This window comes from Archocentrus centrarchus, unplaced genomic scaffold (genome assembly GCF_007364275.1).
Source record: "Archocentrus centrarchus isolate MPI-CPG fArcCen1 unplaced genomic scaffold, fArcCen1 scaffold_24_ctg1_1, whole genome shotgun sequence".
Taxonomy (NCBI): domain Eukaryota; kingdom Metazoa; phylum Chordata; class Actinopteri; order Cichliformes; family Cichlidae; genus Archocentrus; species Archocentrus centrarchus.
The window spans coordinates 1613557-1685229 of record NW_022060255.1 but is presented as its reverse complement, the minus strand read 5'-3'; the positions used below and the strand labels follow the sequence as shown (position 1 = coordinate 1685229).

The 71673-nt window shown below is 44.0% G+C and overlaps 3 protein-coding genes and 1 pseudogene across 3 annotated transcripts; 1 reads left to right on the top strand and 3 right to left on the bottom strand.

Moving 5' to 3' along the window:
* Window positions 1–9479: 9479 nt before the first annotated feature.
* Window positions 9480–11162, bottom strand: LOC115775846 (nuclear factor 7, brain-like; annotated as a pseudogene).
* Window positions 11163–19345: 8183 nt separating this feature from the next.
* On the top strand, window positions 19346–27788 carry LOC115775848 (butyrophilin-like protein 2). The gene is made up of 6 exons (XM_030723367.1): window positions 19346–19425; window positions 22072–22415; window positions 22503–22634; window positions 25272–25607; window positions 26904–27230; window positions 27343–27788. Exons 1-6 carry the CDS (start codon window positions 19400–19402, stop codon window positions 27396–27398), a joined length of 1221 nt encoding a protein of 406 aa, XP_030579227.1. The 5' UTR covers window positions 19346–19399; the 3' UTR covers window positions 27399–27788.
* An 11995-nt stretch (window positions 27789–39783) lies between these two features.
* On the bottom strand, window positions 39784–43813 carry LOC115775849 (uncharacterized). The gene is made up of 6 exons (XM_030723368.1): window positions 43720–43813; window positions 42084–42125; window positions 41734–42003; window positions 41392–41631; window positions 40730–40972; window positions 39784–40462 (listed from the first exon to the last, which is right to left on the bottom strand). Exons 1-6 carry the CDS (start codon window positions 43748–43750, stop codon window positions 40356–40358), a joined length of 933 nt encoding a protein of 310 aa, XP_030579228.1. The 5' UTR covers window positions 43751–43813; the 3' UTR covers window positions 39784–40355.
* Window positions 43814–61274: 17461 nt separating this feature from the next.
* LOC115775844 (CD276 antigen-like) lies at window positions 61275–63868 on the bottom strand. Its single transcript, XM_030723365.1, has 5 exons — window positions 63799–63868; window positions 63666–63707; window positions 63327–63569; window positions 62772–63110; window positions 61275–61715 (listed from the first exon to the last, which is right to left on the bottom strand). The coding sequence occupies exons 1-5, from the start codon at window positions 63866–63868 to the stop codon at window positions 61498–61500; spliced, it is 912 nt and encodes a 303-aa protein (XP_030579225.1). The 3' UTR covers window positions 61275–61497.
* Window positions 63869–71673: the final 7805 nt, after the last annotated feature.

Here is a 71673-nt window from a genome sequence, read left to right as displayed (position 1 = left end):
ACCCTCTCCCCCTACCAAAAAAATTGCCTGCCATACTCAACACTTTACCAACAACAGCAAAAAAACAGTCAAAAATAACAAAAAAATAAAGCACATACAACTCAAATACAGGGGAACAAAAGCATCCCCATCAGGTCAACAAAGTAGAACAGGGCAACAGAAATCATCCACAAAATAAATACACTCAAAATAGTTGCGTCTCAAAACGCCCCTCCTTCACTGAGGTAGAGAGAGCAAAAAAAAATTTGCGGTCAATGGCGACAGTGCTGCCACTCATAAAACCACAAACAGCTCCAAACAACGGTACAAAGGGTTAAAAATAGCTTTGCATTTACTAAACAAATTACCGCCACACCGCCAAAGCGGTAAAGAGTCCACACAGCTGTCCCGAATCTGAGGCACTTCCGAAGCGAGCGGCTCCAGGAAGTAGACGCAGCCCCGGTACTCCGATGCGAGCGCGCCGGGAAGTAGACTCAGCCCGCGCCGACGCAGCTGAAGAACGGGTCACGGCACCAGTGTAACCGTGCTGAACTTGGCCGTGTATTAATTCAGCTCGGTCCAAATAATCATAACCCAGTTCTGTGTTTCCATTCGTCGTATAGTTTGTGTCTGCGTTGTGTTCAATGACAATCAGGAGACAGGATGAGATGAATGCTGACTTTATCTGCCTGCATGAAACGGAACATGTACTGGTCAGAATCATGGGCTCATCATCGGGTACAGCACCTCGTGCTCTTCTCCCATACACTGGCAACGAGGTTCCTGTGTCCACTACCCTTATCGCGGCTAACCACCAAGAGCTGGCGCCGTTTCACCCGCTATGCATAAACCCAAAATGAAAAATAATGACAAGTGGAATCCAATACAATATTAACTGTTACACTAGCAGTGGCCACTTCCTTGCTAAACCTGTACTTGGCCTCTTTGTAGCAGTCTTTGTCCCCACTTTTAAAAGCCTCCCTCTTCTCTATCCACAGCTGCTTCAGTTTGGGAGTAAACCAGGGTTTGTCACTGTTATAACACACCCTGGTGCGTGATGGCACAATGCTGTCCTCGCAGAAGTGGATATACGAGGTTACAGTGTCCGTGTAGTCATCCAGACTGTCACAGGCAGCCCTCATTGAGTCCCAGTCTGTAGTTTCGAAGCATGTGCGGAGCTCCTCCACAGCCTCACGGGTCCACTGCTTTGTTGTCCTCACCACAGGTTTTGAGAGCTTTAGCCTCTGTCTGTACGCGGGGATCAGGTGGATCATGTCGTGGTCAGAGAGGCCGAGTGCAGCGCGGGGCACTGCGTGATAAGCCCCGCTTATCGTGCTGTAGCAGTGGTCTAGTGGCTGCACCTCTCTGGTCGGACATGTGATATATATATATATATATATATATATATATATATCACATATATATATGTGATTTATATATTGATTTATATATATATAAATCAATGGAAACACTATAAAGCAGAAGAAAGAGCTTTAAAAATGAACATATAGGGCCAGATTTCCTCAGAGTCTGCAGCAGAGCAAAGCCTTCTTTTAACACCAATAAAGCCACTGGATTGATGAAAGAGGCGAGGTGTCAGCTTTGGGACTGAAAGTTGTGCACAGAGGGATTTTGCAGCTGTCCTTATGGCACATGTGTTTGCAGTAGTTTCCCTTTGAGGAGAATATTTCAGTGAATCACACAAAGGTGATTGATCAAAGTTTGTGGCATGTCATTTACTGCAAATTGCACTAATGCTGAAAAAAGCAGGTCTTCTGCCTGTTGTGGCTGATAGTTGCTTCTAGGAGTGTTGATGTATTTGGACTGAGAGGGAGAGATGAGGTCAGAAGGAATCACTGGCATATTGGGTGGATGGCTCCTAGCTGTGTGTCCTTAAATCCTTCACTCAGTCCTCAGGCTGAGTGCTCAGAGCCCAGCCTGATTTGTGCTCTGCAGTAATTCTGGGATTTTGATGAAGCAGAGCAGAAATGAACTGAGCTGAGCCGTGGTTTTCTCAGCAGTGCGCACACACACACACACACACTTCTCTCTACTGTGTGTGTAACAAACCAAAGTCAAATGTGTGTTCAAATGCAGCTATTAATGGGCCTATGTTAGTGTGTTAGATTAACATGTGAGTCTTACTGTGTGCTGCTGCATACAGACTTCAGATGTATGATGTGGAATAGTTTGTAATAAGCAGCCCTGATCTGGATCAATCCACCTGAGTCTCAGAGCTCAGGACCTCACACAGCTGTTTCTATCAGAAGAGTTCTCCTGAGAGCAGCTGTGGATCTGACAGTGAGCTCTGGGCTCTGGCTCACTTCAGATCCATCTGCTCACATACAAATGATGAGCCAGCATCATCTTAAAGAGCTCGTGATCATTTGCCATCAGAGCTCTTGGCTCTCAGACTGCAGGCTTGTGCTTCCTGGAGTTTCTAGAAGCAGAATGGGAGGCGGAGCCTTCAGCTGCTCCTCTTCTGTGGAATCAGCTCCACCTCAGGAGACAGACACGTCTCTGCTTTAAGATCACACTTCAGACTTTCTTTGTGATGAAGCTCATAGTTGGGGCTTAATCAGCTGACCCTGAAGCCTCCCTCAGTCATGCTGCTATAGGCTCAGGCTGCTGGGGGGGGCTTCCCATGATGAACATGTCTCCTTCTCTGCCCCCCCCCCCCCCCCCCCTTGTGTTTCTGTCACACTGTTTCATGTCATTAACTTGAGCCATTTTCACTGATGTGCTGCAGCTCTGAACTGTGTAGGATGCAGTCATTTGTGAACATTGAGCATCTTTAAGCTCTCAGACTGAAACTAATGCTCTAACTGTCCTCTGAGTTTGCTGCTGCTGAGTGGGCGTCATGCGTCCTTCCTCCTGCCGCTGCATCCTGGCAGCATCTTTGCTCCAACCAGATGGAGTATTTCCAGTACTGCGTCTGAAGCAGAGTATTTGCTGTTTTGTGCTACATGGCAGACAATGTTCTGACCTGATTCTCTCAACTTTGTCTGCACTTCTTTTGTGTGTCTCTCCTGGACTTTGTGTGTTTTTGTCTCATTTGTTCTCTGGCAGGATTTTTGGTCCTAATGTGTAATTGATTTATTTTACACAAGTATTTAAAAAGCTTCTTTAATGAGACTCCAAATCCATGCAGATATCATCATCACACCTGACAAATAAAGAAGCACATTTATGATGTTTTACTGTCTGTTGTGTCTGTTTACTGCTCTGATTTCTATATATTTAATCAGGAGCTTCCATCTGATGTGGCTGAGTTAAACAAAGCAACACTGAGTTGTGTTACTACACTACACACATGCTGCACACTTGTACAGCTGCATTTGTACTTGCAGGTACAGTTTAAAGGAAGTTTTTCATAGAAAGGTTTCATTGTCACACCTGCGCTCACACATTCATCATGCTGCACCACTAAACACCTCCCTGCTTGAACTCATCCACCACCTTGCAGCCTCCATTCCCCGTGCTCACCCACTCCCTGCTGTTTCACCTGCTCAGCCTGCACTCTGCTGCTCCTCAGTCCACCTGCTGCCCCTCATTCACCTCCAGAGATTTACTTTGAAACACAAACTCATTTAAAGCCGTCCCTTTGCTTCATTTGGCTCCACTTGTTGCCCTGATATAACAGCGTATACTGTTTGAGTCATTCACAGAACTTCCTCTCCTTCTTTTTGGACGTCTCAAATTGAACATGTGACAGAGTGAAAAGCACATTTTTACAGTCTAACCAACACAGTTGGTTCAACACTGAGTTTTTCTCCTTCCCTGGAGAGTCCTACCACAGATACTGAGCACAAACATGGGAATGACATGGAAGACGTTCCCTTCTCATAACTTTCCATGTTGTTTATGAATGTAAGTCACTAAAGCTGAGCCACTTTAAATATTTAGATCTGTGTCACAGTTTTCAGAAAGGCCTTAAAGGTGTTACTGAATTCTGTGAACAGCATATTTGAGTCTTGGGGCTCTGAGGACGTCTGAGCTGGACCATCAGGAACTCTGTGCTGGTTTGTGCATTCATGAAGAACTGAGAGGCAGGGAGACACTTTCAGTATGTCAGTAACTGCAACACAATGACTTCAGCCTCGGAGGATAGATACGCACTGAAGAGCACAACTTTGGTCTGCATGAATATAGTTTGTGAGCGGCCTTTGAGCCGGCGACACGTCTTATTTGGAGCTGTTTGAAATGAAAAAAGAAGCATGTTGACCTCTGATGACAAGTTCTCATCTGTAAGTTCTGTTGTTGGTCCTTCACTTGTTGAGTTCAGGGACTTTATGACACCAGTGCTTTATGAATGTTTAACAGTGTAAAGATTTACCTGCAGACTCACCTACATGCTGTGATCCTCCTGCTGAGTGCAGCTGCAGCAGCACCAACTAAATCATCAGCCTCAGGTAACCAAGAACTTTTGGGAATCCTGGAAAAACACGTCGATTCTCAGCAGGTTGTTTTTACATGATGTCACAGGTTGTGTTTTTGGAGCTTTGAGACCACAAAATGATTCCAGTTTGCCGTCTTACAGGATGTCTCATTTCCTAAAATCATGGTGAGGACAGAGGAGGCCTGCTGGAGGAGGTGTGATAGAGGACGCACAGGTGTGTGTTTCTGTGAGTGCTTTTACCTGTGCTGTATAGAAAAGGTGTAACAAAAATCATGAGGACTCTGTGAGCTGTTTGTTTTCATCAGTTTTAGTCATTTAAGATCAGGGGTGTCAAACTCAAATACACAGTGGGCCAACATTGATATTTATTCAGAGAAATCTTCCTGCAGGTATAATAATGAACCTTTTCATATGGACTTTAACTATTTTTGCTTAAAACTTAATATGGAACAAGCAAAGCGTAACACTATATAATATATAACTTAATTTTGCACACATTCAAAATCAAAATTCAAATAGATAAATAAAAATTAAATAAGAATCGTATGCCTCTTTTCATTTGCTGCCTTCTGAATTAAATTTCAACAGTAACCTTTTTCCACATTCTAATAACAAATGTAAAAATAAAATAACAATAATAAAGTAATTAACTAATAATAATATCCTTCAGTGAACGTGAAACCATTCAAGCCCATGTCATGGAGTAGCAAGAAAAGGGCATAAAGAAAATGATTATTATAGCTCAGTTTGCTACACACTGATCTACTCTGATGTGTCCAAGTCAGATACCCGGCATCTCTTCTTGGATGCGAGTTCCTCAATGTCTGGGCTCGGGCTCTGAGCACAGGAAATCCTCAGGACCGAGCAAAGATGTTCATCAGTCAGACGTCTCCTGTGAGATGATTTGGTTCATCAAGGAGAACAGTTGCTCACATAGATAAGTGCTGCCGAACATGGAGAGCATCTGAGCAGTGTGGGTGCGGAGCTGAGGCATTGTGTCAGGGATGAAATGTAGAAACTGTGCAGCACCCACAGTATCATACTTTGACATGAGCATGTCACTACACTGGAGTTCAGTCAGCTCCATTTGGAGGTTAGTTGGGTGCGTTTTTCCACATCAACTGCAAACGGATTACTGAGCAGTTCAAACCGACTTTTCTGCACATCAAAGTCAGCAAATCGCCGGGTAAACTCAGCACTGAGTACACAGAGCTTTTGAGCAAACTGTGCACATGGGAACACAGCAGTAGAGATCTGCCTGTTCATTGTTTGGCAGCAGGGAAAATGGCCCAGGTCTCCTTGTAGCATCTGATTCTTCCACAGGCACAATTTAGTTTTGAAAGCCCTCACTGTAGCGTACATATCTGTGATGATACGCCCCCGTCCCTGAAGCTGCAGGTTCAGCGCATCGAGATGGCTCGTGATGTCACACATAAAGGCCAGTTCACACAGAAACTTTTGGTCCCGGAGCTCAGCTGCATCTTTCCCTTTGCTTTCCAGAAACTGACATATTTCCTCACGTAGCTCGAAACATCTGTTCACTACTTTTCCACAACTTAACCATCTCACCTGTGTGTGATACGGCACGTCTGCGTATTCCGAACCACACTCCTCAAGGAAATATTTGATCTGGTGGTGATTCAAACCTTTGGCTCTTATAAAGTTAATCGCTCGTGTTACTGTGGTCATAACATGTTCCATCTTTGCCACACAGTGATCTTGATGTACGATGCAGTGATAAACAGTAAGCTCACCTGCACAGGTCTCCTCCCACATTTTCTCCCGTACCCTGCCCACCAGTCCACTCTTTTGACCACACATCGCGGGCGCACCATGTGTCGTTAGTCCCACGAGTTTGTTCCATGGCAGCTTCATTTCAGTTACACATTTGGAAACCTCTTCAAAGATTTTGTTCCCTGTGGTTGTGCCATGCATCGATTTTAATCCTAAAAGTTCCTCCGTAACACACAGATGTGAGTCCACTCCACAGATGAAGACTGACAGCTGGGCAGTATCAGTCGCTGCTGTCATCCACAGTGAGGGAGAATGCAACGAAATCTTTTCCCTTCTCCATCACCTGGTCATATAGATTGGTGGCGAGTTCACATGTGCGATCAGCTACTGTGTTTCTGCTCAGGCTCACATTTGAAAATGATTGCTTTTTCTCTGGGCACACAAGGTCACAAATTTTCATCATACACTTTTTCACAAACTCTCCCTCATTGAAGGGCCGGGCTGATTTTGCGATCTCTGCTGCCACAATAAACGAGCCTTTACAGCTGCCTCACTTTGTGATATGGCTTTTTGAACATAGTCTGCTGTGAAACCAAACATCTTTTCATCTCTTCTACTTTCTGGCGCCTTTGAGTCATGTCCATGTCCTTGTGCTTGTCTTGGTGTTTCGTTTCATAGTGTCGTCTAATGTTGTACTCCTTGGTTATAGCCACATTGGCTCCACATACAAGACAAACAGGCCTGTCCTTTACATATGTAAACAGATATTCTGCCTCCCACTTGCCTAGAAAGCTCCTGTTTTCTGCCTTTCTTTTCGCCATTTCTCGGAGGGGAGCACGGTGCCAATATTAGCATGAGGTTGCTATGACTACTGTCAACAGAGGAGAGGGCGTTCATGGGTCCTGTTGTGATTTTTGAGCCAAAACACCAGCAGAGCATTCTGGGATTTGTAGTATTAGCAGTACATGCGCTGTAGGCTATAATACTGACGGGCCAGCTCCAATTGTCATTTGGTATGGCTTCATGGGCCAAATATAATTACACTGCGGGCCAAATTTGGCCCGGGAGCCAGAGTTTGACACCTATGTTTAAGATCATCCACTGTGTGATGAAACTTTGTGCTCTTCAGCCTTTGTGAGTGTGAAAAAACAGGATATCTGTACATCCTTGCTGTCACTTTGTGCCAATTAGTAAGTTTAGTCAGAAGCAAATACACAAGCTGTCACGAGTCCTGCTCATCTGTCAGAGATCAGAACACACAGCAGTGCACTGCAACAACACAACAGACAGATGAGACAGATGTGCCCCTCCTCTTTTAGTCGGCATCCCTTTAAAATGAGGCTCAGAGTAAAGATGTCTCCTCAGCACAGTGATGCTGGCTGGACTCCTCTCTCCTCAGGTCTCTTCCTCCTCTGCTTACAGCAGCTGGAAACAGCTGCTCAGCAACATTAAGTCAGTGAAATAAATGCAAAGTGCTCTGAGATGATTCGTGGGTGTTGATGTCAGATCAGCTACATTAATGTGCTGCAGTTTACTTTTAGCATCATTCTCACAAACGTGTGAGTCAGCATGAAGGTCCTGAGGATGACTCTGGTTATGTGTCAGTTAAAGTGGACAAATATAGTTCAGTTTGTGACTGAATATAGCTGAGCCAGTTAAGTAAGGAAATATCTCTATGTTGGTGTTTAATGAACACAGTTACATAAAGCAGAAGAAACTGTATTTTGTTGACTTTATGTCAGCATGTTTAGTTTGCTGAATGTTGAACTCTTAATTAAATCCAGGTTAACTGGATATAGTTGGAATTACTGAGAATATTCAAGTTGATTACACACATGTTATTTTAAGTCAGTTACATATAACATAAACTGAGGTTTGTGGAAATTGTTGAGGTCAAATTATTAAGTGAATCAAAAGAATGATTTCTTTGAGTGAGGGGACGACGCCCACTGGGGTTTAAATACCCGGGTCTCTCCACCTTTTGTCTGAGAACTGAAGAAGTGTTTCAGATGAGACGTGAAACGTCTTCAAGAAACTAAAAGAAGTCCAGCTGCCTTTTTTCAACCTCCAGAGAATCTATGACCTGGATGAACCTACACAGACCTGTGGCTCTGCCACTGATTTGCACTGAAGAATGAACCCTACACCCCCTCCCACAACACACCCTGTCTGGGTGTATATATATAATAGATATTTAGTGTATATATTTTGGTACATTTTTATATTATATTTGAAGTATTTTATTTTCATTTGATCTTAGTGTATAATCTGAGCATATCTTTCATCGTGCTGGTGTGTAAGGGCAGTCATTAAAACATTTCACTGCTAGTTGAACCTTATATGATCATGAATGAGACAGATACAATTTGATTGGATTGGAAGGATTTTAATGGAGCCAACTTACAGGTGCATTACTGCCACCTACTGGACTGGAGTGTGGATGGAGATTAGCAGGGAAGAAAAAAGTTTATCATCTGTTGTAAACATTTAAAAGGCAAAAACAAACAAAGCAAAACCTTCCTTAAGAAAACTAATAACCTCAGTGGCTCAAATATTGTGATATGGAAACAGGTCCTTTGGTTTTTGTGTAACTGCTGTGAGTTTCCATGAACGCAACACAACAAAATCAAAGGCCAGATTGAATTCAGACAGTTGGATCAATAATTTCTATGAGCCTTTACAACAAAGCAGCTCTGCTGCTGCTGTGGAGCAAATAATAATCAATGACAGAGCAAATGTTTGCTGTAACCCCGGATAAGAACAGGAAAAGAAAGCATGAACAAAACGTCTGATAGAGACAATAAATCTTTGTGAGCTGAAGCTGACATAAACACACTGGAACAACAGCAACTTTAACAGCATCAATGTTCAAGAAGGATCAAATCAGTGTTTGTGTTCATAGACATACAGAACATGGACTCATATGTGAGCCTTTGGTGTCTTTATCACTCATTTTCTGCTGTTTCATTGACTAAAACATCAACAGATGATTTTGTTAAATAGTCTTTAGTTGCAGCTGGAATCAAGAATCTGCAGTTTTCTCTCTAGTTTTAGTCACTGTGATTTAGACTCAACATTCAGGACAAAGATCAATTTGGAACAATGACAAACACAATTGAAGACATTTCCTGAATATCACTGAATAAATGTAATTCTGTGTCAGACAGTGAACAGTAATCTGTACTGACACACATGGGACACAAACAGCAGCTCAATGATTATATCAGCATCAATAATCTGCTTCAAAAAGATCAATAAAAATGACTTCAATGCTTTCAAGTGAAAACATCAGAAGTAACAAATGAAAACAGTTTTGTTTGGCAGCTGAAAAATAAAGAAAATCTACATGTGATCCAAAAAGTCTCATTGTGTGCTTTGGGAATATCCTGAACATTATATAAAACAGAAAGATGTGTCCCATCATGTCATTGGTGCTAAAATCTGATTCTTTAAGCCTAAAGAAAAAAACAACACACATAAAAAAATCACCACACAGACGTTAAAAAAGAATCACTTTACTGTGAAATCTGACACATTTTGATATCACAGGTTTTGGCGTCTCCTGATTTTCCAACACTGAAATATGGGAAGAGTTTCTCAGTGAAAGTGTGTCTGTGAGTGTAGATGTGAGTCATGTCTTCAGGGTTGTAGAAGGACACCTCCCCCCTGTCATAGTCCAGCTGGACTCTGATCCTCTGGAGACTCTTCTTCACTGTCACAGTCTGACCATCACAATTAGTGTATTTTCCACTGCGATGCCATAAACACCAGATTCCATATTTTGGTGTTATATAACGCTCTCCCTTCCTGTCGACTGACTCTTTAACTAAACCCACATTCCAGACAGGATGGTCTCCCACCTCCACCTCCCAGCTGTGTTTCCCTGAGCTGAAGCCCTCAGAGCCAAAAACATTGGCATAATTAGTGTTTCTCTCTGGATTGTCAGGAAGCTGCTGCTTTGTGTCTCCATGTCTCACACTGGTCAGATCATCAGACAGACAGAGACAGCGGTTTGCAGTGTTTGGGTCCAGAATGACAGGACTGAAGTGGAGCTTCTCCTTGATCTTCTCCCACACTCTGAAGGACAGGTTTCCCAGGTGTTTGGCCACATCTATCAGTGCTCCTGAGAGCAGCTGTGGATCTGACAGTGAGCTCTGGGCTCTGGCTCTGCTCTGAGTGGCTTTATAACTGCTGAGGAATGGCACGCTGTGTTTCTGCAGCTCTTCTTCAACAGCAGAGATGCTGTCTGACAGAGAGGAGATCTGCTCCTCAATCATCTTCATCTCTCTGCTCATAGTCCTCCCCTTCTGCTCCTCTTCCTCCCTCAGAGCTGCCAGTCTGGACTCCTCTTCCTCTCTCAGGAACTGGTGGAGCTTGTTGAACTCTGCTCTGATCTGCCTCTCTGTGGACAACAGCTGCTTCTTGGAGTGTTGAATCACTTCATTGTAGGTTTCCTCCACTTGTTTGTATTTGTTCCTCTTGTCCTGCAGAGACTTTAAGGCAGATTTCAGCTGCTCCTTCAGGTCACTGACTGCTTCTTCTACAGGAACCACTTTGTGACCATGTTGGTGAGGAAATCACAGACGGTGCACACAGCTCTATCTTCATCCACACAGAACAGTTTAGGCTCTTCTTGGTGTTTACTGCACACTGACATTAATGTCTTCTCTCCCTTTTCTGTCTCAGATGATCCAGCTTTCTGTCTGCCAGCAAATGAATCAGCAAGTTCTTTCAGACCAAAGTTCACATCTGGATCATCTTTAGAGGATCTTCTTTTACAAATGGGACAGTTTTTGTTTTTAGCTTGTTCCCAGAATTTCTGCAGGCAGCTTGAACAGAAGCTGTGGCTGCAGCTCAGAGACACAGGATCTCTGAAAGTCTCTGAGCACACGTGGCAGCTCAGGTAACTTTCAAGAAGTTTCTCAGCCATTTGATCTTTGAGTATCTGTAACTCACCAAACTGCTGTTTGTTGAACCGTCTGATTAAAATCCTCCAAATGTGTGTTTTTCAGCAGAGATCTGACGCCCTGTGATGGCGTCTCAGCTCAGTTTAAAGTGTCGAAATTTAGTTTCACTTTCGTGGATCACAGTCACGTGATCAACTGTTACCTGCAGGGAATGCTCTCATAATATCAGCCTCCACCAGAGGGCGCTGTCAGGGTGTCATTCATATAGATTTCCAGTTAACAATGTACCAAATGTTGAGGTCTCGTGTTTTGTTGAAGCAAATCAAATGTAAAAATGGCACAGAGAAGGTGAGGCTGTGGTGTTTCAGTGTGCTGAGCAGCATTTCATCAGGCTGAATAACACTAAACAGTTTCACAGGTTTGGTTTCTCAGCTGCTGTCAGAGGAAACATTTTCTGCCAGCATGTGAGTCTGTTTTTTTCATCCAGCTGGACTAAAGAAGATGATACAGGGAATATGAATGCACAGAAAAGCTTGGATCAGGCGTTAATGTGTCACTCATTAAATCATTAGTAAATCATGTTTTTCAGGATGGTGATAAAATCAGAAACACGATTTATAAGCATTTCTTGTTTCTGTATATGAACTGTTTCATTTTTATTGGAGCCTACTTGTCATGAACTTGTCAGAAACTCACAGAAATATGCAGACCACACACAGCAGAGGCTGTTTCAGGGCTTTGATTGAAAAAGAGAAAAGAAATAGAAATAATGGAGAATGTGGCACCAATTCTATGTCCAAACATCTAAAAGGATTTCCAGATGTCATAACATCAGCTGGTCTCAGCTTTTTGAATCAGATCCCAGAAAGGTCCCAAAACTGTCCAATGAAGCAGCTCCTGTGTTCACTTCCATCTCTCAGGCAGCAGAGTTGTGGCGTTTTCTCTTGCAGTGAGCTGATAGTGACACAAAGTCATTAATGTAACGCAGTCAGAAAAAGTCGGCTTTCTTTGATGTATTTGAAATGTATTTAGATAATGAGATCAAGTTTAATGTTTCTGCAGCTTCTGTGAACTCAAAGCTTTGGAACAAAATATTCATTCACGCCTTTCTGTGTGAACTTGGACATTTAGCTTGTTCCCAGAATGTTTGGAGGAACTTGAACAGAAGTTTGTCAGCCATGTTTTCAAAACTGTCTTTAGCCTAATTAGCGAGCTCACTGATGGTGCTTTTAAACTACCCCCCCCCCCCCCCCAACTTCAGACTGATCAAGGCTCTAACTTCACATCTACATTGTTCACACAGGTCCTCCAACAACTTCATGTTAACACAACAAGTTACCACACTTCGGTGCATTGGAACGCTTCCATCAGCATTTAAAATATTGATCCACGTTTATTTATTGCATTGAGCTTCGGGCTGATTGGGAGGAAGGGATGCCATGGCTGTTGTTGGCAGGTTGTGCAGGAGAGCGCAGGATTGAGTCCTAATGACCTTGCATTTGCACACACTGTCAATGTCAATTTATTTCTAGAGCACATTTAAAACAACATTGTTGACCAAAGTGCTTTACAAGATCAACTACATAAGTAAGCAAGATAATTCCATAGGTGAATAAAATAGAATAAAACATAAAAACACAGAAACACAATTAATATGATGCAATAAAACAAACTAAAACTAACACACTAAAACAAAAGACAATAAATATGTCTTTTCAATATAAAACCTGATCGGACTCAAACTGAATTAAGAGCCAAGGTAAAAAGGTGAGTTTTTAGAGAGGATTTAAATGGCTGTATGGACTCAGCAGTACGAATATAAAGTGGAAAATTATTCCACAGTCTAGTGGCTGCGACTGCAATAAGCTCGATCCCCTCTATGTTTAAAACCAGACCTCGGCTGCACTAAGAGCATCTGGCTACATGAGCTCAGTGCTCTCTTGGGGTTATATAGTTTGAGCAGCTTAGTCAAATATCTGAGTGCCATTCCATTTAAGACTTTAAAAGTAAGTAAATGAATCTTAAAATCAATACGAGACTGGACAGGGAGCCAGTGTGAACCTGCTAAAACTGGAGTGATGTGTTCATGCTTTCTAGTACCTGTTAAAAGACATGCAGCAGCATTTTGGACCACCTGCAAACGATGGAGAGATGAAAGTTCAAGAGCCAAATACAGAGAATTACAGTAGTCCAATCTAGAGGTGATGAAAGCATGAATAAGTTTTATAAGGTCCTTTGGAGGATGATGGGATCTAGCTTTGGCAATTAGCCGTAACTGATAAAAACCAGTCTTTACAACTGTGTTCACTTGCTTCTCAAATTTAAATGAACTGTCAAGAAGACTCCAAGTTTTCTGACAGTCAAGGAGCCGTAAGAAGCAATAGGGCCAAGGATATCAGTCAGCTTATCCACAGGGATACGACTTCCAAACACAACAGTTTCTGTCCTGTTCTCATTTAAAGTAAGAAAGTTCTGTGTTAACTTTGACATCATGAAGACACTTAAACACTTTCTCACCCTGCTGTGTGGATCACTGACACTGTCAGAGGGAGACACACAGCTGCCTCTGTAACCGCGCCTCATAGAAACTGGTTACGTGCACAAATGAGCCGATGCATGGAGACAATAGATGTTGGGATTGGCCGTGACAGGAGGGCAGCACAGTGGTTAGCAATGCTGGCTCGGGGCAGTCTGTGTGGAATTTGCTTGGTCTTCCTGTATCTCATGAGTTCTCTCCAGTTTCCTCCCACAGTTCAAAGACATGCAGTTAGTGGGGTTAGGTTCATTGCTGAATTTAAATTGTCCACAGGTGTGAATAGTTGTCTGTCTCTCTGTTAACTTGACTGATATCGCCCCCTTCTGGCTAAAGTAGCCAAAAACAAATACAGTAAAATTGCCCAAGTTGGATTCAAATGGCCCACTGAATTTAACTGACTTGTAAAAAAATCTGTTTTATGTGTAAGCTGGATAATATCCTTCAAAATATCAGACAGGTTGGGGTCTAATATCGAATTTTGGCTTCTGCTTCATCCCTGAATTTGCTTCCACAAATTTTATAATCTCATATTTTGCTCGTAAGTGCGAGTTTGTAGCTTATACTGACCTCCTGCACTTGCCAAGATTGAAAACCAAACCTTGTTTTTAACAGTCAGCAGTTACTTTCCACAGTAAAAGTCACCTAATGGGCTCAGTAATCCTGATCGAGACATTCAAAACAAGGAAGCATTTTTATCTAGTCAACAAGTTGCTGTTGTCTTGATAACTGTTGGATTATTTCACAGATAGAGGTCAGAGGTCATCTGTGGTATAATAAACTGGATAATAATCTGTGGTGGTAATAAACATAAGACTTAAAAAATAATCTGACAAATATGTAATACGCCACTTATATCAGGAAAATCTCCTAAACAAATGAAAACAGCCAACTTTGTATGAATCTGATGATGAAAGTAATTTCAAATGATTTCACTGCTGCCTCAATGTTCAAAATACTTGCTATTAGTCCAAATTATTTAATTGATAAATATGTTACACTTGGGTAGCACTTTCTGTTACAGCTCAGTAATAATGTGTTAATAATGGGGTAACAAGCTGGAAACAAAGGTAACAATGTGGATTGTTTTTCTGTGGGGAATGACATCATCAGCTGTATCTTTGAGGACAACAGCAACAGATCAGGTCTCACTGTGCAGCACTTTACATTTCTCAGAAACTAAAAGCAAACGATGTTTAACATTGCACTGAGCACTAACACGGAGGTAAGCTCTGTATGACATGATACTAACGACCATAATTACAGTGTGAGCAGCTGTAAACCTGCAGCCAGAGTAACAAGAAAAACAAGCAAACGCTGAACGAGCTGATGCAGAGCTGCTCTGTGCTCCACCTCACAGGAACAGCAGGAAGAATGAGCAACGACTGAAAGACAAATGCTTTCATAGTTAGTCAGAACTGCCACTGCAAAATACTGAGAAACATGCAGGCAGCAGGAAAGGCAGTAATGAGCAGCAGAATAATATCTTAAAATAAAGAAAAAGCACTTGTGTTAGAATTAGAACAGAAGATTAAATCTTTAGAAACTGCCTCTGCTGCCTCACCACAGGAACATATAATTAACAACCTGAGGAAACTGAAACTGGAGTTAAATCAAATAATTGATAAGAGGACACCATTTCTGTTGCAGAGGCTGCGTTTGGAAAACTTTGAACATGGAAATCAATCTGGAAAATTCCTGGCCAACCAGTTCAAATTAAACAAAGAAAAAACAGCTATTTATTCTATTAAAGACTCGACTGGTAACATTACTCATGACCCACAACAAATAAATAACTCTTTTAAATGCTTTTATGAAGCCTTATACTCATCACAGATTAATCCATCTGATGCTGCAATAGAAGAATTTCTTAACAGTAAAATCTACCAAAACTAAATGTCTGAATTTTATGAAGCAATACAGCATCTCCCAAATAATAAAGCCCCAGGCCCAGATGGTTATATAAGAATGGTGACTCAGATTCAGAATGATCAAACTCTATCTCCAAATGTAAACTCTTATTATAGAACCTTAAAATAATTTGCAAAGTCCTTGCCAGAAGATTATAAATTATTACTCCATTCATAATACATCCTGATCAACAGGTTTTATTTCCAATAGATTACTGTTCCATTTACAAATTAGAAACCACAGTTGTCTCTGTAAGTGCAGAAAAAGCATTCGACCGGATAAATTGGAAATTTCTGTTAGCAGTTCTACACAAATTTGGATTTGATTCATCGTTCATAAACTGGATCAGAACATTATACAGCTGCACGTGTTAGAGAGGGGCACCAGGCAGGGCTGCCCACTCTCTCCCTCACTTTCTGTCATCTTCATTGAGCCACTGGCAGCAGCAATTAGACAAAATGTAGATATTAAAGGAATTCAAACAGAAAATATGGATCATGAGATAAGTCTTTATGCTGATGATGTATTACTTTGGTTACATCATTATACAAAACAAAATGTGGAAAACAGAGAATTTCAACAGCTGCTTCCTCAGATGACCTCGAAGTCTCCATTTCTATCACTGTGTAGTCTCCATCAATGGCTGGCAGACAGAGTACATGCGTCTGTTATGGATAATCTTTTAGTTAGAGACATACCCTGAATGAACTGTTCTTGGCTAAAACCAAACATTATGTACTTGTGTATTTTAATCAGTTATGTTTATCTTCAGTATAAGACAAATTTCTCAGGCAAGTAAATGTACATAAGGTAAAGGGACACATATACCATGAGTGTATTTGAAACTTCATAAAAACTCATTTCCTTCAAGCACCCTGTTTCCAACTCAGGCCAGTTTGTCTTGTCTCCTGTTTGTGTCTGTTGTTGAGTGAACAGGTGGTGTTGGGCAGGCTGCCCTCTGCAGTGGCACCGGTCTCAGGTGCTGCAGTGCTCCATGGTGTTGCTCCTTTTCTTCCTGGCCATATGAGAACCCCCCTCCCCCACATACACACTGACTACACATCACTCACAAATGTAGGGTTTTCGAGCAGCCACGTGTGGAGCTGCGTGAGCACTCGCCTCTCCTTTTTAATTTCATTATAGTCGTCATAATTCACAACACATCCTGATGCACACAGGACCTTTGGGGCAGGCATGTTACCCAGAGACTGATGAGATGGGGCTGCTGAGGTGATCCCACTCAGATCCTTACTGCTATTCAGATCATAATGTTGCTTGCAAAACCTGCCAGACAAGACAACCCCCCCCCACCCCCCCCCACCCCCCCCCTCCCAGGCAGTTCCTTTAGAGGTGTGTTTCTGTTCATATTAATCAGTGATGGCAGCCTCATTCTCTCACATATCCATATTTGCTGTTACATTACATGTAAAGCTTTGTGTATTTTTGTCACCAGTGTTTCCAGTGTTCTCACAACACAAAGGAAATGATCAGTTCAAGGCGCTGCTTACTTACAGGCTTTAATAAGGACTCAGTCAAAACCTGAATCCAGACTGACTGTTTGCTTCATCGTGATCACAGCTCATTCCCACCATCAGGACTTCCTGTGCACTCACAGAGGTGTGGGCAGATGGTGAACCTGAAACTAGCACAGAGTTACAACATGTAACCTGATACATGTTGTAACTCTGTGCTAGTTTCAATGACTAATGAACAAGTATGAAATTCTCCTTTCACCTTCATTTTTCACTTTCAGTTCAAACAGGATGAAGTCACTCAGACTCCTGAAGACCAGCTGAGGTTCCTGCAAACAGCTCAATAAAATCTGCACACATTATAATAATAATCTTGTCACATAAATATAACATCTAGTATATCAGCCACTCAAAAGGCCCTTTATTTTGTCATACTTGTATTGTCGTACCAGCAGTGTTTGCTGTGTTTACATGATTGACTCCCTGTTAAAATCCTTCTCCTCACATACAAGGTCTTGAATAATCAGGCACCATCTTATCTCAAAGACCTCATAGTACCATATCACCCCAACAGAGCACTTCTCTTCTGTGGAACCAGCTTCCAGCTTGGATTCAGGAGACAGACACCCTCTCTATTTTAAGATTAGGCTTAAAACTTTCCTTTATGATCAAGCTTATAGTTAGGGCTGGATCAGGTGACCCTGAACCCTCCCTTAGTTATGCTGCTATAGGCCTAGGCTGCTGGGGGGTTCCCATGATGCACTGTTTCTTTTCATTCACCTCTTTTCATTCTGTTTATACTCCACTCTGCATTTAATCATTAGTTATTATTAATCTCTGTCTCTCTTCCACAGTGTGTCTTTTGTCCTGTCTCTCTCCCCTCAGCCCCAACCGGTCACAGCAGACCACTGCAGGATGGATGGATGGTCCTGATGTGCACAGGTGAGTGATGGTGGGAGCAGGTGTGTCAGGTACAGTTTTGTATCCAGCAGGAAGTGATGGGAGGCCACGCCTCCAGTATGACCCCACAGCATCTAACATCACCTTAGGTTTATGTGCCCCTTCCCTTCAGCAGCTCTGTAACCCTCTGAATCATCCATCCATCCATCCATCCATCCATCCATCCATCCATCCATCCATCTCCACTTATCATGTTTAGGGATGCGAGGGGGCTGGAGCCTATCCCAGCTGACACAGGGCAAGAGGCAGGGTACACCCTGTACAGGTTTCCAGCCTGTCGCAGGAGACAGACAACATCCACACTCACATTCATGCTCTCATTCACACCTATGGGCAATTTAGAGTAGCCAATAAACCTAACCCCAGTAACTGCATGTCTTTGGACTGTGGGAGGAAACCCACGCAGACACGGGGAGAACATGCCACGTCCACACAGAGAGAGGGAGAGGCCTGGGCCAAGATAGAATTGAACCCAGGCCTTCCAGAATGTATCCTATTCTGCAGTGGCTCCGTGTCCCACCTGTGGGGTCACGCCCCAGAGTTTGAGAAGCCAAACAGATGGAAGGAGAAACCCTCTGCAGAAACCCAGGTTGCTGACAGAAAGGATGGGGCTGCTTTGGAGCAGTTTAATGAGGTTATCTGAAACATGATACAGCTGCTGTGTGTGTGTGTGTGTGTGTGTGTGTGTGTGTGTGTGAGTGAAGCTTCTTCATGCTTTCATGCTGGAATACAAAGATATGATGGCTGTTTGTGAAGGTGCTTCTCTGCATGTGTGGCACTCTTCTGGGTACTTTGGAGCATTACTGAGTGTTGACGTTCCTGCCTCAGACTCACAGAGGACAGAGCTCAGCTAGAGTGGAGAGCACCCCCCCCCCCCCCCCCCCCCCCCCCCCACACACACACACACACACACACACACACACACCAGCTGGTCTACACCCAGTGCTATTTGTGTGTACGGTAATTCCCTGGGCACTCCCCTTCTCCCCAATTTCACGAAAGTGAAATTGGTGCATCTTAAAGCTGCTGCGCCTGTATGTTTAGTGTGTCTTTAAAGCGAATGATGTGCTTTATCATCAAAGGTTTGTCTGCAGCTTATAGCACAGCCACGAGTGACTGCAGACAGCACAATGTACTGAAGTCTGTTCTCAGAAACAAGGACTGTGTGTTTGAACTGAGCTAAACAAAGACAGCACATATTAAACCTGCAGACAGCATAAATGACATTGTTTAATCTGTGACTGCGCTATAAACTGCAAACTAACTTCTGATGATGTGTCATCATTCGGTTTTAAGACGTACTTAAGTTCCATACATACACACATATCAGTTTAATCCCGGAATGAGCAGATGGTTAACTATGTACGGTATGCGGTTTAAACTCGGCGCTGCAGCTTTAAGGAGCTGCGCGCTCTCGCGATCCGGAATCTATTGGCGCAACAGCGGGAAGCACTGATCTGAGATCTGAGAGTCTGACTAAGCATCCGCTCTATCCTGGGTCTCCATGGAGGGTAAAGATGACGCCGGCCGGTAAGACAGCCGCTTCTATTCCCTCTGAGCGCTCTCACACTCGGTCTCTCTCTCTCTCACACACACTCACAGAGTTTACCGGAAACGGGAGAACCGCGAGAAAAGAAAGAAAACCCGGTCACAGCGCGCAGGCTGCGGCTGCGCTGGTTGAACTTTTTCTGACACTTTTAATCAGTTTTCAGCTCCTCTTCAGCTCTTTCTGCGGTCTAACTCTTCCTCCCCCCGGCTCACGGACCCACAGCAGCACAAACAGCAGCCCACAGACGGTCTACACACCGGTCGGACCGCATTCTTTGTATAGTGCTGCGGCTGACCGTGACTCCCGGAGCGCGCAGCTGGATGTGAGTTTCAGTGTACCCACTGAGCTCCGTGGCCTCCGTGCAGGGCGGGTCCCCTCACAGCTCGACCTCCGTCAGCTCCTCCACATTAGAGTCACAGCAAAAACAGCTGAGAGCCCACCTCAACCGACCACTAACTAACTACTGTTAGTACTACTACCGACCACTAACTACTGCTGGTACTACTACCGACCACCGTGAGGCGGCTGCTGTGATGAATAACTGAAGTATCGTAATGATGCGTTAGTAACAATCCAGAGAAGAGACCCGAGTCAGAGGCGCTGAGCTGCCCGCTCCGGCTCTCTTCTTGATGGAGCATCACTGATGTATTATTCATAGATGTATTATTCATAAATGAGTCCCACATTGATACTGACTCAGGTGTAAATACATTCCTGATTAAAAGCTCTGCAGCAGGACTTTCTCTGAGATCTTCTGTGTTTTTATGAATGAGCATTCAGGCTCAAACACACAGAGCTTTGATTTTCATGCTACTGCAGTCTAAAGCCTGCAGAGGCTTTTAGGAAGTCCAGTGGAGCTGCTGGACAGCATGTTTATCTGCAGAGAGTCTGTGTCAGAGTGTGTGAAACAGTACATGAGTCTGTAGCTCTGTCTTCATGGATATTATAGTTTATCTAGAACTTCATTCAATATTTATTTTAAATGGTATAAAAACAGTTCAGGTTGTTCCCTCTTGACACCGAGCTCAGATATTATCCCTGCTGGAGCCACTCCTCCATTCTGGGAATATCAGCCCTTTGGATTTCCACATCTGCTGCAGCTGTTCCTTCAGCCTCTGGTACTTCTCACTTTTCTTGAGCTCCTTGTTTCTGATGTTCCTTCAGCTGGGATCACTCCATCCTGCAGTTAGACAGCAGGAGCTTCCAGCTCCGTGTGGTTTTAGCTCTGTTGTTCTCAGCCTTCATGTTGCACAGCTGAGTGCTCTTCCTCGTGTTTTTGTGGATGCTCCTTGTTTCATCCAGGATTGAGGCTCTAAGCTGTCTCAGAGTGCATTCCTGGAGTTAAGGCTTCTTTCCCTCTCTTGTGGTTTTAAGGACCTAGAGACCTGCTGGAAGCAGCTGCATGTAGACTCGGCTTAAGTGAGTTTCTGGGGGCAGTAACTGAAAATTTTCTCATTTAGGATCTGCTCTTTTTATGATATGTCTATATTTGCTAGCTCTGTCCAGCCTGTCAGAGGAACCTTTGAATAGTTGTACAAACGAACGACCTTTGACACTTGTTGAGCATTGAGTCATTAATATTGGAGGTAAACAGCTAAAAGAGGAGAATAAGCTGAAAAAACAACTCTGAATTTCAAGAAAATAACCCAAAATGTGGACGTAGCTCTGCCAATCAGGAAGCTCTGCGATCCGTACATCATTTCCTTGTTAATCAGAAACAGGAAGCTGAAAGTATCAGCTGTCCAGCAGATCGACATGAACACATGGATTCCTTACCTTTTATGCAGCTGTTTTTTGCTAGAAGACATTTTGACCATTGATGGTCAAAAAGATGCAGATAAATTTTGAGTTAATAACTCGAAATTTACAGGACCAAGGTAGCCCCTTAACTGGCAAGGGCCCGGTGACGGGCCGTTTGTAGTCCCTTTTATATGGCAGGCTAGACCCTCCCATTTTTATTGACACGTCATTCGGCCAATCATGTAACTGGCTGCACCAAATCACCTGACAAAGCTACGTGACGCCCTCTGAGTATTATTGGCTCTGGGAAACCCATTTCTTAACATGATTGGCCGAATGAGGTGTCAGTCAAAATGGGCGGGTCTAGCCTGCCATATAAATGCACTTCATTCGGCCGGCGGACCAGACGCAGCCAGTTAATAGGCTATGAAATGGGTTGTTCAGAGCCAATAATAACCAGAGGGTGTTATGTAGTTTTTGTCAGGTGATTTTTTTGCTGCCAGTTAAGGGGTTAATTGGACCAAGTAAATTTGCTCCTATTTTAGTGCCATAACATCCTGATAGATCCTGTATATATATTCAAAGGTTTAGCATTATATTGGTAGGAACGTGAGTCCAGTCAGGTTTCCGGGGGGCGGGGCGATCAGGGTCCAGTGTGGTGCTAATTAAACCCATGGAGTGAATATTGGTAGGACATCTCTGTGCTAATCGCGCCCTGTGATTGGTCGGGACATAACGGATGTTATGTGATATTTCTCGGGAGGTGCCTCATTAGTTGGATTGATCACGTGTACTGGGCTCTTCCTTTCATCAGTGCTGAATTCATTCAGTATCATTAACCCTTAAAACTGTCACAGCACTTTTCTGTTTCATGTTTATCTCCTCAGTAATGTCGCATGCCTCAAGTCGGAGGTGTATGAGGGGGTGGAGTCTGTCCTGTTGCCCTGTACTGTACCGCAGGATGTTTCCAGGGACTCCACAGCAGCAGTGTGGGACCGCAAGGACCTCCAAAACCCAACAGTCCATCTGCGTCTGCAGAGCGGCGATGAGCTTACGAAGCAAAACCATCTTTATCTCAACCGAACATCAATGAGAGCTGACGCGCTGCAGAGTGGAGACCTCAGCCTGACTCTGAGGAAGCCCACAGTCAATGACAGTGGAACCTACACCTGCACCACCCGCAAGTTTGGACAAGATCTGAGCAAGACCCATTTGGAACTGAACGTGGCAGGTCAGTGCTGCAGATCCAGGTCAGAGGTCAGATCAGAGTAAGCTGGTAAAATCTGTTGGATGATGTTTGTGTTTGTGTTGATTACAGAGCGCCCTCCTCCTACATCCCCTCCAGTCTGGCCCAAAGTTCTCTCTGGTGTCCTGGTTCCTGTGGTTCTCCTGGCTGTTGGCTTTGGTGTCTTCATGTACTTTAGATATAAAAAGCTGAAGAGCAAAGAAGGTATGTGTGTGCTGTGAATCATTCATGAAAAATCAAAATGAGCTGATTCTTTTTGTACAATAATGTGCATATTTTTAATGAAGACACTCATAGTTTGCATTTTTAAAAATTTGTATTATTTATCCAGCATTTTTGAGCCCTCATAATAACACAAACTCCAGGAGATATTCACATTAGATTTTCTAGAAAATATTTAAGGTCTGTTGAAAATACATCCATCGATTTTCTTCCACTTAACTGTGGCCAGAATGAGGACAGCAGCCTAAACACAGAACCCAGACCTCTGTCTCACCAGCCACCTGCTCCAGCTCATCCTGGGGGACACCGAGGCGTTCCCAGGACTGCTGGTATAATCTGATTGGTGTGTCCCAGGTCTGCCCAGGGCCTCTCACATCAGCACATGCCCGGAACACCTCACCAAGAGGTGCTCAGGAGGAATCCTGGTCAGATGCCTGAACCACAGTGGCCTCCTTCCACTGTGGAGGAGCAGCAGCTGCACTCTTCACCCTATCTCTAAGGGAGGGGATAGCCACCATTTGGCGAAAACTCATTTCCTCCAGTTGTATCCTCAATCTCATTCGTTTGGTCAAACCCCAAAGCTCGTGACCATAGCTGAGGGTAGGGATGTAGATCGACTGATACATCGACAGTCTTCCTTCTATTCCCAGCTCTGTGGTCACCATGATGGACCAGTGCATCCTCCCCATCACAGCAAACACAGCCCCAGTCTGTCTGTCAGTCTGCCACTCCCCTCTTCCCTCACTCATGTACATAACTCTGGGATACATAAACTGCTCCACTTGGAGCAGTAATTTATCCCTGACTCAGAGTGGGCTCTCCACGTTCTTCCAGCTGAGAATCATGACCCCGACTTGTAGGTGCTAATTCTCATTCCTGCCACTTCACACTCAGCTCCACCAACTGATGAAGCCAACAGGATCACATCATCTGCCAAAAGCAGAGATGAGATTCTGAGAGCCCTAACATGGAAGCCTGTAATACAGGGACTGAATGACCCCTTAGCAATAGGTCAGAGATACCTCACACCTGAAGTTCAACTAATGGACGAACTCTCCTTTCTAGTACCCTGGTGTAGACATTCTCAGGGACGTTGAGGAGTATGATCCCCTGATAGTTGGAGAACACCCTCCGGTTCTCCCGTTCCCAACCCAGTCTGCCAGTCCAGAGGCACCACCCCAGATCTCCACCCAGCGATGCATAAGTTTGTCAAACAAAACAGCCCCACAACATTCATTGCCTTACGGTACTCAGGGTGGATCTCATCCTGCCAGTTTGCCAGAATCACTTCGAAGCAGACTGAAGGTCTTCTCTCATGGCCTCACCGAACTCCACCCACACTTAAGCTTTTCCTTCAGTTACTGCTCAAGCTGCATTCTACTTGACCTGCTGGTACCTGTTCCTGCTGTGGAGTCCCACGAGGTAGCCAAACCTGATAGCGCTCTCTCTTCAGCCTGATAGATCACTTCACCTCCGGTGTCCACTGTGTGGTTCCGGATTGCCACCACAGCAGGCACCAATCATCTTACAGCTGCATATCCTTGAAGCAGCCTGAACAATGGAGGTGCAACCAGGCCAGCATCCTTCCATGCTACCTGAGCTATAGGTCTCCACCAGGTGGTGACGTGTTGACAGCTCAGCTTCTGGCTTCAGCTGAGTGTCCAGAACATATGGCCGCAGATCTGATGATACAATTAGCAAATTGATCACTGACCTGTAGCCTAGGGTGTCCTATTCACGTGCACCTAGGGACACCCTTGTTTTCACTCGGGTTCAGATCAGGCAGGATTTTTATCCCGGTCATGTCCCTCCAGGTCTTGCTGTCATGCCCACATGAGCTTTGAAGTCCCCCAGCTGGATGATCCCTACCGCTGCCCACCACAGTCTTACCCAGAGCAGAGTCCTACCCCTGTTCAAAAGACTGGTTCAAGAACTTACAGTGCCAGTCAAAGGTTTGGACACGAGTCCAAGACTGGTACTGTATATGTAGCTGGTATCTCTCAAGCACACTAGCTCGGGCTCCATCACCACCAGAGATGATATCACATGTCTCAGTAGCTACCTGCCCAGTACACATTGTACCCAGCCCATATGGCACCTCCTGTGGGTGGTGGGCCTACAGGAGGATGGGTCCATGTCTCTGTGTCTGGCCGGGCCCCATGGTCTAGGGTCTGTCCACCAGGTGCTCTCCCTGTGTCCACCCCTCCATCTGAACACTGCAAGCAGAGAGTCAGCTGCAAAGCTATCAGGATCCTTTCATTGCTTTAAGGTGGCTCAAACCATTGGACACTGTTCCTCTTTCAAAGTCTCCAAAAATAAAGCTTTGACTTTGAAAGAGGAACAGTAACTCTGACAGTAACTCTGAGATCTGCTGCTGATTGGACAGAGACTGAAACCAGCACTGTTCAGCTGAGTAAGGCAACATATCCTCATAACATTAGCCTCATAGCATAATTGCCTCAAATTCATTTTGTAAGGATTCATAGGCAACAATCATGATGAATCTACAGTTTTAACAAAGATGTCTCAATCTCAACATGTTTTCACTGCAAATATCTCACTTTGAGTCAGAGAAAATGTGGTCTGTATATCTCATGTTGTGCTTTGCTGTCCTCTCAGTCCTCAAGGCAGAGGCGCATGTAGGCAAGGAGTCAGTAAAGCTGCCCTGCAGGAGTACAGCCCATCCCCTGTCTGGAGACACTACGGTGGAGTGGAAGGACAGAAATGGCAGGAAGGTCCACGTTTATCAGGAAGGCCGTGACCGTCCTGAAAAACAGCACAGACGCTACAGAAACCGAACTGAGGTGAATAAAGACATGTTGAAAACTGGAGACCTCAGTCTGACCCTGAGATACCCCACAAACACAGACAGAGACACCTACACCTGCACCGTCTACAAAGGGAAGAGTGAGGAAGACACCCTGATGGAGAAACAAGTGGAGCTGAAAATCACAGGTCAGTGCTGCAGTCACAGGTCTGAGGTTCGAGTCTGGTTTCCTGTTTCCAGTCACTTCAGTAGCTGTGGTGAAGCTGACTGAAGGTAAAGGTGGTGTCCAAGTGAAATCTGTCTCCTTGAGTTTGGAGCCAAAGTGAATCTGATAGAATCAGTGCAGCGTCTCTTTATTGGACACATTAGAAGCAGAGAACATGAGGAAAGACTGCAGGAGCAGCTCTGAGGACAGAACGATGATGAGTGGTGGGCTTAAAAAGCAGATGGAGAAATTCTTCCTCTGCAGAACGTCTGAGCAGAAACATCAGCATTTAAGTTCGTGCGGAGTGAAACCAGCAGCTGTTTGCAGCCTGAGAGCAAAGTTTGTCCTGCAGTCAGTGTGGATCAGTGACTCCAGCCTGACTTCACATCAATGAGCAACATTCAGAGATGGGTTCTTCCAGAGGAACCGTCTGTACCAGCTGAGGTTCTCCCACAGTGAGGGAACATTTCTCACTGATTCTTTGACACCACAGAGCTGTTCCAACAACTCCTCCTAACACATCTGTTCAGCAGCAGCTGATCTCAGATCAGAGCCACAATCAGCCCATCATTTTCTTAAAGTTTATCAAAGGGCAAAAACAAACATACACACACACACACACACACACACACTACAATTGGCTCTCCTGAGTCACCCAAAGTGAGTTGAATAATTCATGTTTTTCTTCATGCATTCATCGTCCTGCAGTTTGTGGGTTCTTGTTGTGAGGTTAGTTGTGGTGTTTTGTGGTGCAGACAGCTCTACAGGACTTGTTGTGTGTACGTCATTTGCTTAATCTGAAACAAACAGTGGGTAATGATCCGCTTTGAGGAACAAGCTCTTCACCTTCTGCTGGTTCAGGAAGCCTCAAGCTGCAGCGAACAGCTGTGGTCAGGCTCTGATTTACCTCTGAATCTGCAAGATCTATGGAAATGAGAACAATCATGCTTCATCGTGCTTTCTATTATTGGAGAGGATTGGTCCATTTTTGTCTCCTCTTCATTGATGTAACATTGATGTGAATAAAGTGTCAGTGCAGTGATGGAGCAGAGCAGCTGGGACTGAAGTGTAGAGATGAGCTGAGTGGAGGATTCAGTGGTGCTGCTGCAGAGACTCTGATGGATGAAGGTTTCTGTGGCCTCATGGTGAACATGTGTTTGTGGAACTAAGACCAAAAAAGAAGATTGTTCTGGAAGGAAACCAAGATCGTGACAGGAAACGTGTGAGCTGTGAACTCTTTGTCTCTGTGCAGCTCATGTTGTGTTTGTTGTCCTCTCAGAGTGTCGGGTGGAGGCGGTGGAGGGGGATGAGTTTGTCCGGCTGCCCTTCAAAACCACAGAAAACCTGCCTCGAGACAGTGAAGTGGAGTGGAAACGCTATGAACCTGATTACATGAAGGTCCACGTGTATTATCAGGGCTCTGACCAGCCTGGCAGACAGGATCAGGAGTTCAGAGGTCGCACTGAGATGGTTCAAGACCCACTGGGGACTGGAGACCTCAGTCTGACCCTGAGACACCCAACAAAGGGAGACACTGGGAGATACGGCTGTGAGGTCAACAGTAAGGAGGCCTGGAGATACAACAGAGTGTTCCTCACAGTCAAAGGTTAGTTAGTTAGTTAGTTAGTTAGTTAGTTAGTTAGTTAGTTAGTTAGTTAGTTAGTTAGTTAGTTAGTTAGTTAGTTAGTGTGTCTGACTGTCTTGTGTCTCCTCTGCAGGTGAGGCCACAGAATTGGATCCTCTGATGCTTGAGGTTCAGAGAGAACAGCAGTGAGCAGACGGTGGATGAAGATGAGACGCTGCAGAGTTCACGTGTGTTTCTGCAGCTTCTTTACTTCAGCTGAGTCGACGGAGCTTTTCTACATTACTTTGACTTAAACACTCAAACTGTGTATTTATACTTTTATTACTACAGAGGATGTGAAACTAATTTCCATATAGTCAGCTGTGAGCACATATTAACCTGTATCTGTGTCACTTTAATGTTCTGAGTTAGACTGACTGTAGATTATAAACCTGCTCAGACTTTACTGCTTCTGTAGAACAGAATACTACGAGACCTGTATCACTATCACACACATGACTATATGAAAATGAAACGAACAAAGCCACAGCTGTGACACACTGCTCAAACTAATCTAACAACTATGAAATAAACTGCATCCATCCAGCTGCCCTCTGCTGTTAATGTTCAGGTGTGTGTGTGTGTGTGTGTGTGTGTGTGTGTGTGTGTGTGTGTGTGTGTGTGTGTGTGTGTGTGTGTGTGTGTGTGTGTGAAATTAACATAAATGCCCTAAGTTAACACAAATCCTCAGCATCCTCTTCTTCTTCCAGCTGCCTCCACAGTGAGTCATCGACCTCCAGCTCACTTTTCCCTTCACTGCATCCATGAACCTGAACCATGAGCCAAACCCTCTCAGCCTCTCTGACTTTGTCTCTGCTGCTGTTTCCACACATACTTCCCTGATTTGGACCTTTGTCACTGTGTTGATGCACTTCTCATGTGAAGCTCAGAGCTCATCACAGCAGTTTGTACTGATGTCAGTGTGAACCACACCTCTGTGGTATCCAGATGTGCTGTAGGGAGGAGGAGAGGAGCACACAGAGGACCGGTCAGGGGGAGAGTGAAAGAGCTCACACACCTGTGTGAACAGGTAGAGATGTTTTCTCATATTTCTGAGCTGCAGGAACATCAGAGGTCAGAGGGTCACAGTGATGTGTCAGGCCAGCGTGGGGCGACACTGGTGAATGATCCACTAACTGATGACAGTCTGGACTCTTTGAACTTGTGTCCCACACGTCTCTGCTGCTGCTGTCTTAAAGTCCTCCATGAGCCACCATGACTGTGTTCAAATGGTCCACCGGAGTGAGCGGCTCTGTGGGAACCTCACCTGTTTGCTGGCAGGTGTTCTCTCTGACTTTTCTCCTTTTGTTTCACACAGTAATGGTGGTCCAATCAGGTCTCTGAGTCTACAAAAGTACTTAGTTACCTTTAGGTAAGAAGTGGTGGAGAAGGTTTGAATGGATGGTTTCCTGTGTTGGATCTCAGGTTTCAGCATTCATCGGTTGGATTATAAAATCCTCTCTCAAACCTTCATGTTAGCCACAAGGCCTGTTCATATATGTGGAGTTTTTACCTTAAGCTAGCTAGGCTGGGTTTAAGTGATTGCAATAAAAAGGCTCCAAAACAGCACAAACACAGGCCAAAGGTCCAGCTCAGGTTAGCTGAGGTGAACTGTGCAGACTGACTCACTGCTGAGGCCTCTAGTGGACATTAGAGGAACTGCAGCTTTTATCTTCTTATTGTCCTGATGGAGAACAGACAGAGACAGGGAGGTGAATCCTCCAGTTCTAAAACACCTACGGGAAGAAAATGTTGACGTGCTCCTTTAACCCCTTTGAGCTGTGATGGTGGGCGGAGCAGCACGAGGTTTTAGTGGTTGTAGTGGGAGCAGCAGGTCCAGGACACAGTCTGAGCTGAACTGGGACTCTGTCCTCACAGGAGAACTTCAGCTTCTCACATTTCTTTGTCTCTTTATCTTAAACACACTTCCTCATTCTCAGCCTGCACTGATGGAAGGAGGCAGCAAACAGGAATCTGCTGCCTTCAGCTCCACCCTCCTGCTGAGGGCATGTTGGTGAACGGGTCAGAGGGAGGGACTGGAGAGGGGCTCCTTACCCCCAACTACATGATGCACAATGAAGAGCAGCAGCACGAATGACACATGAAGCGATTTCAGGAAACTGCTGCATCGTTTCCACAGCTGAGCTGAGCTGAGGGTGAAACAGGGAAGTGATGCAGCTGAAGGCGTCTCTGCTGCTCACACTGACATCAGTCATCATCCAGACAGCATGAAGATCACATCTGTCTCTGTGCTGCTCGGTGAGTCACACACAGCTCCTACACTCATTCTCTCAGTGATTCCAGCTCCCACAGGGACCAGAGTGAGTCCAGGTGAAGCACAGGTACTGAATCAGAGTATTTTTGGTGCTGCAGGAGGTGCAAACAGGAGGTCAGCTTGTTTCTGTAGCTGAGTGTGAAGCAGAGGCAGCTGATCATCATCAGTTTCTGTGTCTGTGACAGAAGCTCAATGAGAAAAAAGGAAAATTATGTTTAGAGAATGACCTCTGACCTTTAGTGAGCTCTGAGTGTCGGTCCAAGCCTTCAGCAGTGATCTAGAATGACTCTGAGTCACTGACAGATCTAAACTGGCTGCTCTGCACGGTTCAGAAATCTGACAGTAATTTGACTTTTTAACAGACTTTAGTTCACACATGTTCACACATGTTAATGATGTTACTGGAAACATTTATCAGATGGTACGAGCTGTGGCTCTCTGCAACATTTATAGAACACCACATCCTGTTTGTAACTGCAAACATCAATGTGTGTAATTTCTCACACCTGATGACTCCTGCCACTCATGCAGAGGTCAAAGGTCTGGATGTTTCTGCTTAGCTCTGACTGTCCAGCTGCAGCAAAAGTGACTCCGTCTGCTCCTCAAACATAAACCCAGTAGCCACCAAAGGAGTAACCACTGAAACTGGCTCAAACCCAGAACATCTTTAAGACTCTTGATGTCAGGCTTACAGTTATGGCCATCAGCCCGTTCAGCTTTCAGATGTTTTCATCAGCTGTTCTTTGGTGCTCCAACAAGAAGGAGACTCAACAACAGCTGTGACAGAAGCCGGAGCACAGGACAGCACAAACACAGCAGAGCCTAAAGACTGGATCCTAACTAAGGGCAGGAGGTACAGAGGCGAGGGCAAACCAGCCCCACACTAACTCCACACTAACTCCCTACTAACTCCCTCCTACAGCCAGCTTCATGTGGCCTGCAGAGGCTTTGGAGTACTGTGAACCAGCCGGTCAGTGAGGCAGCCTGCAAATTCCTACAGACGTGCATCTGAGACAACTGACACTAACTACAACACCACAACACCATCACGCTGTGAAAGAAACAGACCGATCATTTAGGCCATTTCCCATTTGGGACACTCCAACGTGTCTCAGAGTGGCCTCCTTACCTTCTCTCGGGTCCCTGACAAACAACAAACACTGCTGCACACCTGAGTGTGTTAACCTGCTGATCAGTTCCTTTATCAGCTGAACTTTGCTGCAGCTTGTTCCAGTCCACTTTAGCCCTGACAGGATACTGAAAGATCACCTGACTGATAAAGAAGAAAGCTTAAAATTAAAGCTTAACCTGCCTTCTCCAAATCTCTGACAGGCAGGAATGAATTCAGTGTTGGAATCTAGGTTCTGTGGTGACCTCTGTCCTCTTTTTCCAGGTGTGTCGGTGCTGCTGCTGCAGTCTGCAGGTGAGTTCAAACCTCAGTAAAGATGAATGAAGGAGCTGAGGAAGCTTTAATCAGCCACATGGACAGAGGCTGAAAGTTAACTGGTTCAATAATGAGTCGTGCTTTCAGTTCAGTGCATGAACGAGTGCAGGAGGATGCAAACCACCAGACCTCACTGCTCCAGACAAACACAGAGGAACTGAATCCTGAGCTTTCTTACAGCCAGGAGCCTAAACTTCAGTTCAGTTCAGCTTTATTTATACAGCACCAAATCTCAACAAACAGTCGCCTCAAGCAGGGCTTTATACTGTAAGGTCAAGTCTCTACAATCATAACAGAGAAAACCCAACAGTCAAACCAGCTTCACAGCCAGTGCTGCACAATAAAGGACAAGGTGGAGGGGGGGCACCACCAGGGGGGCCACACTACCGTGTCTTTTGTCCTGTCTCCACACAGGTTACACAACCTAACATTACACATGGTGACGGCTGAGCCCTAAAATAAGAGGATCACATTAGTATGCATGTGTTGGAGACAGATCAGCATGCAGTCTCCAGAGTCTCTCAGCAGTGTGACAGGATGCTGATCTTATCACTGTTTCCCCTGCAGCAGCTGGAAGCTGAAAGACAAAAAGTGATTTCTGATGTTTCCACATGTGTTTTTAATGTGTTATGTCTTTGCTTATATTAGTAAATAGTTTAGTTAACAGCATTTCTTTAACCTCTTAACTGGCAGCAAAAAAAAATCACCTGAAAAAACTACATAACGCCCTCTGCTTATTATTGGCTCTGAACAACCCATTTCATAGCCTATTAACTGGCTCCGCCAGCGGTATGAAGTGCATTTTATATGGCAGGCTAGACCCTCCCCTTTTGATTGACACCTCATTTGGCCAATCCTGTTAAGAAATGGATTTCCCAGAGCCAATAACACTCAGAGGGCGTCACGTAGCTTTGTAAGGTGATTTGGTGTGGCCAGTTGGCTGAATGAGGTGTCAATCAAAGTGGGAGGGTCTAGCCTGCCATATAAAAGGAACTACAAAGGGCCCGTCACCAGCCGTGGCCAGTTAAGGGGACATACAATGAAGAAATGACTAAAAGTATTTTCTGACTGTGGTTTTCACCTACATTAGAATGACATGAAGAACAGAGATCTTTGTAGCTGCTCCATCCTCTGCTGTTTGATTCAAACTTGAACTCAGTCTGACACTGTGTTTAAACCAGGCTGAAGCCTGACTGTCCATATTAGTCCATGTTTATTTCAAGGAGTTAGAAACAATATTTCTTTTTTTTATATAAAATATAAATGAAATATGAATGTTCAGAAATATAAAAATAAAAGCTTCTTTGTCGTAGGCCAGTAAAAGTCTGACCTGCAGCTGTTGGACACTGAATTATTATTAACATTAATTATTAACGCGCACCATCAGATCTGCTCCTGCAGCAGGAAATGTTGCATCAAAGCTCAGCTCTGAGGAACTGATGTGCTTCATGCTGCTTTAAAGGCTGACACACAAACATGCTGACACACAAACATGCTGACTCATTCACTAGCTCAGTTAAACATGTACCCCACACACACACACACACACACACACACACACACACACTAAATTGAGCTCACTGCAGCACTGTGAGAACTCTTTCAAAGAGGACAGAGTGAAGGCTTTTATATTTGATGCATTTCTGTCAGTGTTTGTTCTACCTGGATGAAGGTCAAAGGTCAGACACAGACACACAGGTCTCTCAGTCCCTGTATTCAGCTGATTCATGTTTCTCTCCTCAGTTTCCCAGCATGCCTCAGGGGTGGAGGTGTTTGAGGGGGCGGAGTCTGTCTTGCTGCCCTGTCAGGTACCAGCTGATGTTTCCAGGGACTCCACAGCAGTGTGGGACCGTGGTGAGTTCCAGGTCCATGCACGTCAGCAGAGCGGTGATGCTCTTGATGAGCAGAACCGTCATTACGCTGGTCGAACATCAATGAGAGCTGACGCTCTGCAGACTGGAGACCTCAGCCTCACTCTGAGGAACCCTGCAGGCTCTGACAGTGGAACCTACACCTGCACCACCCGCAGGTTTGGACAAGTTCAGAGCCGGACTGAAGTACAGCTGAAGGTTAAAGGTCAGTGTGGTAGATACTAGGGATAGGCATGATTTTAAATGTACAAATCGTCATGATATTAACAAAGAAGTGTTTAACAAACAAACATGAGGAACATGCAAAGATGAGAAAAAGTTCTAAAAATAAATGAAAAACAGAAACTCAGGAAAAGCTCGACAGGCCCAGCTGTACTTATCATACTGCAGGGAGCATGAACTCTGTTAGTGAAGCTCACGGTTTCCTCCTTCTTCAGCTCCTCCTCCTCCTGTGCTCAGGCTCTTCTGCCATCTGCTGGTCTTCTGTCCGTACTGCATCTCCACTGGTCTGCTGCTCTCCATCTGCTCCAGCAAGAAGACCCCAAACAGAGCAGCCATCTCCATGGAGATGACCCAGCGTGATGGAGGAGGAGGTCAGGGATTGGATGAAGAGTATGATGATGTCACTGCTGATGTCACCACTGAGCATGCCTTCTGAGTACATGGTCAGGGTTAGGGATCCAGAGCTGTAAACATATGAAGGCTGTGGGTCACTGATGAACCTCTGATGGAGATGCAACATGAACTCATTCATATGAAGCAGCGTTACAGCAGGTCAAAGGTCAAACAGCAGAATGTGATGTCACAGATTTTCTTATGCTCACTTTTTTCTTCCTGTTTGAGTTTCCTCAGCGCCTTCATGCTGACGCACATGTTTGCTGACAGTCAGCTCGGTCTCCCTGTTTCCCCACGGTCCACTGCCTTCCAGCTCCACTCCCTGGACTCCCCTACCCCCTGCTGTGTCACCTGCTCCTCAATCCACCTGCTGCCTTTCATTCACCTGTTGTGTCCTTCTGTTGTGTCTTTCTGTTGAGGTCTGCACGAGCAGTGTTTGGGTCCAGGATCAGAGGACTGTAGGAGACCATGTCCTTCATGGTGTTCCAGATGTTGAAGGTCAGGTTGTCCAGGTGTTTGGCCTGGTCTATCAGAGCTCCTGAGGGCAGCTGTGGATCATCCAGCAGGGGGCAGCGCTGGACTCTTTCCACTGCAGCCTTGTAGCTGTGCAGGAATGAGACGTCTTCAGCTCTCAGCTCCTCCTCTGTGGCTCTGACTGAGTGTGAAAGAGCTGCTATCTGTCTGCTCAGAGCCTCCATCTTCTCCTTCATCATCCCACTCTTCTGCTCCTCTTCCTCCCTCAGTGCAGCCAGCCTGGCCTCCTCTTCCTCTGCTAGAAACTGCTGAACTTTACAGCCAAAATAACCATGTTTACAGCCTGATGCAGAAACTGCAGCTAATGTCTCCTTTGAAACGATTGTTTTTATAACTCACTTGGAATAAAGTTTAAATTCAGATACTACCCTCTAAAGCACCATGTTTCTCACACGTTTGCATCATGCTGGCGTGTGTGTGTGTGTGTGTGTGTGTGTGTTGGGGGGTCATAGGGCAGAAAGTGGGGCACAGATGTTATTACAGTTGAAACACAAATTTTCCATCACAGTCTTTTGAATATTTTAATCAGGTTATAAACTTTGCATGTAATAGTAATATAGTAATATAGTAACATAGTAATATATTAATATAGTAACATAGTAACATAGTAATATAGTAATGATAGTAAATATAAAAAAGACAAAAACATCCATAGAAGAGCAGAGCTTGCACAGCTGGGCTTCAAGTAAACATCATAAACTGGAAGGTGAAAGAGTCTCAGGTGTTCAGTAGAACTGTCGGCATCGTGATGACCTCACCTGTGAGGAGAAATGTCTGCGGTCTGTGCATCACCATGATAGGGAGGCGCCCAGTTAGGTAGCAGGTTTAATTGCAGCTGTTCTTCCATGACAGGCTGTTCAGGTAAAGAAGAGTGAGGCAGATTTATCAATGGTTCCAACAGTCAGGGTTCTAACACACAGCATCCTCAGTGTTGGAGGGCTAAGGCTCCAGTGACTCCTGTCATGAGTGACAGTAACACAGTTTCCCCATAAATTCTGTCAGACCGCTCTAACAGAACTTCCTGTTCCTGCATTTTCTTTAAGTCCATCAGCCAAAGTTTCCAATTCACTGAGTGCTTCTGTAACAGAACCACCAGCTGCAGTGTTGTTAGCAATGATCGTACAACATGCATCACCAAACATCACACTCCCCTCCTTTCTCTGCTAACAACATATCTAATGCCATGTCAGTCACATGCATCTGTTCTCCTAAAGCCTTCAGTGCATCTTAAGTTATATTATCAACTCTCTGCTGGTTGTAACAGATGTAATTGATCCACTCTGTGTTTTTGTTGGTCTCTATCACATGTCCAAAGAGCTGAAGCCACGATGTAAATCCTGCAGCAATTTGACTTCATGTTTTATACTCATCATCACCAATGTCTATCTACACTTTGGAGTCAGGATGTCCTGGGATCATTTAAACCTACTTTTAAGGCATAATAACTGAACCTGTGGGTGAATCATAGTGTTTTTAATTAATCTGACTCTGATGCAAGTGTCTGAGGTAAAACTGGACGCAGCCGTGCATCTCCACTCAGCCACCCTACATCAGCTACCTTTGGATCTGGATTATGGGGTGACCCATGGGTGTTTTACTACCCACTCAGAGTGCCTGCAGGGTCAATTCAGTTCAATTTTATTTATCTAGCACCAAATCACAACAAACAGTCGCCTCAAGGCGCTTTGTATTGTGGGTAAAGACCCTACAATAATACAGAGAAAACCCAACAGTCAAAACGACCCCCTATGAGCAGCACTTGGTGACAGTGGGAAGGAAAAACTCCCTTTAACAGGAAGAAACCTCCAGCAGAACCAGGCTCAGGGAAAGCCCTGACAGCTGGCAGGTCAGTGGAATTATATCGATAACATGGGTCACTTCATTAGGTACACCTGTTCAGCTGTTCACTGTTGTAAATAGCCAATCACATGGCAGCAGCTTCATGCATTTAAGCATGCAGACTTGATCAAGACGACCTGCTGAAGTTCAAGCTGAGCATGATGGGGGAGAAAGGTGGTTTAGGAGACTCTGAGCGTGGGATGGTTGTTGGTCTGAGTACTTGAGAATCTGCTGGGATTTTTTCACACAGCCTCTCTGAGGTTTACAGAGAAGGTCTGGAAAAGAGGAGGAGAGCTGCAGCTCTCCTCTCTGGGAGGAAATGCCTTGTTGAGGTCAGAGGTCAGAGAATAATGGACAGACTGCTTTGAGCTGATAGGAAGGCAGGAACTCAAATAACTATTTACTATAACCAAGGTGCTCAGCAGAGCATCTTGAACCTAGAACCGTGAAGCAGATGAGCTACAGTATCAGAAGAACACACCAGGTGAAGAACACCAGCTAAGAAACTGAAGCTCTGAAGGAACAAGTGGTTCTAATCTAGGACTGTACCTAATGAAGTGGCTGCTGAGTGTCTGTGTCTCTGTGTTATGGTGTGAAAACAGAACTGAGAGGTTAGTGAACCCAGCAGGGGGCGCAATGTGACAGATGATTTTCACACTGAGACTTCAGAACGTATACATTCAATGTCACTTCATTAGGTACACCCAATCAAATGCTCATTCATGTTTAATCATTTGTCTAATTTGATTGGTCCATCAGCTGATGGTGATGTGTCACATGACTCTGAGCTGGCTCTGGGTTCTCTGGGTTCTGCGTCTCCTGGTTCTCCTGCTTCATGTTTGGGTTCTTCATGCTTCATGAATATAAAAGGATGAAGCAGCCTGCAGGTATGATGAGTGTGTTCCTGTGTGTCTTGTTAGCAGCACTAACACACTTTAATGACAAACGTTACCACATGCTGTCAGGAAGCAGTCTGAGGCTCAGAGCTCTGAACAGCCGGCATCACTGCAGTTTCAGCACTTTGGTTGGAGTGAATAAAGTGAAGGTTTACTGTTAGAAAGCTGTGGAGACTGCAGCTGCAGCTCAGCACTCTGTTACCTGCTGTGGTGGCTCAGAGGGAGCAGCAGGTACTGTATCCTGGATTCAGCAGATCCACAGCCCTGCTCCCGGCTCTCCTCTGTTAGTCTTTGTGGCTGCTCGGCTCCACGTCCCTGCAGGACTCCAAAAACACACTTCTAATGAGGGAAGAGGAACATTTTTCAGTTCCTGCTGCTCTGATCATACATAGCTCCTTCATCACTCATGAAGGATTTTGACCTTCTGTCAGGGGGAGGCTGAGACTTCTGTTTCAGTACCAACAAATGAAGAATGGATGGTTTCCTTTAAAGCACTGCAGGCCAAACCTGCTGCACTTGCTGGCATTCTTTGGGAAGGATGGCTGCTGCAGGGCTCCCTGCATGGTTTGAGGATTAATCGTCCGGGGTTGATGCATCCACCAGAGTGATGGTTAGAAGGTGCTCAGAGCAGAGAGTCTGAACGTGTGAGTCAGGTTTGTGTAGTTTGTGTAGAGAAGCTCTGGTCCCTTCGAATGCTGTGGTCTCAGCAGTCAGTGGACATCAACTGTTCCAAACAGAGAGATGAAGGAGCAGTATGTTCTCCACCACAACCATTAAAACACCAAATGAAGGAGCATGTTTTTGAAGAGTGACCTCCTCATGACCTCTGACAGCGGACTCATCTCTGTGTTTCAGACCTCAGTACTGCTGATCACATTTTTACTACAGAGATTAGAACTGTAGGTGTTAAATCAAGCGAATCATACAGACTCTCAGAGATGCAGTTTGTTTATGTGAACGACGACGTTTCCTTGTGGAGTTCCACAGGGTTCTGTGCTGGGACCGATACTTCTGGATGACGGCTGGGATAAAATGTCATTTCCTGTTTCTAAATTCAGACAAACTGAAGTTTTTGTATTTGGTCCTAAAAAAAAGAAAACATGGCATCAAACCAGATGCTTACTCTGGAAGGCTTTACTTTGTTTAACATATAAACCAGTAAACACATCTAACACCCTGCACTCACAGGAGGTTCACAGGAGAACCTGAGGATCCCCTTAGAACACATTCCTTTGTAAATGGTCTCAGATCTGACTGGAATCAGGTGAAGTAATTCAAAGCTTTGCTCAGTTCTCGGTGTGAAGCTGGAACAGTTTTTGTCACATGTGTGTGGACTCATCTGCCTGACCTCTGACCTCTGTCCATAAGAACAGGAAGAAAGAAGCTGATCGTCTGATTGCTGATCGATCAGTTTGATGGTTTCGTTGGGGAAATGGAGGAGAGCAGCCGAGTCACCATCATAGTATCAATGTTTGAAACTGCAGAGGTCATTCATGCAGCAGCGAGGTTTAAGGAAGCAGAATGTGCTGCTCTGTGGGGAAATGTCCCACACAAAGTGCAATCTGAGACACTTTGTTACACTTTTTAACTGTGGTGTGTGTGTGTGTGTGTGTGTAGGATTACCTCCTGAGTACTCACCTCTTTCTTTCTCAGTCTGGTGTATCAGAGTTCAGCTGTGGTTTTGGGGCAGCTGGAAGTGCAGGAACAGCTGTGCACATTTCTGGGATTTTACATTTTAATTGATTTATTCTGTGAAGTGAGTTGAGAAAAATTCTCGCCCCTGTGCTCTGACAGTGACCCCCCGCCCCCCCCACCCCCCCACCCCCACTGATCACCCTGCAGAGCATGTGTGAGTGACATCATCATGGGCTGAAGTATTAATAATGTTCAGAGGTTGTTGCGTGCTCTCTGAGTCATACTCATGTGTTTAACTATTCAAACTGTGCACACGTCTCTGCCTCAGTGAAACTGAGTGCACGCGCCTGATCTCTACTCATGTTTACAGTCACATAAACAGTTAATGTTACAGGACATGACAGCTGATGGTGAAGCAAAGAAGAAGTGCACACTGACTGCATGTGAAACTGAGACTGAGCAGAGAAGTGGATTAAAGGAAATGTGCTGATCTCAGTTCAGCATTCTGCTCAAACACACACACGAAAAAACCCACAAAAAAACCCACAAAACACAAATGAGCTCCTCAGGCTTTTATTTACAAAGCAGCTTGTAAATACTGAGTTGTATATATATATATATATAACTGTGTGATTGCAAATTGAAAAGAGTGTCTGCATTAAATATGAAATAAGTGTAGGGATGGTTTATGTGTGAGCCTTCAGTCTGATTCCTGCAAACTGTAAAATAAACCTGAATAAACTGTGAAGCTGAAACTCTACTGAGGGGCTTTTACTGCGGTCAGGTGACTTTTGTCTCCGCCTACAATCTAAAATTAAAAAGATTCTTCACCCTCAAACAGGAAGTAATCATTTTGGTGCATTTATTCAAACAGTTCATTAAGGAAAATGTGTTTGGTATGAAATTAATGTCTGTCAATCAAATCAATTTAAATGTTACTAAACATAACGTTTTGCAGTGTATTAATGAACTAAATTAGATTAAAGTTAGATTGATTAATGAAATGAATTCTGATTGGCTGCTCATCCACAGTTACATATTCATGTTAATTTTTCCTCATGATGGAAAAATAAACTCCTGTGTGCCGAGCTGCAGCTCCTGATACACAACAAAAATACCCATTAATTTGTTTTTATGGTTTTTAAAGCTTTTATTATCATCTTAATTCTTATTTTAGTTTTTTATTTCTGCATTTTCATTTAATTTAGACTGAGTTTGTTTGATTTTACTGAGTTTTTATTGTTTAGAAATGTTTAGTTTGACTTTGTTTTATTCTAACATTGAGGTATAAAAACAAAAAAACCTGACTCACAATCATGAACACAACAAATCTCAATAACGACATGAACTAAACTGAACAAAAGCACTAAAACCAAAGACTTTTTAGATATAACTTTATTTATTTTCTAGTACACAATATTGTTGCAGTTTTCTAGTTTTCACTTCATTAAACTCTCCCCTTCACGCCCACCCTCAGCCTCCAGTTTAGTTTCAGTTCTCTACGATAAGCTTTAGAAGCTGTGATGTTGCCTTCTTTGGGCTGGCGGATGTAGACAATACAGAGAAAATAGTTCCAACAACAAACAAGGTGAACTGTCCCTTTAAGCAAAGTGCTGCTAACAGAGTGGCGTCTGTGGCATCAGGTATAAGTCAAAGTATGAATCAGAGTCTGGTGTTCACTGTTAACCTCAGAGGCTGCTCTGTGAAAGCAGGAGGAGCGTCACATCACACAGAGGGCGGAAACTGGAGGAACAATCGGGACCAAAGTCCAGCCTGTTTGGTGTTTTGGGGAAACCAGTGACACATTTCTGAGGTCAAATTTCATAAACAAATGATGCTTTCAGGAAGCGTCTGCAGGAATGGGAGAAACCAGAATCACGTGTGCGCGCAGAGAAACGAGAAGCTGGAGCTTCCTGTGTGACGGACGCTTCCTTCAGCTTCCAGACAGATTTCAGATCAGCAGATTCAGACAGAAGTCACAGAAACACTCAAGCTGCTTCATTCAAAGTAATCAGAGGACTCGCACTCCGAGATGGCATCAACAGTGATGTCATAATTGTCTTCAGCCAGCTGGGTCATTCCCATGGTAACAGCAGGTGTGTTTCCTGTGGGCAGATCAGATCAGGAGTGTTAGTGTTCATGCATGAGTACACAGACAGTCCCCACTGATCGCTGCTGAGTGGGCCCACAGAGGACACTGTGACCACTGTGACTTTCCTTAAAATGATGAAGCCTGCAGGTTTCTGCAGAGCTGCAGGCACCAGGGCACCGTTCACTGTGCAGAGTCAGACCTGCTGAGCAGGATGGCAGCAGGGATGCAGCTCACAGACGTGATGCTGCAGCTGCGTGCAGATGTCTGTGTTTGTATCTACCTGAGCTCATGGCTGAGGTCCTGTCCAAGCAGATGGACAGCAGCAGACCGGTCGTGATGAAGTATGGACAGAAGACCAGCAGGTGGAAGACAATTCTGAAAGAAGACACGCAGGAAGAAGGAGGAGGAGGAGGAGGAGAGGAAGAGTCGGTGGGACAAGGAGGAGGAGGAAGAGTGGAGGTGGAGGGAATGGTCTCCATATGACGAGGACGGATGAAAGATCTGACAGAGGTTGTAGGAGGACCTGCAGGAGAGACGAGGAACTTAAGTCAGTTCATTGATTCAGGGTCAGGGTTCAATGATTCACCTCAGAAAGTTCATTCTGCTCCTCCTCAGCCTCCAGAAACATGACCAGATGATTTGAAATGGATCAGACGGAGCAGACGGACAGACGGACTTACACAGAAACATTAGTAAGAAGAAGCTGAGCAAATGTTCTTCAGCTGTTCCATAATTCATCATGATAACAACAGTCAGATTATTGAATCTGAGCACTGCAGATGTCTTACAGCAGTCATCAGTTCTCCTTCACAGCTTTCCTCCACCTCACGATGCTTTCCATCGAGGTCGAGGAAAAGTGTTCAGGATAACAGGAAAGAGGAACGATTTCTGACTATTTAACCAAAACACTGTCATGACAGGAAATGATGTCAATATTCTGACCTCTGACCCTCAGGAAGCTCTGAGGAGATGGTCCAGTGAGATCAGTAGCACACCAGTAGAGACCCTCATTAACCTGCTGCACGTTGGAGATGATGTGCTCCTTATATCCAGACCCGAGAAGACGTCCACTCATGAAGAAATAAGCTGCCACTGTGTCACCATTGATCTGTCTGCAGCTCAGAGTGACATCACTTCCTCTTATCACAGGAAGTGCAGGGATCTCCAGGATCACACCTTTGTCTGGAGAGACAAAACAGAGAGAGCGAGTTACACCAAGCAGCAGAATATGAATCTCTGATCAGTGTTTTAGCTTCTCATCTAAGTTCGGAGCTGCAGCTTTACCTGAAACACTGACGGACACATCGTTGCTCTTCTGTCCAGAACTGGTTTCACACCAGCAATTTGCAGTGAAGGTTGTTTTGAAGTCCAGAACACAGGAGGAACCATCAAGTCTCCCAAAGTCTTCAGCTGCTCCACACTCACCAGTCTGGTTTCCTCTGGTGCTCCTCACCGTCCATCCATCAGCTGTTTCTCCATCATCAACACAGCTCAGAGACACTGAAGAAGATCCACTGAAGAACTGCTGAAGGTTTGGACTGACAGACAGAGAGACTGGAGGACAGACACACAGAGTAAATGTGTTTGTGTTCTTGTTGGAGTCTACCTGATTGTTTACACTTCCATCAACTCACCTGCAGAAACAGTCAGTGCAGACAGCAGCAGCACACACACACCTGTGAAAAAGACACAGATTTAAACTTCCTTATACTTCTTCTCTCTGTCCTCAGAGAAGAAGTCAACTAATATACTGTGGCATCTTTTATGGGATGGCTGCATAGTTAAGAGCAAAACGTTCCAATATCACAGGCAGGTACACAGGGGAAGACCAAACTAGCCTGTGATTGGTCGTTCCTTCCGATAGAACTAAGTGATGTAAACAATGTCATCAGGGAGAAAGAGAAGAGACGATGTATGGACACATTTGTCCTTTGACGTTGTGACAAACAAAACTATGTGTAAACCATGTGGGGCGACAAATCTTAATCGACATCTGCAAACCAGTCACCCAGATCTCCATGCAAAGGTCAGCATTTTAATGTCATACAGGGTAAAGTGTTTTTCCCAGTTTGTGTTCAGAGAAAATCTCCACCCCGCGGTGGATTAGCCTTTCCTAATCTTAGTCCTGAACACTGCCCTGTACCTTTCAGAGCGTCCTGCTGTAAAACGCTCCTATTATCTCAGTAAGGTGGTGTTAATGATCAGGTGTGTGGGAAGCAGGTGAAACGCTCATGTTAATATTATTAATAATATTCCATAACTTTTAATAAGTGTTTAATTTTGTGTATAATGACTAATTCAAGGGAACTGAAGAAAAAGCATTTACATTTTACACCCTTTATATTTTAGTCGACTAAATCCACTGTAGATTTAGTCGAATATATTCTTACCATAATTCGTTGACTAAAACTAAAACTATTCAGATACTAAATTATGACTAAAACTAAATTACATTTTGCTGTCAAAATGAACACAGGAAGAAACCTCCAGCAGAACCAGGCTCAGGGAGGGGCAGTCATCTGCTGTGAACGGTTGGGGCTGAGGGGAGAGAGACAGGACAACTAACTAATGAATAAAAATACCTCATAATCTAACATTATTGGGTATTTACACTAAAATATGAAGGTGACTGATGCTGTGCTTTTTGGCGCCGTAAGAACTGAATTGGATTCAGGGTCACTTGATCCAGCTCTAACTATAAGCTTCCAGGAGGAGACTCGGTGCACTCAGTAAAGAGTTCACAGACTCAGTGGAATATTCCTGATTTTAAAGGTTCAGATCTTTCACTGCAGCTTTTTTTTTTTTTTTTCCAACACTGATCATTTTGTAAATCACAGTCCTCGTGTATCTCAGTGATTACAGGAAACTTTAAAGGCTTTGAAAACCTTCCAGAGTTGCAGTTTCTGGTTTTCTTTCCTCATCTTGAATTTTTATTCTTTTTCAGTTGTTGTTTGTCTCTTTGTTAAGAAAGAAATGAGTTCATTTAAGCACATGTACAGTGTGAGGAGATCCACGTCTCTAAAGTGCAGAACGGTGATGTTTGTAAACACACAAACAAAAACATATATTCATATTTCCTCGATCAGCTGCCTCTACTTCGCACTCAGCTACACAAAACAGAAAAAAGCTGACTTCCTGTTTTTCCTCCTACCGCAGCGAGTAAAGTGTCAGCGTTCATTCAGTACCTGTGCTTCACCTGCACCTGGACCCACTCTGGCCCCTGTGGGAGCTGGATTCACTGAGGGAGTGTAGGAGCTGTGTGTGACTCACCGAGCAGCACGGAGACAGATGCAGACTTCATGGTGTCTGAATGACGACTGATGGTCAGTGCGAGCGCAGACTTTCACTTCAGCTCTTGTTAACAGCAGCCTGTCACCACAGTAAAGGCGGAAGCTTCAGTGTGGAGAGTTTCAGTACCCTGGTTAGCTGGATCAAAGGTCTGAGCCCTGAGCCAATCACATTCAAGTAAAACCATCCATCCATCCATCCATGTTCTCCTGCTTATCTGGGCCCGGGTCGCGGGTGCAGCAGCAGCAGGATTCCCAGGCCAGTTGAGAGATATAATCTCTCCAGCGTGTCCTGGGTCTGGGGCCTCCTCCTGCTGGGATATGCCTGTAACACCTCACACAAGAGGCACCCAGGGGGCACCCTCGTTGCCACCACTGTATTTAAGGAATCCTCAAAATATCCATCAGTTATTCTTAAGAAGGTCCTCGTGTTTTGAAAAGCTGATTCATATTTTTGAATCATAAACACAACCACAAGTAACATCTGAGACTGACGTCAGGCTAGCAAGAAACCACACCAGTCACATGACCTCAGCGTCACCAGCACTGAGCTAAAGAGTTCCTGCAGAGGAGCTCCTCACACTTTCACATCAGGTTCAGCCGTCTGTGAGGGCGTTACCAAAGTTCAGAGGCTTTTCTTTGGAGGAGGAGACTGCAGACACACAACATCACATTAACACACAGCACACATAACTGCAGACTGCCTCCTGCACAGAGGTGGTTGGTTTGTATGTAGAACTCTGAATGTGTCCTTCAGAGTGAGTTTAGCATCCAGACAGAGTGTTGATAACACTCAGTCACAGTGTTGGAGCACAGATGCTGTCTGTGAAGTGTGTCAGTGTGGACTGGTTAGAAAGAGCAAAGCAAACATGCCCATGTGGACCCACAGTGGGTAGGAGTGAGTGAGCTGTGGAGCTGTGTGGGCAGGAAAAACCCACATTTAGCCCACATGAGCCCCCAGCAGTTTCCCCCTTTGGGGTCCCTCTATGGGGTGAAACTACTGTGGGCGCAGTGTGGGATGAGTGTGGGTTTGTCCTGCCCGCAGTTTACTCACACCTGCCCACTGTGGGCCCACACAGACACGTTTCTGTCACATTATTTCCTAAAAGGAAGCAGAAAACAGGGAAACGTGACTGTTGTGGAGAGGCTGAAACCTTAGAACACGTTTTATGACACTGCCAGAAATATGAGGCTGAGAGGAGACCGATTACCTCAGTGACGCTCTGCACTCAGGGAGTGAAAGATATCACAACATGTTCCATTTGTTAGGAAACATGAACCCATGTGAGAGCCTTGGAGGTGTTTTATACAGTTTGGACACACCTTCTAATTCAGTGGGTTTTCATTATTTACAAAGTGTCTCCATTGTAGATTAATATTAGAGTCATCCAAACTATGAAGGAACACACATGGAATTACTGAGTAAACAAAAAGTGTTAAACAAACCAGAATATGTTTCAGGTAACAGCTGTGCCTGTTACCTGAAACATATTCTCGTCCTCTTAATGTGTTTGAGACATCAGTTGTGTTGTGATGAGGTAGAGTTGGGATAGCATGAATAGCCCTATTTGAGTAATGCTCTGCTCCATATGATGGCAAAAACTACTCGACTAAGTAAAGAAAAACAAGAGTCCATCATCACTTTAAGAAATGAAGTCCAGTCAATCTGAAAAATTTCAGGAACTTTGAAAGTGTCCTCACGTGCAGCAAAGACCGTCAAAGGTTACGATGAAACTGGCTCTCATCAGGACCGGCCCAGGAAAGGAAGCAGCAGGATAAGTTCATCAGAGTTACCAGCTCCAGAAATAACAGCAGTAACAGAATCGTGTCCAGGAGTGTGATGTTTAATAACTTTGTTGGATGAAGAAATATTTCAGGTTCAACAGTCAGAGTGCAGTGAGGCCATCACTGAGCATGTTAACAGTACAGTTAGTTTTTTCATCCATAACTCGACTCGACAGTGTCAGAGGCAGTGGAACGTTTCCAGCAGCTTTGTAGTGTCTCTGCAGCATCTACAGGAGGTCTTAGAGCTCTTCATGCTTCCACCTGCTCACCAACTTTATGGAGAAGCTGATTTCCTTCCCCAGCAGGACTCAGCAGCATCCCACAGCCAGAACTGACCATCTTATTACTGTGTTTGAGTGGCCAGCCAGCTCTCCTGACCTGAGCCCCGCAGAGAGTCTGTTATTGTCTTACTATTGTAATTCATTATTCCTCTGCCTGAGCAAATCATCTCAGGATCTCTTACAGCTGCTGCGAGGCTTCTCACCTGGTCCCCTAAAAGGTCCCATATAACACCAGTCCTGGCTTCCTTCTACTGGCTCCCCATTAATTTAGGATCAATGTTGGTGATCACGTTCAGAGCCCTCCACGGTGAGACGCCTCCATATATCAGTGAGCTATTACAGCCCCACCAACCATCCAGATCTCTGAGATCCAGGTAAGACAAAGGATGACTGTGATTTTGTGGTCGTGGCCCCCAAGTTGTGGAACTCACTTCCAGTGGATTTAAGATCTGTGGACTCTGTTGATACCTTTAAAAAGAAACCAAAGACCCAGCTGTGCAGGCTAGCTTTTATTTCATTCTAGCAGTTTTTACCATTTTAACTGCTGCATTTTATATTGTTAAGCACTTTGAGCCCTGTTCTGGTAAATAAACTTTACCTACTGTAGTTACTTATTGTAGAGATGAAGATGAGAAACCCCTGATGAGCTGAAGGTCACCATCAGAGCAGCCTGAGCTTCAGGAACTCCTCAGCAGCTGATCTCCTCCATGCAGCGCTGCACTGATGCAGGAATTAAGGAGCTCAAACCCGGTGCTTTTCAGAAGCTCATATTTCAGTATGCAGATCTTTAGGTGATTGTTCTGAGGATGTACAATCAGCTTTCCACACTTCCTGCCTCACCTCTATTGTTGCTGAATTTTCCAAATTAAATCCCTCATCAGGCTCCAGTTATGCCCACAAAGAATTCCAATGGAAGAGATTGAAGAGCAACAATGAAGCAGAATTCACTAGTTTGATATTTAATGTGCAGACAGTAAAGTGAGCTGCTCCATGGAGCAGCACACAGAGTCATAATGAATGAATCCTCCCAGTGAGGAGCTTCTAATCTACGATAATTATAATATATTCAGATTCATTTTTTATGTCACACTGATATGGATAACATACTCATACCACATGCTATAGATAGCCAAGTACATGCATAATATTCTTCTCTGCTGGTTATTAAAAAGCAAAAGCTCTGATGGTTCCTGACAGTCAGCAGCATTGATATTCTCATCTTCCTGCTGCTCTGACCTTTGACCCACATGAAGTTTCCAGAAGCGTTCAGCCACAGAAGCTCTGACTCCACAGGGTCTGACACAGAGTCAGGAAGCTCCATGGAGATCCACCAGGAACACCAGGAAGCACCACAGCACTGAGGAACAGCACTGAGGAACAGCACTGAGGAACAGCACACTCTGGATTCTGATCATTATGAGGTTTGAATGTTAGAAAACATCTGAGGTTAATCAGCTGTTAGCTGTTAGCAGAGTAAGGCCAAAGCAAAGCTGCATCTTCATGTTTATGGTCTCAGTGTTACAGCACATATTTTACACTGTATGACCCCCAACACGCTGACAGGGGGTCTGCTCTTCATCCATCATTTTGTCTTCCACCATTGTGGCTGAAGCATTCTCTCCCGCCATTTCTTCCCTGGGGAGACAGAGGACAGTCAGTCAGAGACCATCAGATGGATCCAGTCTGCGCTCATAATGACACACATGTAACATCACAGGTTCCAGCTTCACACAGAGAAGAGAGCAAAGCTTTCATCCACTTCATGTGATCCCACTGAGCCTCAGATGGGCTACACCTGATCATCAAGCAGAGCCAAAGGTCTACAGCACCAGAGCTTTGGGACTTTTGGATTCATTCAGTCATGCTTCATAGAAACCCAGCTAGCAATGGTTTTATGGGCATATTTGAGGCAGATTAATGCAGATAAGACAGTAAAAGCCAAGAGATATGTCACTGCATGAAAAAATCTTCCCTGATTTAAATCATTCAGATTTCCCTTTAAGCTCTCTTCATGCTCCTCCTGGACCACTTTTAGCACTGCTGCTGTTTTAGATCTTTTCTTCAGAGTCCTGTTCTGACCACTTATACCCTGAATCTGTGTTCTGTGTGGATCTCCTCCCTCAGTATAAATGGTGAACTTTGATCTGAAGAGGATGGAGCCACAGGGAATCATGACAGCATGTGCCACAATTTGGTTGAAACTGGCGAGTATCAATAAAAGTGAGGAGCTCCTGCTCTCACTCCTTCACACACGTGCTGACTGCAGGCTTAGAAACTGTCGAGTGTTTGAAACAGGTCAGTGTTTCCTCTCTGTGTGAGACTGAGGTCCATGGCAGAGCTCTCATGGTCAGAACAGGAGTCCAAGGCTGGATTTAAAGAAAACAGCAGGACTAGAAGAGGTCCAGAGGTGCACCAGGAGGAGACCTTAAAGATCTGTCACATTTAAATCAGCTGTGGTTTTATCACACTTTTATATGACTGAGAATGCCAACTCCACTCTGAACGTTTCACACCAACTTTAACAACAGATGCAGAACAAAGAGGGAGGAGACAGAAGGAGGGAGGAAGAGGACGTTACTCAGAGGAAGGAGCTTCACTGACCTGTGGCTTTCTCTTGTTCCTGAGATGTGGAATCTTGTTGAGATGTGGAATCTTGTTGAGATTTGGCGGATTGTTGAGATGGGGGAACTTGTTGAGACGGGGGGGCTTGTTGAAACGTGGGGGCTTGATTTTCTCCTGAGGAGCAGACAAACAGTGAGTTTCAGCTCAGAGTCCTGATGAACTTATTTCTACATCAGTAACATGAACACATCTTGTGACTGAACATGTTTTTCCTCTCGCTTGTGTTTTTCTAAAATGTTGGAAATATCAGAATCAGGACAGCAGGAACCGATCACTAACACTGATGAAAGCTGCCTGGCTTCATGAACATGGCAGAGCTGCGCACGGTGCTTCTCCAACAATAAGCTGGAGAGGGAATGGCGTCTCACTAAATTAGAAGATGCTCATTTAGCCTGGAAAAAGAGTTTGTTGCTCTATAAAAAAGCCCTCCGTAAAGCTAGGACATCTTACTATTCATCATTAATTGAAGAAAATAAGAACAACCCCAGGTTTCTTTTCAGCACTGTAGCCAGGCTGACAAAGAGTCAGAGCTCTGTAGAGCCGAGTATTCCTTTCACGTTAACTAGTAGTGACTTCATGGATTTCTTTATAAATAAAATTTTAGACATTCGAGAAAAAATTATTCATAACCATCTCAAAGATTATTCTTCATGTTCGGCTGCTTTCAGCACTGCTGGTATTTGTTTAGACTCTTTTGCTCCAGTTGATCTTTCAGAGTTAACTTCAATAGTTACTTCCTCCAAACCAGCAACATGTTTGTTAGATCCCATTCCTACTAGACTGTTCAAAGAAGTCTTTCCAATTATTGATGCTTCAATCTTAAAAATGATCAATCAGTCTTTATTAGTTGGCTATGTACCACAGACCTTCAAGGTGGCTGTAATTAAACCTCTGCTTAAAAAGCCATCACTTGACCCAGCTGTCTTAGCTAATTATAGGCCAATCTCCAACCTTCCTTTTCTCTCAAAGATTCTTGAAAGAGTAGTTGTAAAACAGCTAACTGATCATCTGCAGAGGAACGGTTTATTTGAAGAGTTTCAGTCAGGTTTCAGAATTCATCACAGTACAGAAACAGCATTAGTGAAGGTTACCAATGATCTTCTTAGAGCCTCTGACAGTGGACTCATCTCTGTTCTTGTCCTGTTGGACCTCAGTGCAGCTTTTGATACTGTTGACCATAACATTTTATTACAGAGATTAGAGCTTGCTATAGGTATTAAAGGCACTGCACTGCAGTGGTTTGAATCATATTTATCTCATAGACTCCAATTTGTTCATGTAAATGGGGAGTCTTCTTCAGACACTAAGGTTAATTATGGAGTTCCACAGGGTTCTGTGCTAGGACCAATTTTATTTACATTATACATGCTTCCCTTAGGCAGTATTATTAGAAAGCACTGCATCAATTTTCATTGTTATGCAGATGATACTCAGCTTTACCTATCAATGAAGCCAGATGACACACATCAATTAGTTAAACTGCAGGAATGTCTTAAAGACATTAAGGCCTGGATGACCTCTAATTTCCTGCTTCTAAATTCAGATAAAACTGAAATTCTTGTTCTCGGCCCCACAAATCTTAGAAACATGGTGTCTAACCAGATACTTACTCTGGATGGCATTACTTTGGCCTCCAGTAACACTGTGAGAAATCTTGGAGTCATTTTTGACCAGGATATGTCCTTCAATGCACATATTAAACAAATATGTAGGACCGCTTTTTTGCATTTGCGCAATATTTCTAAAATTAGAAACATCCTTTCTCAGAGTGATGCTGAAAAGCTCATTCATGCATTTATTACTTCTAGGCTGGATTATTGTAATTCATTATTATCAGGCTGTCCTAAAAGCTTTCTGAAAAGCCTTCAGCTGATCCAAAATGCTGCAGCTAGAGTACTGACAGGGACTAGAAAGAGAGAGCAGATTTCTCCCATATTGGCTTCTCTTCATTGGCTCCCTGTTAAATCTAGAATAGAATTTAAAATTCTTCTCCTCACATACAAGGTCTTGAATAATCAGGCACCATCTTATCTCAAAGACCTCATAGTACCATATCACCCCAACAGAGCACTTCGCTCTCAGACTGCTGGCTTACTTGTGGTTCCTAGGATACTTAAGAGTAGAATGGGAGGCAGAGCCTTCAGCTTTCAGGCCCCTCTTCTGTGGAACCAGCTTCCAGCTTGGATTCGGGAGACAGACACCCTCTCTATTTTTAAGATTTAGGCTTAAAACTTTCCTTTATGATAAAGCTTATAGTTAGGGCTGGATCAGGTGACCCTGAACCATCCCTTAGTTATGCTGCTATAGGCCTAGGCTGCTGGGGGGTTCACATAATGCACTGTTTCTCATTCACCTTATTTACTTTGTTTATACTCCACTCTGCATTTAATCATTAATTGATATTAATCTCTGGCTCTCTTCCACAGCATGTCTTTCTCTCCCCTCAGCCCAACCGGTCGCGGCAGATGACTGCCCCTCCCTGAGCCTGGTTCTGCTGGAGGTTTCTTCCTGTTAAAAGGGAGTTTTTCCTTTCCACTGTCGCCAAGTGCTGCTCATAGGGGGTCGTTTTGACTGTTGGGTTTTCTCTGTATTATTGTAGGGTCTTTACCCACAATACAAAGCGCCTTGAGGCGACAGTTTGTTGTGATTTGGCGCTATATAAATAAAATTGAATTGAATTGAATTGAATTGAATTGAATTAAACCGTGGGTGAACACAGCCCTGAAGGCCATGTTGAATGAGAAGAAGGGGGCCTCCAGATGTGGAGACAAAGAGGAACTGAGGAAAGTGCAAAAGGATGTTAAATAGAAGATCCGGAGAGGCAAAGAAAGCCTAAACATCACTGAGACAAACTGCATTTCCCCACACAAACAACAGCAAACAGGTTGAATCAGAATTTGGTGCAGTTGTGTTTGTAAAGCAGCATCATCAGAGAAGAAGCTGTGAAGCTCTGAGTACTCAGACAGCAGGTGGTGACCTTTGAACTTTGTGACCTCTGAGTCTGTTTGGGTCTCTCAGAGGAGAACATGAAGCAGACAGACAGATATCAGGGACTCTGATCCTCCATCATCCACAGACTTATAATACTTTTGCATTTTCTAATGATAATCTTATTTTTATTGGCTTTTTCTTTTGCGTTTCTTTAGTTTCAGGGTGTTCCCACAGTGGGTTTGCTGCTTTCACTTTAGTTTGTATTGTGTGACAGTGGTTTTAGTTCATCTTTGATTAGTTTCAGTCTCAGTTTGAGTTTTTTTGCATATTACTGTATGAAGGGCGTAGAGCAGAGGACAGACTGAGGAGCATCAGTTCATGTATTCCAGTAAAAACTCAGAGCTCTGCAGAGCAGCTGACTCACAGTCTGGTAGACGCCCAAAGTCTCAGTGAACATCAAGTTTAACAAGTTTAACCAGATTAACAGAGACTGAAACTCAGCACGTTTCCTCTGTAGTCTCATTTATTTTACTTTGCCAAGGTCACACAATTGTTTCATTTAAATTTAGATTTTTCTGAAGTGGAAAGCTGAAAACATGACAGCAGACAGGCAGCTGTGGAACCAGCAGCTCTTCACTCCTCTTTCAGTGTTTCCTCTGACTTGGAGCTGAACTGATTGTGTGTTGATGTGTGAGGCTGCTCAAACAGCTGCTTTGCTTTCTGCTGACACACACATTTATTCTCACACAGCTGCAAACAGCTGGATACACTCACAGCTTACCTGTCACATTTAGTAACACTACTTTCTGCAGCAGGATGTCTCCACCCTTGTTATAGACGGTGCAGGTGTAGCCGCCACGGTCATTAAGTTGGGGTTCTTTCAGTATCAGACTGAGGTCTTCAGATCTCAGTGGATCTTCATTCATCTCTGTGCGACCTCTATAATCCAGGTCCTGTAGGGAAGACTGTTTTTGGTTGCTCTGATACTCATGGACTTTGTTGTCTTCGTGTTACCACTCCACTCTGACATCCTGAGGAAGCTTTTCTATGAACTTAAAGGGCAGCAGGACAGACTTCTCCTCCTTTGTCACCTCCACCATCTCCAGTGGATAATCTGAGAGGAGAACAGAGCAGAACATGAGACAGACAGACAGACAGACAGGTGTCAGTGAGTGTGATCCTCCATCATCTCCTCTGCTGTGGAACCAGCAGCTCTTCACTCCTGGTTCAGTGTTTCCTCTGACTTGGTTCTGGTTGTGTTGATGTCTGAGGCTGCTCTTTTGTGGACTCAACTCATCATGATGGACATTAAACAACAATGACCTTTGGCTGGACCAAATTCATTCATTCATTCATTCATCCATGTAAGGGTCCCATCAAACAACATTAACTCTGTAATGCTGAAAGTGTGTAACGAAAAACATTCAGAAGTGTTCATATACCAAAGAATTCTTCTATCATCTAGGCTGGCTTTTAGAGTTTCTCATCCTCTTGTAAGGATGCTGTTAACCTGTTAACTGGCAGCACCTAAAAAAATACATAACGCCCTCTGGTTATTATTTGCTCTGGAAAACCCATTTCATAGCCTACTAACTAGCCACATCCCATCCACAAGATGTATGAAGTGTGTTTTATATGGCAGGCAAGACCCTCCCATTTTGATTGACACCTCATTCAGCCAATCATGTTAAGAAATGGGTTTCACAGAGCCACTAATAACTAGAGGGCGTCACGAAGCTCACAGTCTGGTAGAAAACCTGTTGGAGTCTGCAAAAGACTTGAGACTGGGGCGGAGGTTCACCTTCCAGCAGGACAACAACCCTAAACTTAAAGCCAGGGCTACAATGGAATGGTTTCAAACCAAACATATTCATGTGTTAGAACGGCCCAGTCAAAGTCCAGACCTAAACCCAATCGAGAATTTGTGGCAAGATCTGAAAACTGCTGTTCACAAACTCTCCATCTAATCTGACTGAGCTTGAGCTGTTTTGCAAAGAAGAATGGGCAAAAATTTCAGTCACTAGATGTGCAAAGCTGGTGGAGACAAACTCTAAAAGACTTGCAGCTGTAACTGCAGCAAAAGGTAGTTGCAAATAAACAGGAGTAAGGGTAATAACTGTAAATATCAGCATTGGGGTAATAAAAATTCCCAACATGACGGTTTCCCAGAATTGCTTTGAGGCCATCCAAAAGTCTTCTTCCATGGCCTCACTGAACTCCTCCCACAACCGAGTTTATTCTTTGGCCACCAACCGAGCCACATTCCACTTGGCCTGCTGGCACCCACAGGCTAACCAAGCCTGCTAGGACACCTTCTTCAGCTTGATGACTCCCGTCACCTCCAGTGTTCAACATCTGCCTTGGGGATTACCAACACGACAGGCACCGAACACCTTGAAGCCACAGCTCTGAGCATCAGCCTCAACAATGGAGGTGTGAAACATGGTCCGTGGACACTCTGTATCCTCATTCTCCCTCAGAATGCTGTGAAAGTTCTGCCAGAAAATTCAGCTTCTCTCTTCACCTGAGTCTCCAAACATGTGGCCACAGATATGAGCCTTCAGTTTTCTGGAGGTTTCTCCACTGAGTTATTGGAAACAGACAGTGATGGTATAGTTACCTTGAAAAAGTAATCAGATTACTGATTACTCCTTTAAAAAGTCACTTAGTTAATTTACTGATTACTTAATTTTAGAAGTAACTAAGTTAGATTACAAGTTACTTTATTAGTTACTTTCAACAGCTGTTGGTGTTGTGATCATCTGTCATAAAGTGATCCTGATGTTTCTGTGTGTTTTTATGTGTAATGTCTTTGCTTATATTGGTAATCAGAGTGCAGTCAGCATGATTTATGAAGGGCTTATATATAAAATGCATAAATAACCTGTTTTTCAACAATCTTTAGGAGTCTGTTCTTGTACCTACATTATAATCAATCCAGAGCTTTTTGGACACTTCAAATATCTTTATAGATCTGTGATGTTATATTTGTTGTGATTTCTGCAGCCTTTTGAACCAGATTTCTGTTTAAAAAGACATTTTTAATGTCAGACAGTTTTTACCTTGATTAAAAACAAATATATAAAAGTCACTTTGCCAAAAACTGAGTGCAGCTTCTACATAGTGATAGAAATGCTGTTTCTCACTCAAAATGACCTGATATCATTCATGAGAGGTATGTTTGACACGTTTCACAGATTATAGATCAACAAGTTATTGTTACAGGCAATCATTTTCTGCCATACACCAAAAATCACTTTTTGGCAAATACCAGCAGCACCCCCCACTGCCTCAACATAAAAATGACAACCATGAAACGAGGGCGAGTCAGTCGTGTTTAAGGGCAGCATTTCCTCTACTACATACTGCTTTTTCAGCTCTCCCCCCACTTACTGGTTTGTACCAAAGTCCAGCTTTTGTTGTTTGGGTGCTGGGGGGGGGGCTCCTGCATTAGCTGCAGCTCTGCTTTGCTTCCCTCTGCTGGTGGGACTCGCTCTGTAAGTGTGACTGTGCTGAAACTCCAGACGTTTCTTCAAATCTGACAAAGTGTTTTTGAAGCTAGATGGGACTTTGTCACCAGCACAGAGCGCACAGTGAAAACTGGAGTGAAAATGGTTGAAGTGAAAATATTCACAGTATGACGGTTCAATAAATATACTAAAAAAGATAAAATAACACACATGCAGTCACAAACTGACTTACCTTTTCTGATCTTCAACATTTTATATCTATAATATATGAAGATACCAAAGCCAGCAGCCAGGAGAACCACAGGAACCAAGAGAGCTGAGAGAACTTTGGGCCATACTGGAGGAGGTTCTGTAACCACCACAAACACAAACAACTCAACCACCATCCAAAAGACTTTGATAAATTCACAAAAGTGTTTACTTTGACTCTGACATCAATCTACAGCACTAACCTTTGACCTTCAGTTGTACTTCAGTCTGGCTCAGCTCTCGTCCATCTCCGCGGGTGGTGCAGGTGTAGGTTCCACTGTCAGCGACTGTGGGGTTCCTCAGAGTGAGGCTGAGGTCCAAAGTCAGCAGAGCGTCAGCTCTCATTGATGTTCGATGTTTGTAATGCTGGTTTTGGCCAGTGAGATTATCTCCGCTCTGCAGACGCACGTGGACTTTTGTGATGTTGAGCTCCTTGCAATCCCACAGTGCTTCTGTGCAGTTACTGGAAACATTAACTGCTGCCTTACAGGGCAAGAGGACAAACTCCACCCCCGCATACACCTCCACCCCTGAGGCATGCTGGGACACTGAGAAGACAAATATGAAGCAGATTAGTGCTGTGAGTTTGTGAAGGTCAATGAGACAGAAGGAGGACCAAAACATTCAAAGAGAACAGTAAGGCAGTGATCCCCAAACATTAAACTGATTTCATGTTAGACAATATTTCCACAGACTGCTAACGGTCTGCGGCCCGGCGGGGTAAATTTTTATCATAAGCAAAGAACCAGGTATCAAAAATAGGCAATTTGCAAGCATGATACTGAAGCAACGATGGAGAGATATTTGACCTGATGACAGCGACCTTATTTAATATATCAGGGGAGGTGATATCTTAATGATATCTCAAACAAGCTACAAGATTATCAAACTGCTCTGTTCTGGCATTTTTCAGCATGTCAGTGAGAAAATAGATTCTTTAAGCTGTAACCTGTGAACCTAAAGCTTGGAAGCCTTCCATAAACGTTCCAACTTCCAGCAACATCTTCTGAAATTACAAATATTTTTATTTATACAAGAGCAACGATTTGAACTTTGGACCATGCTTTGTTTTAGAGGAGCCACTGAGTCTAAAATGGAATTACATTGATTATTAAAGGACACAACAAATGAGTCCACATCACTGTGAGCCATGCTTGCATCATATAAGACAGAAAACCTCTCAGCAGTAACTTGGTTAATAATCCACCTTTTAATTTTCAATTTAGGCCACAAAAGGATCGAAATAAAGTAACAGATTAAAATATATGCAGCTATGGTCCCTCATATGTATATCCTCCATATCATTTATATTTAAACCCAGGGAGGAGATCCAGTGTGTGGCTGTTTATATGTGTGGGGCCAGAAGCATGTTGCCTAAGCTAAGACAGCAGCAGGTCCTCTGCTGTGTGCCCAAAGGCGTGGATGACAGAGCAGCAAGGAGGGAAAATTTCCTTCAAGTGAGTACGTTTCAGTCAGAGCCATGACGTCCAAAGATGCTTCAATAAAGAGATCCTTGCCAATAAACAATTGTTTTTTAAATCGAGTGAGCATTAAGCAGGGCAAACTGAATCGGTGAAAGTTGAACAGCGCACTCAACAGTTGATTGCAGCGGCAGTTGTATAAAACACCTGAGTGCATCTCTACACCGTCCATGCCAGGTGATGACTTCAGAGCCAGGTGAGGACAGTGCTGCCACCAGCAAAGCAGAGCACAGGTGAGGGATGCAAGGCAGGCGCATCGTCATTGAGCCATGAGCCCAGGCTGCAGGCAGCAGGGCAGGGTCCAAATGACCAAAGATCGGGAGTCTCCAAGAACCAAGAAGCCAACTGCTGATATCTTGTTAGTGTTACCTGAGCCAGAAACATGATGCTGGAACCAACCACTGGAGGAACCAATCTGAGAAGGCGAAGTCTAAACTACGGCTCTCTCCAGCTGTTTTTAGAGCAGTACTCTTCTGGGGAGGGAGCACAGGCAGCTGCTGAGAAGGCCTGTCTCCCTGAACAAGATTTGCCGACATGTACATGTGATTCCTTCTGATTCTTTAATGATTACATGTTATCATTTTTTTAATTAAAATGTTTCAGGTGTCTTCCTTCATAAACAAATAACACACTGAAACATAACAGGGAACAGAGGGAACTGAACAGACTGAAAAATATGACCCAAAAACAATATGAAGATATCTACGCAGCACTAGGACAGAATGCATTTAAATTTCCTGCACACTGAATGTACACAACAAAATGTATTTAAGGGCTTAAAAAAAGTGGATTTTGCATGATATGTCTCCTTTCACATAAACACCTCTCTGACAGCCTGGTGGGAATTTTTACAAACAACTCAGTCTTCACTTATAAACTAACACGCATTTGAAACAATCCAAATATATGTCACAAAAAGAAAGTACTTAATTTTCTGTCACGGCATGATAAGGGTATAAATAATCTAGAGCATGTTATTAAAGACGGGAACTTTATTCCACTCCAAGAACTTATATCAGAATATGGAATCAGCAACAGGAAATTTAGAGAATATCAGCAACTGAAGTCCATCATACAGGCACAATTTAATCCCACTCAACTACATTTTGAAATGCCTATATGGGTAGCAGAATTTCTAAAGCTCTCTACCCCTAAATTGTTATCAAAACTCTGTAAGTTATTGTTAAATATTAAAGTTTCAGTTTCTCTCCCAATTGGAAAATGGGAATGTGATCTCTTTATCAATCCAGATCGAAACTTCAGGACACAAATTTGCTTAAACAGCTTTAATTTAGGGGATGCTGTCTTTGTCTGTGTGTGTGTGTGTGTGTGTGAGTGGGTGCACGTGTGCGTGCGTGCTGGGGCTGCCCTCCTCCTCCTCCTCCTCCTGGGTTAGGTGTGGGGTTGTCATCGAGATGTGTGGTCTCGGGTCTTCAGTGCTCATTGGGGGCTGTGGGCAGCCTGGGATTCCTGAGTCTATCTATGGCTATCTCTGGCTCTGGGGGGTCGTTGTTGCAGCTCCTCACCCTCCTTACCAAGTACATTTCATGAACACACACACACACACACACACACACATGCAACAGAACAAGAGTATATGCTTGTTCTCTGTTCTCTACTTTTTTTTTCAGGTGCTGTTAGTTATTATTGTTGTTTTGTCCTCTTTTTGTTTGTGTGCTTTTCTATTTTATTAGACGCACCAATTAACTAATTACAACGAGACGAGCCTACAGCACAGCTCCTCTTGGCACAGCAAAGCTGTTTGGCACAACCGAGCATGCAGACAATAATTCTGCTTGCTTAAGCTGCTGGACAGGTTTAAAAAAATATGAGGAAACTGGACAGTGGAGGACAAAAGAAGAAGTGTGAGGCCTAAAAATCTATAAACCTCTAAATCCATCTACAGCAGATGATCCACAGTATAGTTTGGCTCCTGAGACTGTAAATGTTTTGTGAGGCACAAACACACATCGACCATAAACTGCCATAATAAGTGCTTTTTAAAAACACACAGTGACTGTGTGTGGATCTGAATCTTTCTGAATGAAACAATGTTCCATTAAATATTTAATTTAACACAGTCATTAAACATGTGAGCTGTTCTTCAAAATCAAACACTGATATCTGTGTAACTGTGTATTAATGTAGGCGTGGCTTAATAGATGATGAATGAACTAATACCTTACTTCAGTGTGCAGTTATTATGATGTGTTTACTGTTCTTTGATCCAATTGAACTGATAACTCAGATTTCTGCAGTGTTTTTACTGTCAGCTTTCAAATGAGGACTCTGTGGAGGCTGATCTGTTTGACGGGACCCTCCCACACTGAGATACTTACATCAAACAGCAGTGTTGGTCCTATTTTTAGGGGTCTTCATGTTCTTTTGGCCGAAAATTCACACCCAAATAAAACCAAAGTTTCAAAAAAAATCACTGGATTCCAGTGCAGGCTGTTTGTTACACACACAGTCAAAAAGCAAGACACAGACAGTAACATAGTTAGGACTGAGATACACACACACACACACACACACACACACACACACACACACACACACACACACACACACACACGTGCACACACACACACACACACACACACACACACACACACACACACACACACACACACACACACGCGCGCACACACACACACAGAAGAAGAGGGACCCTGTTGACTCGGCTTCCTCGTCAATCCTCCCTCTGATCGAGGAGAGCCTGTGCTGAGATTAAGGATGAGACCAAATAAAATCAAACTGTCCAAATGATCCATGGTGATGAGCAAACTCTGTTGCAAGAAGTTACTAATACTTAGAAATATACAAACACAAAAGTAAAAAGCAAAAAAACCAAAAAAGCCCTCCCGGGAGTGAGCGCCTACATCTTCTCCCCTACTGAGCCTCACATTTATACTCTTCATCTTCCTTTGATCAAGATTTGTGCTGAGTCTGCACTTTTGGAGACATAATCATCCACCATATTCAGCAGACTGTAGGATAGGGGCGCTCATCCTCCTACTGCTTTTAGACACACAATATGCATTTATTCCAGTGTACAATGCAGTTTAGTTGCAAAGTAAGTAGGAAGTAGGAACTTTAAATATCAGCATTGGGGTGATAAAAATGTTTCCAGCAGCAGTCTGCTGGTTTTATAGTCACCTCTTGTTACAGGCTGATGTTAAATCCATGGTGTGTGTTTGTTTGTGTGTGTGCATGCATGCAAAGATGCTGAGAGCAGCTTCCTTACTGAACAGGAGGAGCAGCAAAATCCTCATCTTCATCCTCTGTGAAAATCCCATTAAAGCCGATCTTCGCTCAGACTCAGGCAGATGAATGAGCCCAGCCCTCTCAGACAGACACTCCCACAGGCTGCTGCACAAACATACTTTCAGTGTCTCAGCACTTTCCAGGGTTTTTGGTTTCTTCTTTTTTAAATGGGGTGGCTTATTAAGTGGTTTTTTAAGGTATACATGCTACACTAATAATTTTCTATAATTTAGAATCATTTTCTCTCAATACTATCCACAATCTTTATGATGAAATCAGCACATTTTGACCAGAAGCTGAGATTCCTCATTAATAGTTAGCATTGATCATTGCTGGGATTTGTTACATTCTCCCATAAAATTATCATGATTTTATCAAAATTACTGTGATGAAGAGTTTTGAGTTTTTTATTACTGAGACATCTGAGACTGTAAATGTTCTCCATCAGCTGTCAAACTGTCTCTGTGCTCATATTGATCACTGATTGATCAGAAACGTCTTCACGTTCAGTCTAACTGGGGCTGGATTCTTCTGCTGGGAGCATCAGGCAGGAATGAAGGAAAGATGGTCCCTAAAAGCAGCACTCTTTATGTTATTACCATCATCTCCACTGAAAATCATGTAAACCAGTCTCAGTGAGTGGACCCAGAACCAGATCCAGCAGAATGAATCATGAATCTGTTACAGATCAGCAAACCGAGTCCACCTGCACAGCAGGAGGATCCAAACGGATCAGGATCAGGGATTCAGACCGGATAAGGTCCAGATCCAGTTCAGGCTCCAGTTATTTCCCACCTCATCCCATACAGATCCGTTCATAATGGCTTCATTTTTCCCAACACTGTGTTTAATTAAAATGATTCATCCTCCCCAAACTGTACTGAAATATTTAAAACCTCTGAATGCTGAGACAAAGCTGAGACACTGGACTAACATCCACACTGTTCTGATCTGTTGGACCTGCTCCTGTTTAAATATCAGTGACTAGAATTTTATACTTTCATCTCTTTATCTATTTTTGTGTGCTGTGATCTGAGAATTACTTATTTTTATTTCTATATATTTTACTATTTATTATCAGCTGCAGGTACAAAATACATTTGACTGTGTATCACTGTGCATGTGACAAACTGCATCTGCTCTTTCATTTCTTCTAACATGTTTACATTCATTACAGACTCGGAAAGCTGCCTACATGTCTTCAGCTAATAATGAAACTGTGACTGACCTCTGACCTTTAACAGTAACCCAGAGAAACGCCTCTGCTGCGGCTGTCAGAGCCGCCATCTATCAGTGAAGCTGATCTTAGATCAGATTAGAAATGCTTAAACTGGATCTTAAACAAAACAGAAGACCTCCTCTGTGTGATGACTCAGAGCTGCTGTTTATTCTGATAATAACTGAATGATGTCAGGTGTGAAACAGCCAAACAGCTTTCTGATGGAGATACAATCAAGCTAGCACAGGTGAGCTCAGCTAATAACTACAACAATCAGGAAAGCCCTTTGAGAGGTTTGATTGGTCACACAGCCAGCAGAGGGTGGAGTCATTGAAGGAGCTCCACCTTCAGCAGCTGCAGCATTAAAGTGATGAACACATGAATCCAGGAACACACAGGAACATCCATCATCACACCAAATACAACTTCACAGCTTCAACACAAACAGTCTGCAGCTCAGAAGGCATGCTCAGTGGTGACATCAGCAGTGACATCATCACACTCTTCAGCCAGTGCCTGAGCTTCTTCATGTTGCTGTGTCACCTCCATGGAGGCAGCTGGTCTGTTTGGGGTCTTCTTGTTATAGCAGATGGACAGCAGCAGACCAGTGGAGATGCAGTACGGACAGAAGACCACTAGATGGCAGAAGAGTCGACGTAGAGACACAGAGGAGGCTGCGGGAAGAGGAAACAACAAGGACGAGTCAGGAGGTTAAAAATCTCCCTGCAGCACTGACCTTTACCTGAGCCGTCCACCTCCGAAGCCAGGCTTGTAGGCTTGTAACCATGGTATCAGGCAGTGAGGCTGTTTCTGTATCGGATTTGACTGTGGCAGAAACAGGCACACCTTTCCTTATGCTTTGGATTAAAATCAAATGATTCATTTAAGACATAGTGAAAAAAATCCCAAAGTAAAATCATGCAACATCATTTCCAAACACCCAGTAGTGGCCCGGGCCTTCCCTCTGTCCCATCGCTGTATGATGTGTTTGGACTGGAATTTTAGGGTGCAGGAAAATGTATGTGGTCAGTATACACTGATTCTGTGCATCAGTGCTGTCTTTGCAGCACATGAATCTCTCAGTCAGTCTGTGATGGAATTTGTATGTCCATTTACTGATGACTTTGGCCTCAGTAGTCAAGTCTCAGCACTGCTGTTTGCTGCTGATGCAGGTTGTTGTAGTCAGTTTTTTGTAGTCAGCTTTTGTAAATGGATGATAGCAGGACTGCAAAAAGAGGAGGCAGCAGCTTTCATAGATAGATCAGTGAAGGAGAGGAGGTGGTTTCCTCTCCTGTTATAGCAGTTACATATATGCTGACTGCTGCTTCAAGAGGGTTTTATTACATCAAATATTCTGCTAGAAACAGAAATAATGATTTCAGTATCTGACTGTATTATTTTAATAATAAGCCCATTTCTGCCTCACGCTCCACCCTGACAGAGATGCCTCCCTGTGGTTGTGTCTCTGCTGCCAGCCAGCAGTGAGTTATGTTGTTCTTAATAATATAAAATAACTCATTAGACACCTGTATTTCTTTCATTGCTTTATTTCTAAACATCTTTGTTTTAAATCATCTTCAGTTTACATGGACACAGCCAGAAAATCTCCAGCATGCTCAGATGTGCAGTGTGGAGATCCTCTGGTTATCAGCCTGACTCTGAAACTTTGGACTCGTGTAATTTTAGTTTGGATTCATGAAAATAGTGCTAGTGCTACCACTGGCACTGACCTTTGACCTTCAGATGTACTTCTCCCTGGCTCTCTTCTCGTCCGTCTCTCTGGAGGATGCAGGTGTAGGTTCCACTGTCAGAGACTGTAGGGTTCCTCAGAGTGAGGCTGAGGTCTCCAGTCTGCAGAGCGTCAGCTCTCATTGATGTTCTGTTAGCGTAACGCTGGCTTTGGTTTCTAAGATCATCCACATCTGATCCATGCATGTGGACTAAGATCTTGAACTCTCTGTGCTTCCACATCACTTTCATGTCTTCACCTTGAGGAATTGATACCTGACAGGGCAGCAGGACAGACTCCACCCCCTCATACACCTCCACCTCAGACCCATCCTGGGAAACTGAGGAGAGACAGACATACGCTCCTGATCAAAATCTTAAGACCAGTTAAAAAATTGCGAGAATTTGCATTTTGCACTATTGGATCTCAAGAAGGTTCTAAGTAGAACTTCACAATGCTAAAAGAAGAAATCGGCACAAGAGACAAAAACTTTTGAGCAGGGAATTTATTGAGAACTGCATTTACACTCAAACATGATTTTTTCAGCTGTCCTGACCTTTGACCTTCAGGAATCTTTGAGGAGAGGATCCAAACATATCAGTAGAACATGAGTAGAGACCTTCATCAGTCTGCTGGATGTTAGTGATGATGAGCTCTGATTTAGGTCCAGATCCAACACGACTTCCACCAAAGAAGAAAAAAGCTGCAATTATGTCACCGTTCCTCAGCCTGCAACGCAGAGTGACATCACTTCCTGTTGGCACAGGATGTGGAGGGATCTCCAGGATCAAAACTTTATCTGACCAGCAGAGACACACAGAGTGATGCAGAGACGGCTCAGGAGTCTGTTTGTGTTCTTGTTGGAGTCTCACTGATTCTTTTCACTTCAACTCACCTGCAGAAGCAGCCAGTGCAGACAGCAGCAGCACACACACACCTGCAACAGGAGGACAGGGGTCACTGAAGGTCAGAGGTCACTGAGGGTCACTGCACACTTATACAGTAGCTGTATCATTGTGTAGCCCCACCCTGAACCCTCCCCTGCTTCCTGCTCCTCTGTGGCTCTGATGGGACCATCATCTCCATCATGAACTTCATGTTTGATTCAATCAGACCTAAAAGCAGCGACTGAGACCATCAACCCATCAGGAAAGAGTTTACTGAGCAGGAGCCTCATTTTATCTTAGACTTTTGTCCAATCAGACGTCTTGTTACAGCCAGATGAGTCGCCCCCTGCTGGACAGTAGAAAGAATGCAGGATGAAGGTTTCACCTTCAGAGCATGAAGCTACGTCCATGCTTTGTGACCAGACTGTGGGAACATGTCAGCATCGATCTGTTGTTACGTTAAACATGTCGAGAGAGAAAGAGAGAGAGAGAGAGAGAGAGCGAGCACCACGACACCATCGCTGCTCCAACAGGAAACTTCATGACAGAAGAAGAACAACAGGAACTCATCCTGACTCATCTGCACCACTTATGTTTCTACAGGCAGAGTCTCTGCTGCTTTCCTGCAGCTCAGAAACACTCGAGCAGTCTGAGCGGTGGATAATCTTAGAGTCGGAGGTCAGAGGTCAGTGTTCTTCTCTGATGCTACTTTTCCACCACAGAGGTGCCAGTGCTGGTGCTGGTTTCAATGAACTGGCGAAATGCTTAAGAACGAGCCCGCGTTCCCACCGCGTTTCTGTGAACTGCTCCTTTACGTATGAGTGTGGGCGGGTCCTCGTCTGGACACGAAGCCAAAGCGCACAAACGTGGGAGAACACGCTCCCCTTTCTGTGCTGCAAATACGTTTCAGGGTCCAAAGCAAACTACTGCAGCATCTGTGTGCAGCACAGAGGGAAACACAGACAGAGATTAGAGCAAGACGACAAGTTTGTGTCCTTTTATCTGTGATATGAACTGATACAAAGCAGCAAGTTCAGCCTTAGAGCCCAACCTAATTCACAGCCGTGAAAGTCGCTTCCCTTTTCTCATGTAATACACATGTAATATGGTAGAAAACTTGATGTTGAGATGGCAGAGTCACGCCCTTCTGCCGCTTTCGTCATGTGTTCTTGATTCAAGATCATCTAGTTTGCCGGGCCGGAGTTAAACCCATTTTTAAGTCAAGCAGCGAGTGCGTTCGCGGTGGAAAAGTCACTGAATGGTTCAAATACTGGCACCAGCACCCCGTCAGTGGAAAAGCGGCCTGAGAGTGTGTGCTGCTGAACGACTCACCGAGGAGCAGAGAGACAGGTGGAGTCTTCATGGTGTCTGGATGATGACTGAAGGTCAGACAGGAGGGTGGAGCTGATGGCAGCAGACGCCTGTTTGCTGCCTTCTTCCAGCAGTCCAGGCTCACCGTGTGGAAGTGGGTCCACACTAATAATCAGCCTGAATTTGTTTCCACAAAGAACTCAAATGTTCAGATCCAGACAGACAGAAAGCTCACAGAGCCTCTCACTTCTGTACTGGACAATTCTCACTTCCACCCTCAGGAAGACGGCTGTCTCAGAAACACACACACACACACACACACACACACACACACACACACACACACACACACACACACACACACACACACACACACACACACACAGAGCCTCCTTAATGTTTCCACAGTGACAGACTGAAGGATAAAGATTCAGGACTGAAGATGCAGCAGGTGATCAGCTGAGTGCGTTCACTTTGTTGCTCAGAAACAGAAACACAACATGTCCTCCATGTTTGGCTTTCTCTGCAGACTCACTGACCTCACACCATCATCACAGTGGCCGCACACACATTTCTGTCCTCCAACATATTTAGAAGAAGAACCAAGTAAACATGATGCTGTCTGAGAGGAACATGGAACTGGCTGTTTTCAGGAGGAAATCTCATTATGACACATATACGTCTCACACTGTGTGTGTCTGATTTCTTTGCACAGTTGTTGTGGGTCCGTGGACAGAAACTGGCTCTGTTAGCTGCTCAGATCTGAAAGGACTGAAATGATGCTGCTCTTCCTCCTCTGCCTCTCAGATTGTCTCCATCAACACTCTGAGCTTCATCACATCTTCATCAACACGAACCCCACTGTTGTGAGTTGATGTGTTTACTGTAGTTGTGTTTAACTTGTGCCTCCTGTGTTCAGCTTCATGCATCACAGGAAATCACTGTGGAGTGTGTTTGAGTGAGAGAGAGTGTTTAGAGTTGAGTAGAAAGCTTCAATAAGTGTGACTCTGTGAAACTTTGAGTCTATGGGGTGGCTGTGGCTCAGAGCAGGTCAACGGAAGGTTAGCGGTTTGATTCCTGACTGTTCAGTCTGCATGCCAAAGTATCCTTGGGCAAGATACCCAAATTGTTCTCTGATCCGTGTGTGATAGAATATTTGTGGATGTTAGAAAACACTTTGAAATACGAAAAAGCGCTTGTATGAGCATCTACCTGAATGGTTAAATGCAAACATGTTGTATAAATGCTTTGAGTGCTCAGCTAGAGCAGAAAAGTGCTTAATAAGAACTAACCCATTTACCATACATTGTCTCAAACACTCCTGATGTCCTGCCAGCTTCCCCTTGCTGTAGCATTTCTGTCCTCAGTCTCTAGTTGCAATAGGAGTTACTTGTTGCATATCGTCACCTTGTTAAAATAATGGCCTAAGTCATTATTTAACAAAAGTATTATTGTTGCTTAAATAATAATATTTTCAATTTTTGTTCAGTTTTTTTGGTTTTCTGAAATACCTGAAGAAAATTACTTAGGCCATTATTTTAACAAGGTGATGATATGTTGGAACACTGAGCTACAAGTTGTTTCAATGTTAGTCCAGAGTTTGGGAATCAGTGCTTTCGTAGAAGAAGAATCTGGGACTGTAAATGTTCTTCATCAGCTCTGAAACACGTTTGCCTGATTGCTGTCTCTGTGCTCACATTGATCCCTGACTGATCAGAAACATCTTCATGTTCAGTCTAACAAACAGCTTCAGTGGTTGTTAAAACTTGTGCAGATGAATGTCCTCTGATTTAGAATAGAACAGTCATAGGTGTACAACGAAATTTGGAGCATTTCCCTGAGCAATGTCTACTATTAAGACACCTTGAAATAAAATCTTTATGCATTTACCTTTAAAGACTTGCTGGATAAAATAAAGCTAAAAAGGAAAAAAAAATAGGTTTGGGGAATGCATCCCAGCCAGGAGATGCATCCAGTTATGGCCCCTATGAATTCTTTGACACCCAGCTAGCACTGAGACAACTCGTAGCTCAGTGTTCCAACATATGCAACAAGCTATCACAACTAGAGACTGACGAGGTACAACATAAATGCTATAGCAAGGGGAAGCCGGCAGGACGTCAGGTTGGGGGCAATGTATCTTCATCCCCACACTCTGAGATTGGGTACCAAGCCCCAAGAACAACTGGTACGCTGAATACCAGAGCAGCTGACCTGAAAGATAAGATCATGGCTAAGCTGGAAACCTGGACCCCCCCAAAGCTGACTACCAAGACTACGTAGAGTACCTTCTGAAAATCTACTAGAAGATGTGAATGCAGCACCATGGACAACCCCGACTTCAACCATCACTGAAATCAACCAGTTGATGAATACTATGCAGGTTTATAGCCAGAAATTTTTTTCAGCCTGGCGTCCCCGCCCCCCCTTTTTTTTTCTGGGGGTGGGGGGGTGATGCTAATGCTAATTAGCACGCTAATGCTAACCACTAAATGGAGATGTTGCTGATCAGGTGGTTGATGAAGGACCTCCAGCTGTTTCCCGGTTGCTCCACCTGAGCTCAGTGTCTCAGTAACGGCTCCGCCTCTTTGCACTACAGACAGACTCCACATAAAACAGCTGCTATTGTTTTTGTTGAAAAACTGGGGGCTGCATGAGCTTAATGCTGTCATACTTTTTATTCACAAGCATCCTCCTAAATACATTTCTAATGCAGGTCTATTTTTAGTCACTAATCAGGGATTAAAGCATAAAAAACATTTTGACAGAGCCCCTCGGTACTGGGGTGGGGGGGGTTCTGGCACTGAAGGATCGCTAGTGCTAATTGCAGCCCCCCCCCCCCCCCCCCCCCCGCCACCTGGTTATAGTGATCTGTTCTGGTGGCTACAGCTGAAGTAAAGAAAAAATACCAGCTGACACGACCATAGCGAGATTACATGTGCACAATGTGAATGAAACTGCCTGTGCTCTGTGTTATGGGCTCGACACAGAGGGAGCGACAAACGACAGCGACAAATGGGCCGCATCGCCACTGGGGTGAAACCGAACACACGGGAGGCGATAGCGACGGCAGCATTGCGAATCGCGCTCTCATGTCACTCATCTCCAAGAAATGTGATTGGTTAGACATTTTCAAAGCAGTCCGTGTCAGATTTTTATTGGAACTGACAGAAATCTTGCTGTTAAGTCTGCTCTACAAAAGAAAAAGACATCCTTGGGTTCATCCTATATTAGCACAAAAGTCCTCTCTATGCGTCTGTTTAACGTTGGTCTTGTGCCAACACGTTCGCATACGGCTGCCTTTTGTGTGTAAGTCGATAATCACTGTGTGAAGTGTCATATAACATAGGAAAGTCAAACACAGATAAAACGATGCTTTCCTTCGTGCTGAAAGTGGTTGCAGACTGCAACTTGTAGCATACTCTCCGCTCATTGGTCAGTCAATGAAACCCTCGCTGATTGGTTTAGTGCCACGCGACAGCGACAAAAGTAGAACATTTTTCAACTTTGTTGTGTCGCGTCGCCTGGTCGCGTGTGCACGTCTACGTGTACGAGCTCGAAATTTCACATGCACGAATGTCGCCGGTCGCTTAGCTGGAGGAGGGCAAGCGATTGTCGCCTCATCGCACAAGCTCCATAGGAAATGAATGGAGAGCGAGCGACGTCGCTCCCCGTGTGTCGAGCCCCTTAGATTGCAAGTTGCTGTGAAATGAAACAGGCGCATGTGGCAATAATAGGAGTGAACTAGCTGGGGCGTGCTCCTGTTTTATAAAGGCAGTGACAGCAGAGTTCTGAAAATGAAGCAGTGAAATCCTCAGCCCGGCGCGAGGGTGTCTCAGCAAGGCGATCAACTGCTAGCTAGAACACTGCTATGGCAGCAGTGATCCTTGAGATGCTTGGCTATAAGATGAACAACAAGCACAAGGAGCAGTACCCTTCATGGACAAGAAGACTACAGGCTAAGTTCAAGGTAGCATGATGAGAAGTTAGCCAGCTATCAGAGTTGCAGAAAGGTTTCAAGAAGAAAGGAGTGCCTCACAAGTACAGCAGTTTGTTCATACCAGAGGCTGTAGAAATTGATAAGCAAAGACTTACAGCCTTGGCTAACTGCTTGAAGAGGTATACCAGAGAGATAGAAGCCAGGAGAATAAACCAGATGTTCTGTACTGAACCATCTAAGGTAGGGATCGGCAACCTGTAATCCGAAAAGAGCCATTTGAACACGGTTTCCACGGAAAACAAAACAGTGAGAGCCGCAAATACTACCGGAAGCCGGTAGCAGGTACTGCGAGTGACGCATATATTGAAAATAGATGAATAAAATGATTTTATTTTAATATTTCAAGATCACAATAATGTTCCAATTTAAAACTACAACAAATAGATAAATAAAATAGAAAATAGATAAATAAAATGATTTTATTTTAATATTTCAAGATCACAATAATGTTCCAATTTAAAACTCCAACAGACAGGATCTACAGCAATGATATCGGCATGTCATTCAGACTGGAGAAATGTAGTCGGATGGTAACATAGTGAAGAAAGGTAGTCAGATCTATCTATCTATCTATCTATCTATCTATCTATCTATCTATCTATCTATCTATCTATCTATCTATCTATCTATCTATCTATATATCTATCTATCTATCTATCTATCTATCTATCTATCTATCTATCTATCTATCTATCTATCTATCTATCTATCTGGCACAGTGGTTAGCACTGCTGTCTCACAGTTAGAATACCATCTGGAAGGCCTTGGTTTGAGTCCACCTTGGAACAGGCCTCCCCCTCTCTCTGTGTGGAGTTTGCATGTTCTCCCTGTGCTTCCGTGGGTTTCCTCCCACATTCCAAAGACATGCACTTACTGGGGTTAGGTTAATTGGCTACACTAAATTGCCCATAGGTATGAGTGAGTGTGAAAGGTTGTCTGTCTCTCTGTGTTGGCCCTGCGACAGGCTGCCAACCTGTTCAGGGTGTACCCTGCCTCTTGCCCTATGTCAGCTGGGATAGGCTCCAGCTACCCTGAACAGGACCCTGAATGGATGGATGGACTGCAGATCAGTTAAAATCCTTCAGATCAGAACATCCTTTTTAAAGGTGTTTTTAAAGCTTTTGTTTGACATGGAAGTAATCAGGGCCTATGTATACAAAACTCACATTAAGAGTTGCTCCTGTGACTATTAGGAGGAGGAAGAGGATAGAAAGCTTTTGAATGGAATCAGCAAATCTCCAGTGAAATACAACAGCAGCAAATCCAAACACAGGCCATCTTGGAAGTCCCGCCACAAAGCTCAGCATTGTTTGAGAACCTGAATTAGCTTAAGCAGAGACAGTATTTCCCATGTGCCAGCCACCCCAGACTCTCTCTTCTCCCTGCTCCCATCAGGCCGGCATTACCGCTGCCTGAGGGCTAAGACTGAAAGGTTGAAGAAGAGTTTTTACCCACAAGCCATCCGTCTGCTCAACTCTGAGCCCTAACTGGACTATTATTGCACAATGTAAATATTATAATATTCTATAATTCCATGTAAAAGTGTGTATAGTGTATAGTATATAGTGTATAGTTTATAGTGTGAAGTACTTATTTTTATTTTTATTCTTCTTATTTATATGAGTGTGTATATATGGTTGCAGGTACAAAATACATTTCACTGTGCATTGTACTGTGTATAACTGTGCATGTGACAAATAAACACTATCTTATCTTAAAAGAGGGACTGCATACACATGTCTCCCCATCACAGCAGTGCTTTTTCTCTGTTTAGTCCTGCTGCCTCTGTTTCTTGTGCTTCTGCTCTCTCAGCTGATCCGTGTTGTTTTTGTTTTGTTACACGGATGATTGTGGCTGCGTCTCATTTTTGTAGGATGTGATACAGAATGTTGACCTCTGGCATCGACTCAGAAAAACTGCAAAAATCATAAACACATATCCTGATGCATGGAGAGGTCATAGGCATCACACTAACATTGCCCCATCCTGGCTCAGTCTGTAACTCTCCAGACAATCTTTAATATCCACACAGGTCTCTCAAACAGCATTCACTGCTTCTGAATTCCCATCAAGTGTCCTGGAAGTCTCTGCCCCTGCAGGTGTTTTTTGGAGTAAATCTTAGGTTATGAAAACAGATAAACTTTCAAATCAGAGTTTGTTGCTGAGCACACCTTCTGTGGCATGAGGTTTAAATGGTATGCACGGCAATGCACAAATTGTGTATTTGGATAAAATGTCTTCATCAGTTGCTGAATCCCACTAATAACTGCTGCACCATCAGAAGAATGTGCAATTATCTGATCCTTAAGGCCAAATGTGGCTCCAGTGTGTCTTTTTTTGCATTTGCTCGTCTCTCTGCTGTTTTGTTCTTAACCTCGATCATTTTTCGTTGGTTAATTTTGAAGAGTTGCTGAGGTGCTTTGAACCCTGGAAACACCCTCACACATTGTTTCAGAAATACTGGGATCAGTGAAGCTGAGGACTCATCACAGCCCTGCAGAGCAATCTGCCACAAAGTTTTAGGCATCTTCTTATCCTACCAAGAACAGCCCTGTTTGCTGATTGTGAAGGTCACTGGCACGTTTGTGAGTGGCATCATTCTGCTATATTAGCCCTTCCAAACAGTCTAATCTAAGAGTATTTTCCACATGTGAACTGAACCCTCACATTCGAGCAGTTGAAGTTCAGATCCTTGAATCCAGTGG

Coding starts and splice junctions, on each gene's coding strand:
- LOC115775844 (XM_030723365.1), bottom strand. CDS start 63,868: ATGAAGTTCATGATGGAGATGATGGTCCCATCAGAGCCACAGAGGAGC. Junction 63,570..63,665: donor TGCACTGGCTGCTTCTGCAG/GTGAGTTGAAGT, acceptor TCTGCTGGTCAG/ATAAAGTTTTGATCCTGGAG. Junction 61,716..62,771: donor AGTACATCTGAAGGTCAAAG/GTCAGTGCCAGT, acceptor CTCTTCCCGCAG/CCTCCTCTGTGTCTCTACGT.
- LOC115775848 (XM_030723367.1), top strand. CDS start 19,400: ATGGAGGGTAAAGATGACGCCGGCCG. Junction 19,426..22,071: donor GGTAAAGATGACGCCGGCCG/GTAAGACAGCCG, acceptor TTATCTCCTCAG/TAATGTCGCATGCCTCAAGT. Junction 25,608..26,903: donor AGTGGAGCTGAAAATCACAG/GTCAGTGCTGCA, acceptor TTGTCCTCTCAG/AGTGTCGGGTGGAGGCGGTG.
- LOC115775849 (XM_030723368.1), bottom strand. CDS start 43,750: ATGAAGTCTGCATCTGTCTCCGTGCTGCTCG. Junction 42,126..43,719: donor ATCTGTCTCCGTGCTGCTCG/GTGAGTCACACA, acceptor TCTTTTTCACAG/GTGTGTGTGTGCTGCTGCTG. Junction 40,973..41,391: donor GAGCTTCCTGAGGGTCAGAG/GTCAGAATATTG, acceptor TCTCTCCTGCAG/GTCCTCCTACAACCTCTGTC.